The 64,567-nt window shown below is 52.1% G+C and overlaps 11 protein-coding genes and 1 non-coding gene across 12 annotated transcripts in view; 6 read left to right on the forward strand and 6 right to left on the reverse strand.

Annotated features, from left to right (window-relative positions):
• The first annotated feature begins 811 nt into the window (after positions 1 to 811).
• LOC113147234 (60S ribosomal protein L37a-like) lies at positions 812 to 2,289 on the forward strand. Its single transcript, XM_026337120.1, has 3 exons — positions 812 to 832; positions 1,770 to 1,880; positions 2,137 to 2,289. The coding sequence occupies exons 1-3, from the start codon at positions 812 to 814 to the stop codon at positions 2,287 to 2,289; spliced, it is 285 nt and encodes a 94-aa protein (XP_026192905.1).
• A 1,671-nt stretch (positions 2,290 to 3,960) lies between these two features.
• On the forward strand, positions 3,961 to 9,384 carry LOC34620307 (Ca(2+)/H(+) antiporter). The gene is made up of 14 exons (XM_026337102.1): positions 3,961 to 4,102; positions 4,540 to 4,741; positions 5,176 to 5,330; positions 5,560 to 5,636; positions 6,163 to 6,286; positions 6,622 to 6,728; positions 6,864 to 6,963; positions 7,354 to 7,437; positions 7,683 to 7,769; positions 8,005 to 8,096; positions 8,324 to 8,444; positions 8,719 to 8,800; positions 9,152 to 9,179; positions 9,340 to 9,384. Exons 1-14 carry the CDS (start codon positions 3,961 to 3,963, stop codon positions 9,382 to 9,384), a joined length of 1,446 nt encoding a protein of 481 aa, XP_026192887.1.
• A 1,406-nt stretch (positions 9,385 to 10,790) lies between these two features.
• Positions 10,791 to 10,870, reverse strand: Trnal-aag. The gene has a single exon. It is a non-coding gene; the product is annotated as a tRNA-Leu (tRNA).
• A 1,273-nt stretch (positions 10,871 to 12,143) lies between these two features.
• On the reverse strand, positions 12,144 to 19,408 carry LOC34620309. The gene is made up of 12 exons (XM_026337103.1): positions 19,175 to 19,408; positions 18,398 to 18,467; positions 18,096 to 18,239; positions 17,836 to 17,928; positions 17,545 to 17,633; positions 17,273 to 17,370; positions 16,972 to 17,060; positions 16,747 to 16,814; positions 16,176 to 16,532; positions 15,656 to 15,723; positions 12,570 to 12,958; positions 12,144 to 12,211 (listed from the first exon to the last, which is right to left on the reverse strand). The coding sequence occupies exons 1-12, from the start codon at positions 19,406 to 19,408 to the stop codon at positions 12,144 to 12,146; spliced, it is 1,767 nt and encodes a 588-aa protein (XP_026192888.1).
• Positions 19,409 to 20,062: 654 nt separating this feature from the next.
• LOC34620310 (D-2-hydroxyglutarate--pyruvate transhydrogenase DLD2) lies at positions 20,063 to 22,905 on the forward strand. Its single transcript, XM_026337104.1, has 5 exons — positions 20,063 to 20,457; positions 20,545 to 20,834; positions 21,038 to 21,108; positions 21,280 to 21,962; positions 22,113 to 22,905. Exons 1-5 carry the CDS (start codon positions 20,063 to 20,065, stop codon positions 22,903 to 22,905), a joined length of 2,232 nt encoding a protein of 743 aa, XP_026192889.1.
• A 2,512-nt stretch (positions 22,906 to 25,417) lies between these two features.
• Positions 25,418 to 28,765, forward strand: LOC34623936. The gene is made up of 4 exons (XM_026337105.1): positions 25,418 to 25,625; positions 26,728 to 26,875; positions 27,271 to 27,643; positions 28,544 to 28,765. Exons 1-4 carry the CDS (start codon positions 25,418 to 25,420, stop codon positions 28,763 to 28,765), a joined length of 951 nt encoding a protein of 316 aa, XP_026192890.1.
• A 747-nt stretch (positions 28,766 to 29,512) lies between these two features.
• LOC34623935 lies at positions 29,513 to 30,784 on the reverse strand. Its single transcript, XM_026337106.1, has 2 exons — positions 30,185 to 30,784; positions 29,513 to 29,785 (listed from the first exon to the last, which is right to left on the reverse strand). Exons 1-2 carry the CDS (start codon positions 30,782 to 30,784, stop codon positions 29,513 to 29,515), a joined length of 873 nt encoding a protein of 290 aa, XP_026192891.1.
• Positions 30,785 to 38,880: 8,096 nt separating this feature from the next.
• Positions 38,881 to 41,211, reverse strand: LOC34623933 (AF4/FMR2 family member 4). Its single transcript, XM_026337108.1, is given in 4 exon segments — positions 38,881 to 39,645; positions 39,760 to 40,346; positions 40,561 to 40,810; positions 40,918 to 41,211. Coding segments are annotated over 4 exon segments (1,896 nt in total).
• Positions 41,212 to 52,990: 11,779 nt separating this feature from the next.
• LOC113147230 lies at positions 52,991 to 54,662 on the forward strand (the record flags this gene model as incomplete). Its single annotated transcript, XM_026337109.1, has 3 exons — positions 52,991 to 53,062; positions 53,411 to 53,470; positions 54,330 to 54,662. Coding segments are annotated over 3 exons (465 nt in total), but the record flags the coding sequence as incomplete, so codon positions are not given.
• Positions 54,663 to 55,772: 1,110 nt separating this feature from the next.
• LOC34621087 lies at positions 55,773 to 58,446 on the reverse strand. The gene is made up of 4 exons (XM_026337110.1): positions 58,272 to 58,446; positions 57,851 to 58,036; positions 56,053 to 57,534; positions 55,773 to 55,891 (listed from the first exon to the last, which is right to left on the reverse strand). The coding sequence occupies exons 1-4, from the start codon at positions 58,444 to 58,446 to the stop codon at positions 55,773 to 55,775; spliced, it is 1,962 nt and encodes a 653-aa protein (XP_026192895.1).
• A 116-nt stretch (positions 58,447 to 58,562) lies between these two features.
• Positions 58,563 to 59,417, reverse strand: LOC113147231. The gene is made up of 2 exons (XM_026337111.1): positions 59,220 to 59,417; positions 58,563 to 58,982 (listed from the first exon to the last, which is right to left on the reverse strand). The coding sequence occupies exons 1-2, from the start codon at positions 59,415 to 59,417 to the stop codon at positions 58,563 to 58,565; spliced, it is 618 nt and encodes a 205-aa protein (XP_026192896.1).
• A 532-nt stretch (positions 59,418 to 59,949) lies between these two features.
• Positions 59,950 to 64,567, forward strand: part of LOC34621086 — a 4,725-nt gene continuing 107 nt past the window's right edge. The window contains exons 1-4 of the mRNA XM_026337112.1: positions 59,950 to 60,216; positions 60,559 to 60,921; positions 61,159 to 62,991; positions 64,282 to 64,567. The exon at positions 64,282 to 64,567 is cut by the window's right edge and continues 107 nt beyond it. Of these exons, the coding sequence (XP_026192897.1) occupies positions 59,950 to 60,216; positions 60,559 to 60,921; positions 61,159 to 62,991; positions 64,282 to 64,567 (2,749 nt within the window). The remainder of the gene's footprint in view (positions 60,217 to 60,558; positions 60,922 to 61,158; positions 62,992 to 64,281) is intronic.

Raw genomic sequence — 64,567 nt, forward strand, 5'->3', positions numbered from 1 at the left:
TAAGATTTTGAATAAAAACGTGTTCTGATCGTAGATACATTTATAACAACGTGGACATTTCCACTACTGGGTTTGCGTTTGGGGTTTATTTTGGTAGAGTCAGAAAGTGTGGGTGTGTGTGTGTGTGTGTGTGTGTGTGTGTGTGTGTGTGTGTTAGATGCTATGTCCACCCAACTGAACTATTTCGAGCACTTACTGAGTACACCCGCCTAGCTGTCCCTCCCCCGTTACATCAAAAATTATGAGGGGCGATCATGCGAGATTTTCATTGGAAAACACTCAGTAGCTTTCTACTAAGTTTGTATTCGGTCTAAAGGTAAATTTACCCTCAGGAAGCGTTACTGTTGCGTCTTCATGTACCGAACTATGTATACTGTACTGTGCGATAAAAATGAAGAATGCACTCTAAGCAGTCTAGTTCTTAACAAAATAATGCTGGCGGAGTAAAACACGTCTAAGTGTAGAAGCTTGGCTCGCGAAGAACTCGCCCTTGATAAAAGAAAAGTGGTTGCGTGTTTCCAACTGTTCCGCAGGTGGGTCCGCGTAACGCTCATTGGCGTATTCCTCAATAGGAAAAATACACAAACCTTTGCGCATATAGTCTTAGGTGTAGATCCATAACGGTCGTTCAGGCTTCGCATTGGAGCAGCAGAAAGCCCCAAAGCCCCACATTTGCAGTTGAGTTGACTGCGGCCCTAGGACGCCACGGGAGTCCTTTGTAGTGTGTTGTGAGGAAATTTCTCACTCCCCTTCCGAATCTTTCTTGCGGCTGACATCTTTGTTCCGTTCATTTCTCTCTAAGGCCTCGAAAATGGCAAAGAGGACGAAGAAGGTACTCAGGACGGCACCCTGTTCCTTGTTTCCTCCCCTCAGCCTCATCCGTAGCAGTTTTGTGTAGAAGGCAGCGGCGTATTTGCAGCAGCTCCTGTAGGTCGTAAAGATCTCCATTTCTCTGGTTGATTTCTTCTGAGGGGGTTTTCTGTGCTCGACAGATTGCGGCATTGGAAGTGGTTTCCTTTAGCCCATTGCTCGGTACTGCCCCTGCCTCGGCGGCTGCCTGTTGGAGCGCCGACAGAGACATCGTTAGCTTTTATTATGAAAAAAAGCGTTCTCCGCGAATTCTGTGCCTATCTCGATGCCCTAAGCTGTGCCATCCTTGAATCCTGTGGAGGCAGATAGGCCTGAGTTGGGCTGGTGTGGGGCATGGCAATGGGCAGCCTTCATGTGAGGGGAAATGCAAATATATCATCTGCTTTGTAAAGGCAAATATGATGCGGGAAGGCAGGGGAGCTCAAATACGGCCCCACTCGCCAATAAAAACTTTGGATTGGGACCTAACCATACTTCTTTCGTATTGACGTGTTCCTATGCATTGTATTTGCTCGTGCTGTACACTTTCATCAAGCTGACGTATTGTGCCTGCTTTGCACACAAACGGCTCTCTCCAAGAGCCGGGAGGGGGCCCTTCGCTTAGTGTGAAATCCCCTCTCGGTTCCAACGGGGAGCGAAATAGAGGGGTTTCCTGTCTGCTGGCCCTTTTGAGGTCTCCCGTTTTTCTGTGGGAGTCCTCGTACAGTGCCTGTTATACAACTTGTTTTCCTTTGTATTGGTTACTAGCACTTTTGCTTTCAGAAGGACGTTCGTTGTGTTTTGAGGAACGGATTCGAGGCAGAATGACGCACAAATAAGGCGTTTCATCCCTCCCAAGACAGCGTATACCTGACGATTGCATGTGAACTGCATCGTTTATCATTTGGGTGTATGTGCAGGTCGGCGTCGTGGGGAAGTACGGCACGCGCTACGGTGCGTCCCTTAGGAAAGTTGTTAAGAAAATTGAGCTTCAGCAGCACGCCAAATATACGTGCCCCTTCTGCGGCAAGGTGAGCCTGGTGGCCCTAGCTTTCGCTTTACCACATAATCGCGTTTTTGCCTTTGTAATTCTTCTTTCATGACCCTTTCCCCTTCAGCCGGGTGCAAGGGCATTCGGGTGTACAAGCACTTTTTTCTGTAGTGAGCCCCATGCCCGAATACCCCTTTCCTGCTGGCTGGGCTGATTTGAACGCCACCGGTGCGTGCTCTTAGTCTGACAAAGTGATTTGGAATACGCGCAATTGCTTTGTATGTTGCTTGCTGCAGATGGGCGTGAGGAGGCAAGCTGTGGGGATTTGGCATTGCCGCGGCTGTTCGAAGACGATGACTGGTGGCGCCTGGACCCTGCAGACGGCGGCTGCTGCCACTGTTCGCTCCACTGTGGTACGCCTCAGGAAGCAGATGGGAGAGTCGAAGTGATTTTTTCACTTCTATTTCGGTGTAATTCAAAATAACAGTTCGGAGTGAGGTGATGCACTGTGTTCGATTTGTCGTCTCCTGTACTGCCACTTTTTTCCTTCCTCGGAACAAGGAGACCAGAAAGCAGTAACAGGAGGCGATGGAGACGAACACTTGATGGAGAGTGAAACCTGTTCATTTCTTTGCTTCTTATCTTCCAAGTGGAGAAACGCGGGCGGGGAGCAACATAAGTTTTGAAAATTAGGCACTTTATTGGAAAGCTAGCTACTGAGATTATTACTAGTATGGAGAATGGGCAAATCGCTAGTTGGCGTAAGATGAATTCTTGAAGTTGAAAGGGAAGCAGACAGGTACTAAGGGTGTGGGACTCGCTGAAGTCAAGAAATCACCGGGTGCTGCAGCAAGGACACATCAAAGGTTCTTTCAAGCTCGGAGTGTGTAATGAGTAGATACCTCCTGGATATGCAATGAGGGTTGTAGTGATCGGTTGTTCATTGTGTTCGGCGGTAGTTTTACGGGGTCCAGGTGGTTTGAGCAGGGCTGCTAGGATGCGCGCGCCCGGCCTGTGTACATGGGGTCCACTTGGTGTTAAAGCTACCATAGATACTCTCGTCTGTCGGATGTGTTGTTGGGAAAAGGGCACCTGCAGTTGAAGTGGAAGGCGTCTACGAAGATCTGTTAAGTGAACCCTCGGCTGAGGCACGCGTGCTTGTGGGACTGAAAAAAATTACAGAACTTGCTGTGGTAGCTATACCATGAATAAACAGGAATTATAGCATATTCATTGCAGTTGATAGCAGAAGAATTGCGCGAACCCGAAGCGTCCGTGCCTTGCAAGCCCTCTGCAGTTGACAGGGTTGCGGTGGCATGGTGTGTAAAGGAAGCCCAGTCGACTACCGCGCATAGTTTTACAAAATTCTTCTTAAATATGAATAATAGACTGCCTATAGTCAAAGACTAGGAGAAACAGCTCTTTTCTAGCATAAGGAACCACAGCCCTTGCTCCTCGATTCCCTATGCATAGCCATTTTCACAAGTACCACCTTCGTCTGCCTTCTGCCTGCCACCCCGTTTCCATCCTTTCGCAAACGGCAACATAAAAATCGTAATCTTGCATGCCGGAACATATAAGCTTGCCGATACCTTTCCATTTACCCGCTCGGTGCTCACAAGTAGTTCATCTTTTATTGTGCAGGCGAGTTGTCAACAAGAGGCAGCGTACCACGAGCAGGGGCCGGACTATTCTGCTGTCCAGATGCTTCATCTAGTAACCCAAAGAGGGGCAGCTGGGAGTTCGTAGCTCCCGCAGCCAAACGCTAACCACAGGGGCCTCTAGGGGCCCTCTCCAGTACTATCTCTTCCTTGCGTCAACTGTACATTTCTCCTTCCTTTGCTATCGTTCCCTTCTTGCGTGGTACTTTTGTCTGCGGAAACACGCGCCACGTTTCTTCATGCAGCCTATCCCCCTTGGCCCCCACTGTGCATCGGTTCTCTCCAATCACCCTCACCTTGCCTGTCTCTCCCTCAGCTGAGCACTTGCTGCTCTTTTATGATCTGTTGAGTCTACCGCTACTATCGGTCTCCAGCTTTTCCTCCTGGGGCACCCCAACTTAGGGGCAAAACGCAGGAAATCGAGGCGCTGCCGGCTACGTAACACAAGCGCTCGACAAGATGGTAATGCACAGAGTGCGAGCCACCTCTTATGTGCGGCGAACTCTATCCCAGCCGATGAACAAACGGAGGGCGACGGCAGCGTTGGCACCCCACGAAGAAGCAGGAGTTATTGGAGGAAGCACCGAGCTTCCAGAGGGAGGTAAGTCCAAGCTAAACTTGATAGGATTCTTGTTGCCATTGCTGGCTGCTGTTGGTGTTTTCACGCCCCCTTGTTCCACCTATGTGCTTGGGAGGCACTTTCTGGAGCTTTCCCACTTGGTGCATCTTATCGTATTTTGTCGTTTCCTCGTCGGACTCTCCTTCCCTGTTGCACGGTCTCCTTGCCTCTTCTAGCGCTCCCATCTCTCCATGTCAAGTGATTTCTCTCCGTCTGTGCGTTTCACGAGCTACTCCTCCCCATCTTCATTTATGTGCATCCTTAGTTTGTCCACAAACACACTCAACCCGCATCCTTCTTCTCATTCGCCCTCGCCAGAAGCCCATCAAAAGAAGGGCGAGACCTGACAGCACTTCACAACTTCCCAGCACTATTTCACTCCGCTTTGGTGGCTCTTGCTGCGTTTAATTCTGGCGCAGCAAATATCTTGGGAAGCATTGCTGCTCCTAACCGCCAGCTGCACTTGGGCCTTTTAGCGGACGGAGGAAGCAGCTCGCGGCTGAGGGAGATGGGAACCGGCACCATCGAGGAGGAAGGCACTGAAGGGGGCCTCTCTGATGCAGCCTTCTCCTTCACCTTTAAAGAAGACATTGCGCGGCTCAAGGAGATATGCTTTACAAAGTGAAATGGGGAGATGGAGAGCAACAGCAGATGATAGGCCTATCCCAGACTTCCTGTATTTTGTTTTGTTGCTCGTGCTGGCCGTTTTCCCTGTTTCGTTCGAGTCTTGTGATGGCCGCCCTATACTAAATGCAATTCAACTGGAGAGGACTCTCTGTTCCATTGCATGTGCCAATCACGGCTCCTCTTAGCAAAGGATTGCCGTTGCATATTTCGTGCCAACGTCTTTAGCTTTTTGGATTGTGTGTCTGGGTATTCATTGTGCTTACTCGCCTTCCCGATGCTTCTTTTTCCGTGTGTAGCTCGTTTTATGTCTTGTCTCCTCACCTTATGCCTCCTGCGCATTCCAGTTTCGTCCGCATGCCTCTTTAAAGGCCCGTCTCTCCATCAACACAGTCCCTTGCTGTCTTTTGCCTGCAACATACGATTGTCAGGACCCAGCTGCTGTTGTTTTTTGCTCCTCTTGGTTTGTGGAGTCAGTTGGGTGGCCTTCCAGTCATTTTCGTCTTCATCTTCAACTTTGCAGCTCTCATTCCTCTTTCTGCCCTCCTTGGGGCCTTCACTGAGGAACTTTCGCTCCATACGGGAGGTACGCGGGAAGAGAGCCAGTTTCCAGTTACGTAGGTAGACACCCCACGAACGAGTTGCTGAGACAGAAGGGCCATGAGAAGGATGCTGAGAGAAAGAAGCGAGCGGGAAAAGCGAGGGGGGAGGGGGGCAGAAGGCGAAAGGGAGAGAGGTCACTTCGAAGAAAAACCCTCGCGGCGGCTCCTTGCGCCTCACGCGATCGGCTAATGGGTGACTGCATATCTGTTCAGAAATAACAGGGGGTCTTCTGAATGCGACGTTTGGCAATGCCGTGGAGATGATCATGTCCGTCCAGGCACTCCGCATTGTGAGGCTTACAGCTGAGGGTGCAGGGTGTAGGCTTTAATCCACGTCCGCTCAGGCCAGTCAAGCTGCGCGACGCAACGCATACGGCTGATGCCCTGTAGAGGATTTCGATTAATGTTTCGCTGAGATGTACGGTTTTTATATGGTCCTCGTGGGGGGTTAATGTTTTAGTAATGTTTCTTGGTATAGTCTGAGTTTGCCTTGCCCCCTGTGCTTCTTGTGTCTACTTGCGTCTGCTGAATGTGTGCATGGTCATCGTGCACCTTCCACCCTTACGCGCAAGCGTGAAGAGTGTGCAGCAACGCAGTGCGGCATATCAGAGTAGATGCGAACAGAGGGATTGAAACAGTAATGGATGACGAAAGGGGCCATGTTTTGTAATTCCTTCATATTACGTGTGTTTCTTGTTCGTACCGTGCAAATCTTCTCGTTCACCAGTTGATCTTAACCTCATATACTTCGGTGCCTTTGCCTTGTTTTATTCCTGATTTCCGTGTGCTGTCTCGCTGTTTCGCGCCCATATGTAGGGTCTGCTTGAGGTGGTCCAGGGCACCCTCCTGGGATCGATCCTCTCAAACTTACTATTGGTCCTGGGAATGTCTTTCTTCGCTGGCGGTCTACGGCACTATGTTCAAAAATTTAATGAAAAAGGTATAAGGCGCTAGTTATGGAGGACGAAGGAAGAAAAGGGAGGGCAACAGAGTACATGGAGGGTCGTAGGTAGAAGTTGGAGGGAGAATAGGAGAGTGAACACAAAATAGAGACGCACTAGGGGGGGTCGGACCATTGTCTTATTTGCTCCGAAACGATGTAACTGGCCGAGCAGAGGGGTGTAATTTAAGTATGCCTCTTTGGTGATGGCGGTATGTGTGTGTGTGTGTGTGTGTCTGTGTGTCTGTGTCTGTGTGTGTATGTGTGTGTGTCTGTGTGTTTGTGTGTGTGTGTCTGTGTGTGTGTGTCTGCTTCCGTCAATTACCTCCGCTTAGGGGCTACATGCAGCGTTACTCTGCTGCTGCTTTCGTGTATGGGAATTGTCATTCCAACGGTGGCAGCGGTTGACAATGGGATGCACGGCACATATGATATCCTCATGGTAATTCGACGCATGGGTTGGAAGTGTGATGTGCAATTTGCATGCTGGAGACCGGTCGCTTGTTTGTCTGGCTGGCAATGGTCCGTGTCTTTCATTCGACCCTACTTATGCTGTTTGGATGCTGCGTTGTTTTAGATAAGTCGAATAACCGCCTTGCTGATAGGGCTAACCTACTGCCTCTTCCTCTTCTTCCAGCTCTATACTCACATAGGCTTGTTCAAGGATGACGCAGATGGTACACACGCCCAGTCTATACGCACTTTTCCTGCATGGTCACTTATTTTGAAGGGCCCAGATGCAGTAGAGGAGACGGGAGTGGGAAGGAAATGGATTAGAGCTGTTAATACTAGCAGCATGAACAGGCGTACCTAGGGTTTTAACAGGGAAAATGGAGGTGCAACCGTGCGTATTGTCCCTGGGGTGCCCGTTTCTTGATTTGAGGATGATTGGAAAGCTCCAAAACATATCTGAAAGCCTCTTCCTCTCGGTTCGAATTTCGATTATACCTGTTCACTTGATTTTTCTGCCCGGTTGATTCCTCCACAAGAGTATGATCGGCGTCCATAAACGTGCTTTTTCATTTGTGACACAAAGGCTGTAACACATTTGGCTTTGTGATTTACAGAGACAGAAGACTGGCCGATGATGTCCTGGGAAGGAGCAACAACGATGCTTTTTGTTGTCACTGTTCTGGTCGCTATACACTCAGGTTGGCTGCCGCGCCTGCCCCTCTGCCATACGCTTTTTGCTCTTTTCGCTCCTTCAATGTCTTACTGGATCGTGCTCGCTGAGTTCCCTGAGTGTGTGTATGGCCTTGCCGGTGTTCTGTATATCTTTTTCATCCTGATTCGTTATATCCTTACTTTGCTCTTTCTCGGTTCCCATACCATCTCCTGGTGTGTTATCTGTTCTAATTTGCTGTCTTTATTTTGTTGCTGTGCGTGGAATGAACAGAGTTTCTCGTTTCTTCCATTGAGACCGTCGTTGCCGATTACGGCCTCCCCGAGAGTTTCATTGGGGTTATTCTCCTCCCGATTGTTGGTGTGTATGCAATCCCATGTCTAATCCAAAAATCTGCGCAGTAGAACACATGCAGTTTTCCCTCTTGAGCTGCAAATGCAAGAAGTGTCCCAGCCCACCTGACTTATTTTTACTCGATGCCTAAGGCATCGTTCTCCCATCATTCCCCCTATTCTTCCGTAACACGACTGTGTACGTGCATGTCGCTTACTTCGTGCAATGCTGCCTGTATACCCGAGGTGCTACATCTGTTCAGGAAATGCTGCAGAGCATTTAACAGCAGTCACAGTGGCTATGAAGAACAAGGTCGATTTAGCCATGGGTGTGGCCGTGGGCTCTTCTGCTCAGGTTCGCCGTTCCCCTATTAGCAGCACAGAAAAACAACTAACGTGTAACTTTCACAGTTTACGATCACTGGGTATTGTTACTTGCTTGAAAGCTTTCACAAGTGAATGGCATCCTGTATGGCTAACGTCCCGCCTACCCCGATTCGTGGGCTGCTTCTGATTTGGCTTTGTCGTCTTTTGCCGCAGCAGGCGTATATCCATATGTACGCTGTGCGTCTGTTCCTGCAGATAGCCTTGTTCGTCTTCCCCTTCACGGTGTTAGTTGCCTGGGCAATGGGGCAGCCGTTGACGATGGCGGTGCAGCCTTTGAGTGCCGTCGTGATGCTTCTTTCTGTTTTGGTTGCGATGGGTACGCCCAGCAGAACAAACATCAAACGTTACGCCCCGACCACCGTTTTGCAGAGTGTTGACACCGAGGGCTCCCTCGTTTCGGCCGTAGTATTGCGTGGAGCTGTTGGAGACTTCAAGGGACCGATGCGCACGAATAATTTAAGAAAACGAGTTGCATTGCTGTACACCTTTCACAGCAAGAGCAGCAACAAGCCTCCGACATGGTGGGAAAGCAATCTAAAAGTGACACGTGTGGGTTGTCTGTGCTTACCCTGCTGTGTGGCTGCGTTTAGCGGTAGTGCAGGACGGGGAGAGCAACTGGCTGGAAGGCGTGATGCTTATTGCCGCCTATTTTATTATCTCCGTTGTCTTCTGGTAATTCGTTTGGCTTTTGCACGAGAACTCCTTACAAGTCAACAAGAAAACAGCTTTGCTGCATTGTGCCTTTTGAGCATCTGTGTCTTCTTCTGCTTCGGAGGCACATATAGACACTAAAAGGCTTCTCCTTTCAGTTCACCCCATGACGTACGATTTTAAGTGGCATCTTCCAGCGTATCCTGTTTCCGTGCACGTTTCGTTCCTCTTCCTTTCTTGCTTGAGTCCGTGTCAGCGGAATACCATTTCACGATGCATAAATCATTTTTCATGTGCACCAAACCCCTCCTCTGCCATGTGCGTTTCATTTCATTTTCCATGTCTGTAATGCTTTATGTGGTGGCTCTGCAGGTTTGATCGACCAGGAACCAAAGCCGCCGTAACAGTTCCCCCTTAAAATGCTAGAAATATGTTTGTTTTCCTTCTCCTTTGTTTTGTTTGTCTTTTTCGCTTTTCCGTTCTCTTCATATTCCTGATGTTCGATATTTGCGTTTTATTTCAAAGGATACGAACTGCCGGCAGCCTGATGATGGCGCCAGCTTTCTCCTTCCTCTCAGAGCAATTCGATACAAGGGAATAACTAGGCATTACGCGAAAAGATAAATATATGCAGAACAAGAAGCAGAAGGACATTGAGGGGCTAACAAACGAACCAGTTTACGTGTCAGCAGACACTTCGACAGGTAACAGAGGGGTGAGCGTGTTCAGCGATAGCCACTTGGAAGAACACGAGCAACTTTTGTTTACCTGCTTCTTTGGCAGCGAACCCATGAGAAATCTACACGCGAGATGAGATGCGTAAAGAAGGGATAGAACGGAAGGGCATTTAGCTTCCATTAGATGAAGCACGGTTTAAAAGGTCGAGTTGTCAGAACATCTGAAGCCAGTGAATAAGCACATTTCGTGTTAGGGTGTGGAATAAACATGGCCGGTGTGGTCATACGCAGGTGCGAAGTTCTCACACTACCTGCTAGTTGCTTAGTAATGATTCTAGGAATAACCTGCATTGTGTTGTGGCTGTGGCACTTCCACGCTTCTTCCAATGTTGAACTTTGCTACTGTAGTTTTGTGCCTAGAGGACGAATCAGGAATGAGGCCCTGAAGAGGATAGCACATATTTGGTGGTTGCGTCGCCACTAGCTTTGTAGCGGGCTAAGCAACACATTGAGCATATTCTAACCACTCGAGTCGTGCGTAGATATTGGTGAACTAGCTGGTCATGACTATTTTGTTTGCAGAGTGTCGTACGCTAGGTAAAAGAAAGCGCAATGATGTGTGCGTGTGCGCTAGATGCTGTGCAACTGGGTGTCAGTGCATTGCATACACGTTTCAGGAACTTTGAGGGGCGCGACGGGGGTGAATGGGAGACTATTCCGCAAGGCACTCATAACTTGTTGTTCGTACTGACTCTAGATTCAAGTGTATTCCTACAGAAGCTTTAGGTGGGGCGGTGCCAACTCTGTTTCTGCATTGTTGCAATCTCACGTTCGGCTGCAACTAGCGTCTGCCACTTAAATTAGCATTGTGAGCTCGCGGTGACAGGATACTGCAACTACAATAACATGTAATAGACCAGATTATCGTGTATCTCTTTCATTGCACACTATAGAAACACCTCAGCTACAACTGAAAGCCTCCGAACGAAGAAAAAGCATCCAGCATAAAATCCCGAAGGGCCCACGGACAGGTTCTTAATTTCCTACGTGTTGACCAGGCCGCAGTTGTTTGCAGCGGCGGGCGAAATGTGCAGGTTTTTCGCTTGTTGGAAAGCAAAACTTCTGCCGCATCGAGTTCGCTCGTATCTGGTGGCTACCTACTGTCTTCAGGTTGTTTAGTGATAGTACTATTAAGCACTTCGCACACGCGCTCGGCACGAAGGTGTCAGCTCCTCCAACGATGAAGTTGCCATTTACCGGATTTCTGACGGTAATGTTTAGGTGTTTATCAACAAAAAACGCCAAAATACAGATGGGAGCAGCGGCAGAGAAAATGACAGAAGTGGGGTTCGAACCCACGCCCTTTCGGACTGCGGCCTTAACGCAGCGCCTTAGACCACTCGGCCATCCTGCCAGTAGCTGGCCAGCGAAACAACGGTAGAACGCAATTGCTGAAAATCATTGCGAACTAGTCCTCGCTTTTAGTAAACGTCTCTACAAATCTAGATAAGAGGTAGTCACATTGCTATAATGAATTGTTCTGCTATTCAGCGCAGTGCACGGGAGCTGTGGGGCTCGCCACAACGGTGTTCCCTATTTGTCAGTTGTTTATAAGAATTGTAGCAGCGAACGTACACGTATTTCTAAGTATAACAAGTGATGCTAGGAAGCTATTGGTTTCTATACCAACCGAGTATAGATCCCTATTAGGAAGATGTGGCGCTACAAGCTTTCCTGAGACGCTCAGTACGGGGAATCCTTTGAAATAGCAACCACCAAGGATGACTTGAGGCTTTCTAATTGTGAATAAGTCTATACCATGCTGCATGCTCTCCTTTTGCTCTTTTCCCTGCTTGCAGAAGCACACTGCTCCTGTTCATGAGTCTCCACTCGGGGTACTGCGAGCGGATCAATAATAATGCCTCCCGATCCTTCTAGATGAAGGCCTGCGGCGTTATCCCAACAGTACACGTAATCCCTTCCCCGCTACTCCCAAGCCTTAAACCCTGTGCTCTAATTCCTTTGTCCTCTGGGGGCCCATCGTTTCCGTGGAGGACTCTGGAAGAAGCAAGAAGGAGGGCATTGCTTTCTTTCTGATGGTGTTAGAACTGCGGTGTCACATTTCTAATTCTATCTTCATAGCGTGTTTCAATGTATCTACGTCCTCAATTAAATAACAGCTGAATCGCCTCTAGCATCGCTGCCAAAAGTCGCTAGAGAGGTTACTCATCACAAGCAACAGCTCTGCCGGCTTTCGGGTGTAGGCGCACCCAGAGTTGGACACATTTGGGGACTTCAAGAGTGCCAATGCATCTGGTAGTCATTCCCTTGTCCGTCACACTCCCATAAATTTAGCTGACTCGTCGGACTGTCTGACACCACGTCTAGCCATAAAGAATGCCCCATCCCAGCCCAGCGCCGAAGCCTGCAGTTGATGGGAGACTGCGCGAGAAGATCCACTTGACTCTTGACCTTAGAGCGTCTGTCTGCTCAGGACTGAGCCGGGTGTTGCCTATGAAATCCAGTGGAGCTCTCAGGGCCTCCTCCGGATGGGGAAAAGAAACTGACAAGTACCCGTAATAGGATAATGCCTGAAGGCACGGTTGCACGACACCCCAGAAAAGAGACAGCAAGTGCAGTAAATGCAGCAAACAGAAGAATGTCGCAATAACAAGAACACCGTTATTTTAGACGCGACACAAACATAGTATATCAGCAGCCGCCGCAGCACAGGCAACGCACGAGCTCGGATAAGCTATGCACATAAAAAAGGAACTGCTATTTTAGGATATTCGAGACAAATAGACCAAGCAAAACATAAGTAGCTCCGATGTCTCGTGCGTTATCTTTTGGGTGCATCTTCCACTCCGCAGCCCTTACCTGCACCGCAAGGTACCCGGCGCCAATAATAAGCACCCCGACTTTTATGGCCCTTTTCGCTGCAATTCCCGCTGTGTAACCAAACAAGCATCCGGCTCCTGCTTCATCTACGAAGAGCAGCTCGCTGCCGAAAAACTGTTTGTTGAGCTGCATCCAGGACCGCAAAGATCGTACATGCATGCAAGAGCTGCAATAGCCCAGAATGCAAGAGCAAAATGACCGTAATGACCCACATAAATGGAAAAACCATTGGGCTCGTGAAGCCCCCAATGTCGTCCCCTGTGGGGAACCTCCTCCTGCATCAACAGAAAGATAAATACTGGGAGGAGTTACTCCAGGTGTAGATGGAGGGGTAAGAATCTCCCCTCTAGACATTTCTTGCGGTAAGCTGTCTACAATAAATCCGGGAACAGGGGGAGGGTGAGAAGTTGTCGAGCCAAGAGAGAGGGAGGGGAAGGCGTGTGTGAGCGTGTGAGCCTGGATTCTTTGGTCTGAACTCAAAAGAAAAATAAAACTCGCAGTATAAACGAGCGAGGGGGCAGTCCTGTCGGTTACATATGGCTTGAACTGTGCTGCGATGTACAGGCAACTGCTGCACGAAACGGGTCCTTTTCCTATCTTGCTGAGTTCCTTTTTCGACAATAGGGAAGAGAATGACAAAAAGAATGCCGCTGCGTATATTTCGGATGTTGCTATTGAATTACATAATTTTGAACCTACAGGTGCTTTCGGCCTTCAGGGCTTGCAGCTATGTTCTTCTAGCGTACCTCGGATGCTTGTCCACCTTCCAGTAGCATGCAATCCGCCTAATACAGCGAAACACTCCCATAAGTGTTCATTAAGAGCCGTTAATTAGATAAAGGCGCTCATTAACACATCTAGAAGAAACGGGGCAGAAAGACACAAGTAGCAAGACAACAAGCTTCCGCTGAATAACCCATGCAGCTGGCTGCCATGCAGCGCAACAGATTTGGCCAAATTAGAGTGTTCCTACCGCACAGTCTTTTCTAAAGCTACATGCATGTGCTGTGTATTTTTCATGCAAATAGGGCGCTTCACATAAGTCTGAGGCTTAACAACGGCCGTGCCCCTGAACAACAAATCATGGTTGTTTGTCTGTCTCTGCTGTAGGCAGATTGCACGGCAGCAACAAAGTCATTGCCTTCTAGCTGACGCTGACCGACTAAAGAGCCTAATTTGCATGGGGTGCTCACACTTTTTAGTGGCATCTACCCCTCTGATATAGCCTTCAGAGGCTCCGCAAAACGCATAATGAGTTCAGTACAGGTCCCAAACGACAGAAGCTATTAAATGGCTGGAACCGCGGTAACTGCACAGCTACTGGTACGTGCGCACCCCAGAAAACCCAGAATTACAAACAGGGGCTAACCTAAGAACAGTCTCGAACAAGGGCTGCGCAGTACTCGAACAATATCTACGATACTGGCATTATTTATTTATTGAACAAGAGACGATCTGAATAATTGGCTTGTGCCTTCGTATACTTTATTGATTGCATAGTACTGTAAGCTCAATACAACAAGTCGCAATGCGGTGCGCTGGTGCGCTATATGCTATGTACAGCTAGCTGTGAGTGCTGCAACTGCACACAGGGTACAGCTGCACGCAGCGTAGCTAATCCCCCTCCTGATGTCGGGAGAAAGGAGTGATTGGGAAAAGTCTTTCGCAAAACACTCAATAACTTTCTATCGAAACTTGTAGTAAGTCTCTAGTTAAGAGTGTACCCACACGCAGTCCTAAAAGGAGCATTGCATCAGCCCACATAGCAACGCTGCATATTCTACAAAAGAAGCAGGGCCTTGAGCCAAGTGCAATTTATGCTTCTATTTCCCTGTGTGCCAGTGACTTTCGCCATCTGTCTAGAAGCCTACTAATGTGCAGCGTCCCGCTCCTCAGACGCACCCCTCCTGCTTCCTTAGCCTTGCTGCTCTTCCCTACCGGTGCAAGCCCCCAACATGTTTCCTGACTGTCTGTCATTGCTTTCTATTCTGATCTTGGTCATTTATGAGAATACGGCTCGCCGCTTAATATCGTTCATTCTCCCTGTGCGTTTCTCCTCCCTCGGAGTCTGTGCACCGAGAGGAGATCCTCAACGAGTCTCGGTAGTGGTCCAGATGGAGATGTCTGCCTTCTGCTCGCAGTCGTTCGCTCCAAAGTTCTTCAATGTCAGCCTTGGACAAATCCACAGCCATTTAGATGCACGCAGACATGCACTTGCACAATGCACTCTACAAAGCAGCAGCAAGAAGCAATAAGAAAGCACAGAAGTGGCAGTTCTTGTGGCTGCTCCAGTAAAAATTGAACTTTTAAGCACGCCTTAACTCTTTACTCTTACTGTATTGGGAGGCTGGTCTTGTTCAGGATCCGGTTTATGCTTCGTGCCCTTTTTTGTTCTATACACCTGGGCTCCAACGGCCACCAGAATCGTCAGTAGCATGCTGAGCAGAATGAGCAACGACAGCACTGCGAATCCAGTCAGACCCAGTGTCATTCGAGTTTAGTGCGTTCCCCAAAATTGTAATTAGAAGAGGGTTTGGAGTATTCCTCGTGGTCGAGTCTATGGTCCTTTGAAGAAGGGCCATTTTGTAGCCTAGCTTGTTTGCTGCCTAACGAACCGGTCTTTGCCGCTGCAGCAAGCTCATCCTCATGAGAATAAGAAGCAGCCAAGAAGAGTGGGAGCACTTACATAGGGAGGCGGATGTGTGCCCATGACTCATCAGATAGTGCAGATTGTTCCTTGTGGATACACTCAAATATTCTCACCAGCGCGTCATCTATTAGCGACAAGCAGCAACCGTACCACTGCAAGTATAATTGCATGCATGCTCGAGACGTGTGGCTTCACCCAATCAACGCTAAAGCTTGTACTGACTTTGCATGCAGCACTGGCACGAAAAATCCAAGGCAGCCTGCTAGCAGGGGTGCCTGTGTCAGGGGGGTCGTTACAGAGTCTGGCAGGAGATCACCAGAGAGCGGAGCAAGATACCGCAGATATCCACAGAGGCCAAGTTTTCTGCAGCATTCTAGATAAGCAAGAGTCCAGCGCTTACCTGCGGCTGCGAGGGCAAGGAGCGAAGTATCACCCGTACGACGCAGAACGCCTACGGGCCCGATCTTGGAAACACAAGTTACAGAGAAGTGCAACAGATTGCTAGGAAACGGGAGATGGAAAATGTGGATGAGGCATGCAGTCAGGCCCCAGAGGCAGGCACAGGCAAAAACTATAAGGCACCAAATCAAACAAACATGCCACGAACGAGACATAGGACCCATCGGAAGCGTATAAAGTGAAAGCCACAAGGCTGAACTTCCAACACGACCAGTGGCTGTAGAAGCACCTGGCGCTGCAACAGCAGCACCAACCGCCTTAAAGTGGCAAATGCATTCTCTGGAAAGCAGAGCCCAGGCAGGCGCTTTTGTTTTACCTCCATCTCTAGAGGTAGCAGATGGATTGAGGGGCCGGAGAAGGCGTCGGGTCGTTCAATGGGAAGTAAGCTGAAGACCACGAGGGCTTTTTGCTGCAGCAGTAAAACGCGCAGCACCAACAGCACAAGAAGACGAAATAGCTGCCACCTTTAAACAGGCGAGTGGCATTTTCTCCGCTTCGTCTCACGCGCCTCTGTTTCTTCTTCTGGAAATCGGTCTTACCCGTGGGGAAGGGCCCACTGCAGCTGCGAAAGTAGAACTGTCGCTCAGGGGAACCCCTAAGAGTCGCTCTTTGGCAAACAAAAGCCGCATGGGCGCATTAATCACTCGAGGGAATTTGTGAAGTACTGCAGAAGACATGCAAAAGAACAGAAGCAGGGGGTCAAAGGAACGCGAGGTGTGCACAGCAATGCGGAAGAGGATGCAACCAAACCCTTCCTGCTGCTGTCTCCATTTTCCCCGCAACGTTTTCTCGCAAGTCCCCAGGTACTTTTTGCCAATAGGAGAATTAAGGCAGTCCAAACGAATGCAAAAGAGTCATACAGCAAGAAGTAACAACTGATAGAGACAGTAAGAGAGCTTGTTTCACACCAAAGCATGATTCCCATCCCTCTACAGGCAGTGGTGAGTGTCTGCTCACTGCTCCAAGTCTTCAGGTCGAGGTAAAGGACTTGGCCGTCTGCCAAAGAGACCGCTACTCGGCCGCTTTTACGCGGGTCCAAGGCGAAGGAGACAATGGGAAAGGAAGCCTGCAAACCCCTCAGCAGAAAACGAAAAGACGTGGGAAGAGCTGCTTCGCGTAGGTGACAGCCGTGCCAGACAGCGGAGGGCAGCGCTTGCGATGCAAAACCAACGCAGCCGACGTTTTTGATTGGGCATGACAGCAACACACGCGTTTAGCAGGACCAATGCCTGCATTATGCCCCTCTGCGGCAATACTAAAGCCCCAAGTTGAGCACTCACACCTATGCACGAGAGCTTCCCTGTAGCATGCGTAGCGAACGGGTTGATGTGGCCTATACACGTCCGCGCTGCACGAGCAACAAGACAAGCAGCTTCGCCGCCGTAAATAAATTCCCCCGTCACTTTTATTTCCTCGTATAGCGTGCCTGGGGTAACCCTGAGAAGCTTGGAACGTGAATTAAGCGCGATCATGCGACCCCTTTCGCCTGTCCGTAGAGACCTCACTCGCGAAGACAGTGAACCCTGCTGAATGCGCTAAATGCAAAATGCCTCCCTCTTCGTTGGTCACCCGCACGCTGGCCTTTAAGACCCCGCTCCGCGAAAAGACGCTGCAAGAAGTTCGCGACAAGCCACTGCTCATGCACTCTGAAGCACTAAGCCTACACAGCGGCAAGTTCATGCAAATTCCATCCGCTAGTGAGGCTGAGGACTGGAGAAGCCCTCAGCAGCAGAGCTTGGCGCCCTCGACGAGATTCAGTCGAGTGAGCTCCTCAGAATGACCAGTCGCTTCAGGAAAGGGGCTTACCTCACGACTCCGCTGCTACCTCCCACCAGCACCATTCTCTCTCCTTTTATTGTGGCAGCGCTGACGCAGTTGTGTCTCTGGCTGCCCCCTGGCGAGACCTGCATTTCACAGTTCCGCAAAATACAGCAGCAAGAAGGCCTTAGGAGGAAGTGCTCCGTGCAAACGGTTTAGGAAAGAACTGCCTCACAAAGTGCGCGCTAAGGACAGGCATCTATAGCCGAGCAAAGGGTAGAAGCAAGGGACGGAGTGACGGGCTTGTTCTTGCGGCTGACTCTAAAAGTTTCTGCCGGCGTGATGGACAGCCCCAGCGGTTCAATGAGTACGCGCCCTGGTGTTCGCGTCTCGGCAGCCGAACTTCCTCCTGCTCAGGGTGCATGCATCTCACTAAAGTCACAATGTAGAAGCCCCTACTGAGAAGAAATCTCCCAATCCCATCGCCACCCTGAGCTGACTTCCAGTGCCCGAGCCTAAATCGGCTCAGCAAATAAGGAAAACGAAGGCAGACGTCCATACGCGCAGGTATAAACACAGGAAGGGGTAAACATGGCTAGCAGACTCCCTACCTCGTGTAGGTGTCTCCGAAGACTCGGAGCGAGTGGCATTCAAAATATGCACTAAGGCATTGCCCGCTTCATCCGTCGTCAGCACTGCGAAGTCTGCAGATGTTCATACAGTCGGTCGATATTCCGATGTCTCCCATTTTCCTTTTTCGTTTCAAAGCAAATGAGCACGAGGCAGCACCGCCAATGGAGGTCGCTGCCACTTTCAAGGAAACACAGGGGTCGCACATTAACGAAAGAAACGCAAGAAAGAGAGCTCTCACCATCTCCTTTAGGAAATACCGTGAGGCTTATCACTGGGGCTGCGTGTGCGGTCCTGAAGAGGACGACATTTGAAGTGTCAGCTACATTGCGGACTTCCAACAAGCCATCGCGCGAGCAAACCACCACCAAAACAGAAGAGAGCGCTGCGTACAAAAGCAGCAGGGATGCGAAATCGCTTCTGCTGTTGCAGAGGCAGCGAGCTTCTCGGGGAATGGAGTTCAAATTGGCTAAAATAGAAGGCAACCAGTTGGAGGAAAGGGATAGAGCAGGTGCCTGCGTAGTGGATGTTGCTTGTGCTTACCCAACGAGAACAGCTCATCTCTGCGGCGAGTGAGCGAAACGAGTTCAACAAAGGAGGCCTTGGTGCCACCCTACAGCGAACGCCATTAGACAAGCAATAGAAGCAATAGCTGCAACATAACGCCTATGTAGGCTAGGTAAAAGGTGGCTGCAGCGTGCTGGGCAGCCTCATAGGTGGTTGTAAGAGTTTCTTGAAAGCAGCGAGGCTCGTGAGGGCGCCCGCTATGAGATCTTGAAGAAGGCAAGTGCTGCTGACATGAATCTGTCTCGCTTCAAAAAGCAGCTCCTGTGCATCTCCAAGTAAGGCACCGGAGGGCGGTGGACAGTAGGGTGCGCTGGTTTGTCCTTGTTGCCATATCTCCTGCGACTCTAGCTTTCTGCGCAAGGGACGCAATCTGGCATTGAGAAGCTAAGATCAGGGGGAAAAGGACTAGAAAAGAAGGAAACCAGGATTGGATTGGATATATATGCTTGCAACAAAGACACTGAACAGGAGAAACTTCCTAAATCGCTGCAGGGGTTCTTGTAGAATAAAAATCGCTGCAGGGGTTCTATTGGGTCCAATCACGCTCTCGATATGCGAAGAGAGGGGGCCGCGCAATGCCCCATTTTACTGTGTAGGCGGTGAGGCTCAAGAAGGTGAAGAAAGCAGACGGGGAGGGTGAAATCAAGGGAGTGCAGTAAGAGGCGGTTTGATAATGAAGGGAGCGTGCTTCCTGGAGGATTACATGGATACCCACCTGTGAAGGTCGTGGACAGTCTGCCGAAGGAGAAGCACTTGATCCGATAAGTCCTGAAGACTAGATGAAGTTTTTTTATTGGAGCTCGTTCCGAGCGGCACCCCTGGGACGTATGAGCAAGTCGGTGAGCCTCTGTCTAAGCTTATTATCCCCTCCCCCTGTGGTCGCGAACATGTTAGTTCCGACTGTATGCCTAGCCCCTCGGCCCTCTCCGCGAACTCGGAGGACGCACATAAGGCCAAAAATGCCCCAAAACGCAGGGAAAGGCCCATGTCTTTGCACTATATTGGTAAAAACACACATGCGCACAGTGGGGCACAGGAGGTGGCGTTCAAAATGCCATGATCTCACGATACATCAAATGGCCGGATCCCTTGCTTTCCTGATTTAAAAACGATACTCGATTGACATTAGCCAGAAGAATAATGTGAGCAAATTCTATTTTTTGCGTCTCGTCCATCGCCGCAACTCGGCTGGGTGCCTCTTCGCCGACGACGGCAGAGCCCCTGCCCACTGAGTGGTGACCAGCGGGTATCTCAATAGCCCGTCTTCTTGTGTATTAAGCCAGATCAGGAACACTTTCACTCCCTTAAACCCTATCCCTACCTCAATCGCCGTATTTCTTTTCAAGAGCAACATAGCATAGCGCTTCTTCTCTGCCCTCCGCTTGATTCTGTCGAGATCTAGGCTTCTTGGGGTTGCAGGCCCACTTGCCCTCAGCTGCCACATAATCCGCTTCGATTCACTGCTCACGCCATTAGGTTCGGACTGGATAGTGTTTGCGCTTGTGGTGGCAGCAATTGCCTCAATGGGAATACCACACAAAGCAGGAGGTGACGACACGCTTCCGTGGCGCAACCGTCGGCGGTGGTGACATAATAGTCCACTTGTGATTGTCTTTTGTTCAAGATAAGAAGGAAATAGCCATGAGAGTCACTTGCTTCTCGGCATTCCATCAACCACCATGGTTTCCTCCTTTTCCCCGCCATCCGCCGGCCAGCCTCCGTGCATCTTATCCACGATGCAACAGCACTACCCCCAACCTGCGTTTCTCTGCTTTCGTCGCACGCAGCACTGCCTTCCCCTCAATCTGCGGCACATCAATGCCCACTATTTCATTGAAAAGCCTTGGTTGTGCCGGCGCAATGGGTAAAATTCCCGCAACGCCAGTTGGATGCAGAGGAGTGAAATTCGTGGCGGAGAAGGGTCTCGTCATGGACTCCGCAGTTCGGAAGTTCTATGTGCCGGATTTTCCTAGAGACTCGAAGTTCAACAAGCTAAGTCACGATGACAAAGCGGCCTTTCGTGCCATTCTATCTGACCCCGACTCCCAGCTTCTGTGGGCAGACGTCTCCATCAAACGGAAGCCCTCGGAGGGGGCTGCACGCACAGGTGATCCTGCAAGCGTACAGAAGCCTGTCTCAGCCAAAGAATTGGCAGACATGACAGCGGTGGCGAACTACCTAACAGACTGGCTCGGGATATACACCCCGGAAGCGGTGGAGGGGTCAGCAGCTGTTGTGCTATTTCCCCGAACCACAGAGGAGTTGCAAAGGATACTGCAACACTGCTCTAAGCGCCAGCTGGCCGTATGCATTCAGAGCGGCAACACTGGCCTTGTTGGTGGCTCCGTGCCTGCGTACGATGAAGTCGTCCTCTCCCTCACAAAAATGAACAAAATCCTTTCATTCGATGCAGGTGATTCTTTATGAAGGCCTGTGTCTGCTTCCCTAGATGTAGCTACACATATCTTGTTCTTATTGTATCATGGAAGTACACACAAATATATACCTGTCCATCTGCCTATATACGTCAACCCCCTTGCCATTCACGGCCCCTCTTCCGTAGTGCACACGCTTTTACTTCTGCATTCCATCCGTGCGCTATTTTGTCTGTTGCAGAGACAGGCGTCCTTATTGCTGAAGCGGGCTGCCTGATTAGCGACATCGAGGTCTTTCTCAAAAGCTTTCCGGTAAATTTTCCATATGCAAAACGCTTTTCCCCTTGCGTAACCCCGCCCATGCAAGCTATGGACACACCGGTGGCACCTTCGGCCGAGGCCCCAAGTGCTGAAGTGGCTACGAAAGGGTCTGTAGCTGACGAAGAAGCTTTAGGGGACGAGGGAGGGTACAAAAGAGACCAGAGAGTGCGCTTTCCCACGTATATGTACCCCCTGGACCTTGCAAGCAAGGGGAGCTGTTGTTTGGGGGGCACTTTGGCGACAGCAGCTGGAGGGAACCGCTACTTGCGCTACGGAGGGGCTCACAGCCACGTACTGGGTTTAGAGGTGGTTACAGGGGATGGCAGAGTTATAGACCTCTTGAATACGTGCCTGAAGAATAACACGGGCCTGCATCTGCATCACCTGTTTATAGGCAGCGAAGGCGTCTTGGGGGTAGTTACGAAAGCGGTCATACAATGTGTTGCAACCCCCCGCAGCACAACCGTTAGCTTGCTTAAACTAAAGGGCCCGTTTGACCGGCTGCGCCTAGCGTGTCTTAGAGCAAAGGAGACGCTGAGTGACATTCTAAGTGCCCTGGAGTTCTTTGATGAAGCCTGTATGGCTCTATCGACAAAGGCCGCCAGGGTTCCCAACCCGTTCTCCCGAGCGCCACTAAACCTCCACCCAGGGAGCGCTACCCCTTATAGCTTTGCGGATGCTGGGAAAGGCGACGGTGGGTTCTACTTGCTCATGGAAACACAAGGGCAAAATGAAGAGGCAGATAGAGAGAGGGTTGAAGAATTTGTTACGCAGCTGCAGGAGGAAGGAATCATTGAAGACGCCGCTATGCCACAATCGGAAACACAACGAGCAGACACATGGAGGTAAATGTTGGGATTCAAAATCTACGCGACACATACACGGAGAGGCCTATGCACAGAATGCATGCAAATGAAACAGAGATTGCTGCCTAAATAGAGGGATGAAAACGTATTTTAGGACCTATAGTTCTGTGTACGTTGATTGATTAAAAGGGCTGGGAAGAAGAGACAGGAAGCGCCTTGTGTTGAGGCGACGGCTTGCGTTCATTCATGGATTAGGGCACACGTCGTGTGTGATCTATGCACTGTGTATAGGTTACGTGAGGAAATCGCGGTTGCGGCTTCTGCCAGCTGCTTGAAAGTCCTAAAGTTCGATGTATCCTTGGAAATATCTCGAATGTACAAACCCGTCGAGTTGCTGAATGCTTTAATGGCTCATGGGGCCATAGACGGTGATTTCCCCGCCCTTATAGCTAGAGGCGAGAAACTGCTGACGCAGCAAAGAAAGGGAAGCTATGGCGCACAGAGGGGGATACAGCACGAAGGAAGGAGCGGTACTAGGGCAGGAGGCGGAGAGGGAAGCGAAAATACGGCTTCTTTGCCCTGCACAGTGATTGGGTATGGCCACATTGGTGACGGAAACATCCACATTAATGTACTGGTTCAGGAGGGCGCGAAAGCAGAAGAATTGCGGAAAATACAGCAAGTCGCAGACAACCTTGTGTATAACTTTGTACAGCAGCACGGAGGGAGCATCAGCGCAGAACACGGAGTCGGCATCCTTAAGGCTTCGGCCATCCCCAAACTTAGAAGCCAAGCATTTATAAGCACCTTGAACAGACTCAAGCACGTCTTCGACCCCAAGGGCATACTTAATCCCTACAAAGGATGGAGGATGAACACACAGGGGCCCCAGAAGAAACATACAGAGCAGCGAGATCCTCACAAGCACGGAACGAAGGAGGTTTCGAGGACTAATGCACCAGAGGGGGCACCACTATTGTGAGCCAATTCGCAGACTCGGGGGGAGAGACCCCAGATCTGTATGAGCAACGCCATTGTGGCAGTCTCTCGCTTCAATACAGAGGAATGCCTCCAGTGCTAAGGGCCGTCCCACTTTTCTCATCCCAAGCTGCATTGGCGCTCGCCAGGGGCGTCCTCACAGAGTCTCTTTTCTGTTAGTTTCCAACGTGGTCTGCCTCGGCATGCCCCTTTGTGTGAGGCAATTAATGGTCTACATAGTACACTTCTCCCAAGATATAGAGTTATGAGGAGCATTGCTATTCACGCTTTCGGATGTCGGGGCAGACGCAAAAGGAGCTCAAGTATGACGCAGAAGCAACAAGGGATTCCGAGCAGAGAGGACATGATATAAAGGGAAAGGCAGAAAGAGGAGAGAGGGTAGCATAAGGGTACTCGAGACTGAAGAGAGAGGAGAGACTTAGGGGATTCCATACTACAGATGGTTAGATTTTAGGATACAATTTTTGAAAGATGGGGCCCTCTTCTTCCCCTTGGCATTACAGGAGTCTCCAAACATTAAAAGAAGGCTTTACACTATAGTCGTGGATATTGAGAGTCACCCACCAAGGGTTACAGTCGTAGAAAACCAAAAACAGGTAAAGAACACCAGATAATTAAAAGCAAAGGAATGCGATCCAAGTGCATAAATATTCTTTGTCAGTACAGCCGCTCAAAAAACGTATAGAGGCAGCCGCGGTCAAGAGCGTACAGGGCTTGGGGTGGCCTCAATAAAGCTTCATCTTCGGATATATTTATGGTGCGCCCCGCAAATTATAAGCTGTCTTATACTATAGGAAAAGGTGGCATCTGCTCCTTAAAGGGAGCTTTTTCTCCTGTCGTCCCCCGCATTGCCGTTGTGTAGCGCGTCTAGCTCCACTCCAGCAATTTCCACATCAGTTACACACAACTACAAATTAGTAAGAATTGAGTAATTAGCTTTATTGTTCGTGTATCTCCATTATTGAAGAGATCTGTCAGCACAATACGAGACGCACTGTTGTGAGTGTATGCTTGATGGTATAATCAACTAGCTATGAATGCTCCGAGTGCGTAGATGCTTACAGAGTGCAGCGACGTGCACCGTAATTGCCCCTTTCTCATGCCGAAAATTTACAGGGGCGCAAGTGTGCAGTGAAGAAGCCCTTTGCAAAACACTCGATTTTTAATTAATTCCTATTGTCATGCATCAGCCTGGAGGTAATCGTCGACCCATCAAGCAGCGCAGGGCGCGCCTGACTATTGAATCGAGGCAGTTAAGATAACCGCCCACAGAACAAATATTGCTGTTCGGTGCACCGAAATACACACACAGATGCGCACGCAGAGACCCACACGTAAAATTCTGCTATCCGTGGGTCCCGCAGAGAGATATATACGCGAACGTCTTGCAAAGAAAACTGTGAGCGGCGAATCGAATGGACATATTCAGCTGGAGAAAAGCTTCTCCCGAGGTGGTTTTGTCTCAAGTTACCATGTTGATAATAAAACCGACACCAGCTACACGTCACAGGAATTGGCGCAACCCACCGCGTCTGTTCCTTATATGAGATGAATCTGGTCGAGCTAAGAGTGTGTTTTCTTGCAGACAATCAAAGTCAAATAGGAGGACAAGGGGATGGAGACTTGGGTCTTGCAAAATGCTCGTCGGTCGGCTGCGCAGGGCAGATTGGGGGCCCCTCACTGGCTGGGGGCCCCCCTAGGGGCCCCCTATGCTCATGAAGTGTCTTTTCGGTAGATGTGTGTCCACATATCTGGTCTTTCGTGCCACCATGGTCTATTTTATATGTTTTAGGGCCTAATTCTTTTTTGATTTCCTCAGTCCCGGGTGTCGAGGCACGCGGTCACCCGAAGTCCTCTCGCACGCAGGTGTCTGTCCAGCATAGCTGCACCATCTGCAGGAACCTCCGATGCGTATTACGACTTTCGGGCTCCTAATGTCTGTAACGCCCTCCCGTACCCAATGCTTGTCCTTGCCTCTTTCCCACAGAATCTCCGACACGCCTATCTTATGCCCTCAGAAAACCTGAACCTATGAGGTCTGGGGGCCTGCACCCAAGCCTAAATCCGACGATCCCTTGAGCTCTTGAATTCATGCCGGTTCGTCGGAAGCTTGCCATACAGGCTCTACTGCCTCTTTTGCAGTTCTGAGTGTAGGGCTCTGGGCAGCCCTTACTCCAGAACCCCCTCCACGCAGTAGACGCGCAGGAAGTAGTCCTCCAATGAGCCGGCGTCACCCCCAACTGCCTCGGGAGCAGCAGCGACAGATCGAGGGGGCCACACGGCTGCAGCATCTAGAGGGCACCGTCTCCTCGCAGAACTCCTACAACCCCTGGCAGCCCATGCCCACCCCGTGGGCTCCTTCCACTCATCGGGCTGTCGCATACTACCCAAGACCACATGAATCTCCAGGTGCCTCTGAGCCAGAGAGCCCTCTGGAGGCTCTGGAGGCTCACAAAATCCTGGTTTCTCGGAGTCTCCCAAGTGTGCATAGCTCCATGAGCCGCAGTGGCGAATCTTGTCGCCGCCTGCCTTCGGTGCCCCTGTGGAGGCGCTTGCTGCCTTTATTGGGGGGCTTCATTGTATACGTGGTTCTGGGGTGTCTATACAGCTTGGGCTGTCTTGTTCCCCTTCTGAGCTCATACCTCAGATATAAGGGACAGCCAGATATGCGGCACTCCGCGCTAGGATGGCTCTTCACAGCAGGTAAAGCTTCCAGAATCAGCTACTCATACTTACACACACACATAGGGAGAGAGAGAGACACAAACACAGACATACACACACAGACATACACACACAGACACACACACAGACACACACACAGACACACACAGACATACGCCCTCATAATATATATATATATGTATATATATATGTATATATATATATGTATATATATGTGTATATATATATATGTATATATATATATATATATATATATATATATATACAATGCGATGCTCTAGGGGGTCGCGGCACCAGCCGCAACAGGCATACTCACCTTCACCTTGTCAGCTGTACCTAGCGACATGGGCTGGTCAAGAGCCGTTTTTTTGCGTGTTTGATCAGGTTTGGCATCCGTTTGCCTGTCGATGCCGTATGGCGCAAAACTGCACAAATCTATAGGCCTTGCTCGCTGCGCCTTTTGGGGGTGCCTCTGTATGGCACTCTCCTTCTTCCTCTCTGCGCCACTCTGCCATTCGTTGCTAGGCCTCACTTTCTCTTGCGGGGCTGGACCTGGCCTTGCACTTGGTCTTGCCGCGATATGTCCTATCTCAGCAGCATATCTGTATGCGAAGACTGACACTCCCTCTCTCTTTTAGCGCAGCTTGCTTGCGTTTGGCTTCGCTTTGCTGCTGCTGTCATTGCTGCTGCTGTCATTGCTCGTGCTGCTATTGCTCGTGCTGTTATTGTTGCTTTAATTGCTGCTGCTGCTGTCATTGCTCCTGCTGTTATTGCGGCTTTTATTGCTTCTGTTACTGCTGCTGCTTCTCTTGTGGCTGTGCCTGCGGCAGTGCCTCGACTGGTGTCGCTGCACAGGCGCATATTGTTGGCAGTTTGCTGCTTTCTTCTGCTGTTGCTACAGCTCATGGCCTGAGCACAAAGGCCTTGCGGCTGCCGTCGTGCTCTCCGGCCTCAGCGTGAGCCCCTTGCTCTTTTCTGCTCTCGAGGTAAAAGAACACCCCTATTAGGGTGACTGCTGCTGGAGCTACGCCTAGCAGAAAGCCCTTTCTGTCTCTCTCTGCCTCTCTCTATTTCTAGCCTCCCGCGTAGAAGCCTCACGACTCGAAATAACTCCATGCAGGCGGGCCAGCTGCGCCTGCTGGGTACGCAAGCATTGCAGAAACAGAAATCGCACGAGTAGGAGCAGCTGGAGCGAGCTCCCTTGCAAGGGCGGGGATGGAAGGGGCTGGAAATTTACATGCCTCAGCTGGCGAAGGACCCTTATCCTTGTGCCATTCTCTTTCCCAGTTGTGTGCTCGTAGGTAGCGATTGTAAATCCAGATCGGTTGCCCTTCACTTCGATCCCGTATCCGCTACACCCGTATGAGCGCTATCTGGAAGATCCTGAGGCGCTTGAACGTATCCCTCGCCTTTTCTGGTGCATGGGATGCTGCTGCCTGCTGCTTTCTCCTGCGGCCTTTCTTCTCAACAGCCCCCAGACAGTCGTCGCACGCTACGATTCACGTGCCAGCAGCAACAGCATGAGCAGCTTTGTGGCGCTCGCAGCCACCGCTGAGAACAAGCCCCCTTCGCCAGGAGACCCTCTCGAGCAACAGCAGCAGCATCCAGAGGGGCCGAGTCAGCCGAAACATCCGCATCGGAATCCTCTGTCTTCCTGCAGCAGTTGCAGCAAAGCGGAATCTGCAGGCGCGCGCAAGACACAGGAGGAGCTGCAACTGCTGCCAACGTACAAAAGTGGAAGCAGTACTGCAGGCCTCTTCAGCCTGTGGCTCGTGTACGTCCTGCTCGGCCTCTCCGTGCATCTCACCGGCATCTTTTGGGAGGCTACAGCAGCAGCACTGGTACATCCTGACTGCACTACGGATCCCGAAGCTGCAGCATTGGCTGCAGCAAGCCAGCAACAGCAGAAGCAGCAACAACAGCTAGGCACCCTAGAAGTTACCTCGATGGGGAATGGACTCATCGCTGCCGCAAATCTTCTCGGAAGAATCATGTGGGGGCTTCTTTCGGATGTGTGCAGCGCAGCCACTGCAGTGGTACGTCTGGTTTCAAGGGAACGGCGAATCAGCATGGCGGGGCCATATATATATATATATGTATCTATATATGTATATATAGCTATATATACATATATATATATACAGCACATAGACAATGCGTTACACAAGGCCCCTTGCCTCAAGGCAGCTTCGGCTACAGCCTGGCCTTAAGGGTTCCATCACGCAGCAAACATCTGTTTACCCATTCAGCTTAATGTAGAAACAAATACACCTGTACAAGAACACGGAGGGGCGGACAGACACATGCACAAACCACGTAGCGATGGTGATCTGGACCGCTTGTCTTGCGTGTTTGCGCTTGCCGCAGAAGGCACTCTGCTTTTCTCTGACGATCCTGTTCGGCTGCTGCACCGCTGCAGTGTACGGGCAGCTCCTGTCCGCGACTTTGTGGCTGTTTCTGTTCTATCTCTGCGTGGGGGGTCTCTCCGTCACACTACCACTGGTTAGTACGACGTCGAGTAGCGCTCAAGAGGATACATAGAAATGTCCATATACACATGTATATGTCTCTGTATATTCATATGTTGACATGCCGCATTCGCGGCAGGCCCCGTATGAAGTCATCCGCGTGTATTGCGTACTGTGTGTGAACAAAGAAAGAAGGGGTGCTGGAGGCCGAAAAAGAATCCAGTGCTTGGGGTGTGGGTTGCATGCAAATATTTGCCGAATGCATTCCTGCCTCCTTTTTTCTTCCCTTGTAGTTACATTCATGCCCCTCTCCTTGACTAGACGCAAAACAGAGGCACACGTTCTGGGCTCGTACGTGTATTGAGGCCAAAACGCAAGAAGCAAATCCACCCATCCTCTAAACGCGTTCGTAAGTAAGCAGCGTCCAGCACACCTCTGATGCATGTACGTGTGGTGTGCGTTCCGCAGGTTATTGCGGAAGTTGCCAATCCCGATGATTTCAGTTATCTCTACACGCTGGCCTACACTTCTAAACCCGCAAGTGCCTGCCTCTCCTCCCTCCTCCTGACCCTCCTCTACCCCAGCGTGGGCCTTAGTGGCTGCACAGCATTAGCAGCGATCTCTGCCTCCCTCGCCCTTCTCCTGTGCTCCTACGTCCCTAAAGGGATGTATAGGGGTATTGCGCTGTAGAGCCGCCTGCCCGAGGGGGATTTTGGCAGTGTCATTACACTCCCTTGCGAAGGCATCTTCGCCTGCAGTGACCACCTTCTTTGCAAGCACTGCGCCTGCTTTTGATACGTGTATTTCATCAGCCTAAATATCGGCATTACCCACGCGATGCAACTTTGTGTGGAAGGTCTCGAGGGATGGATATAGGCTGCTCGCGGTGCGAGAATCGGTGTAATTACTACGGGTTCCCTGCGTTCCAGCCTGCTGTACAGACACTGAAGGGCTGTCAGGGCTAGTGTTACGAATGAAATTGTTAAGCTTGCGCAAAGAATAGGGAGTTTGTATGGGTAAGAGAGGGAGAGGAAAGAAAGTAGCAATAAAATGAGAGGATACATAAGGCGACCCTGGGGCCGCCTAAATACCCCGATAGGCGACACAGTGCTTTGGACATGAACCTCTGAAACAAGAGTTTCAAGACAAATATTACAAGCAGGCAGTATTGCGCCACAAAAGCCGTACAGTTAGTAAGTAGCCACGCAGAGAAAGCCCGAAAGGGAAGAAAGACGAGTCTGTGTGTGCTTCGAGAGCGGTCAGGATACCTACCTACAGAGAGACCAATAAAAGGACAGAAAACAAAGAGACGGTGAGTGCAGCGCGTTTAGATTTCAGCCTGTTTGAACTAGCGTGCGACAAAACAAGCATTATAAAAGAACGTCAAAATCAATCATACACGGAGAGGACTACATGATCGATGCTGTAACCGGATCATTACTCAAGGAGACTTGCGGCTCCCGCCGGCTCTGGGAAGCGCCATAAATTTAAAGGTCTTTCAGGCCCCACCAGATGATGCTCCCGCGCATAGATCTCCATATAGGCCCAGAGAAGAGAGTGCTCTTCAGGGGCTAAGAGCGTCACTCCCTTGTGTGCAGAGAGTCTCAGCCTGCTTCGGTGTGCATTCACGAGGGGCCACAGAACTGCCGCCATCTCTTGCATTTCTTGCTCAGTGGGCCCCTTCATCTGGTAATGCAGTGTCATGTGGGCCCGCAGAGAGGGAAAGAGACCCCGAACAAGTTTGAGACAGAGAGGTAGAGCGAGTGGCGCCAAGCCGTTGTCACTGCCTACAGGAGCAAATGGTGGCATTGCTTGCAAGGCTGTGCGCAGCGACTCTGACCTCCCGGGAGCTGCGACTGTGTCTAACACAGCCCTCGCCATGAACTCTAAAACAATCGGAAGATCTTCCTCTGAAAGAACGGAATGTGCAAACGCATCCGCAACACCCGCGGCGAGCTCCCGCACCTCATCATCGCTCATGGGAGACAATCTAAACTTGGGGGCCATCAAATCATAAAAGAAGGCTACCTGTGCTCTGATGCTTTTTTCAATATGCTGCAGCTTCCCGTCTATTACTTCCAATCCCAGCAGCCCTGGCTGGGTAGTTATGTTCTTGGGCTTCAGGAGGCCCAAGGACTGCAGCTTTCTTTGAATTGCTACTTTCAGGGAAAACACAGGAAGAGCGCCATGCGGCAGCAAGCCATCCACCACCGATTGTGCAATATTGTCCTCTTCCTCTAGGATCACTTGCAGGTGCTCTGCGATTGCCGCCGAGAACTCGGAAGGTGAGAGCCTGCGCACCAAGGTGTTTTCGACTGTTAGACGCCTGTATAAAGCAGATATGTGATTTGCGGCGACCAAGCAAATGCGCCAGAGCTCGGGTTCTGTCGAGGAGAAAGCCGCACATGCGGAGAGAAGGCCTTCCTTTTCTCCGCTGTCTTTTGCGGCTGCCGAGGCAACTTGTTTCTCTGCCTCGCGTCCCACTGTGGTTCCTAGCTCTATTTCTTTCAAAAGGCTGCTGGTAAAGGCACTGGCGGTGCCAATGTGACTCGGCGAGGGAGCTGCGTCGGCTAGCTCCTGGAGGGACGGGCCGCTCCCCTCGGCGGCTGCAAACGCCAGGACAGAGAAAGCCTCCAGGAGGTGGCTGAGGCAGGAGTAACGATGCACAGAGAAAACAGAAAGAATTAATAGCAAAACAACACTCTTCATCTTGAGGTGTGGGGCCGCCCACCCGGAGCAGCTCCCCTTCCCCCCCCCCACTCCCACTCTGTTGCCCGATTGAAAGGCGCTGTGCTCAACTCACTACTAAAGCATGCCCAATCGGCCGAAGCAATCTCACATAAGCTTCGTAGAAGTCGGAACAGGATAGACAAGAACGGGTGAATTAGACGCTAAGGGACGAGGCCCTTCAGCTTTGTGGGGCTGCAACAGCCCCAGTCGCCTCTTCAAGCCGCCACAGGCTTCGTTTGCAAGAAAAAGCGCTTGTCTCCTTAGCTGTGGGTTGAACAAAAGGGGAACCGCCAGAAGAACCCAACGCTGCGCTTCACTATAATCCTAGGACATACACACGCAGACAGACCAAAAATACAAACCGGCATGCAGACAGTCAGACAGGTACGCAGAGCGGGGGATGAAACAAGTACTGAACTACGGGGCAAATACTTTTCTTTTGGTGGCTGTACCACACATCGGCGCCGTGCGGCTTTTGATGTACTCGGATACTACCTGCCGCCTTTTTCGTCATCTGTGCCTGCGAGATGGCTCCAATGGACGAAAAGGAAGCAGAAATTGAGGAAAAACCCCATAATAATAGGTGCCGAAAGACCCCTTAAGGACTCAGAAAGCGCATTATGTAGCGGGGCCAAGGATTGTGGAAGAATTGACTGTTGGAGTGCCTGCTCGTGTATCTTCTATGCATTGCAGAGTACTGCTAGCTCAGTACTGCAAGATGCAGTGTTGTGTTCGTGTGCGTTATATGTTGTTATGTGCAACTAGCTGTGGATGCACGGAGGGCTTAGAGGGTAGAGCTACGCGCACCCCAGTTTTCCTGCCCTCTTATCGGAATCTTGCGGGGCACGGGTAAGGGAAGGAAGGAGCCCCTTTGAAAGGACTTTCTTAGCTTGCCGTTGAGTGTTATAGAGTCTAGAGTAAAACCTTTCTTTGCGAAGACCTTAGATGGAGAGGTACACTTTGGGGTTTCCTCTACATGCCACCTGCTAGAGGGTAGAAGAGATCGTTAGATCACTAGGAAAAGAAATTATGCGGTTTGCCTTCCTGCGCACTAGAGCACTAGCTATGCCGCTTCTCTCCTCTTATCCAGGAACCTTGTGGATGAGAACGGCAGAGAAGGAGAAGAGGATGGAGGTATATGAGGGAAAGCACTCGAGAACTTTCGATTGAAATTGTATTGGGCTTTTGACTATGAAAGGTCTCCCTGTGAGAGCGAAGAAGAGGAAGCGATACACATTAGAGCCATTCGCAGAGAGGACACGTAGAATAACAGGTCATTGTAGACTGCCTCCTTTATGGCCCCACAGGGAGAGACCTTACTAGCTCCAGACTCGGTACGAAACAGAATTAAAGGCACGTTTGCCTCGACCCAAAAGCACGCTCCTGTTCGTAACTTCGCCTCTCAGGGTTTCGCCATGGGAGACAGGGGCATGAAAAGGGCGCCTCACAGAACGCCGTGAGGACTTTGACCATCAACAGCCAGCTCCACATAGCAACTAGCGCACAGGCATATAACATTGATTCGTTTAGTCTTAAGATGACTTCTCTCCAAGAATTAGTACCCATAAACACCGAAGCCAAATGGTGGGATGTTGACTTATTCTTAAGTAGGTGTATTTGGTCAAGTACAAAGTGCACATGTGTAGCTCTTAGCCCGTTGCAGAGAGGCTCAACGCCACGTAACAACAACGCAATAGCCTAGAGGGATGCGCAAAAACCTTAAAAAGACAGTAGCGAATCTACGAGATAAAACACACCTTGCGGGAGAAATGAAAAGCAAGTAGCGATAGAGTGTGTCGCTCGTTCTCCAGCCCTCCAAAGCCAGTCCTCCTTCAAAGCTCTTGAAATATCTAACGAAATTCCCTGAATGCCGAAAGTGCGCCCCTCTGAAGCAGACTGCAACAGTGGTCCGAGTCCACAGGAGCGCGCACGGGTTTAAGCGGGACATAAGATATATACCACTACACAACGCGAAATGCCCCTGACAACTTGAAAATGTCACCAAAGAGTATTTGCAGGCCCCATGGAAGCATACACCACGGTTCCCGAGGCATTCGCTAAGGTCGGTGTTTCCCAGGGGCCTTAAGCATGCTGTGCTGCTGCCCTTGGAATTGATGCAGAGACTGCCCCTCTAGAGCCCTGGCAGATGCTTCCGTGGGAAAGGGTGGGGTATGCCAGACAGCTCCTCTGCCTCCGGCTTTCGTATGTGGCAATGAGCACATATATATACTCATTAGTGGATTAGTGCGTTGTAGAGGGGTATGGCGCACAAGACAGATGTCCATTGCCTGACTCCCCTTTCAAATTCATGCGCTCTAAATGCCTCACTCTCCACGTGAAGCTCCCAACAACGTTTGATTTGACGTCGCCACACATGGGCTCAGACATTTCAAAGAAAGTGGCCCCTCTCCTAAGGGCTGGCCCCCACTGTGCGGGGACCCAGCTCGATGTCAAGCCAGCCATCTGAAGTGTCTGCTATGGCGTCTACCGCTTGGGGAGCAGCTTGTCTGTTTTCCGCTGCTACCGAAACTCCTGCTGCCACGTTGGCTGACGGTGTTCCAGGGCCAGCTCCGAAGGCTTCGCCTGCTGAATGCGCAGCGATAGCTTGTGCCGTAGCTGCTATGCTTGGTGCGTACGGCATCTCTATTGCGTCTGCCGTTGGTCTTCGCAGTGATCCCACCGGGGAAAGGTTGCAGTCGTTAGTGAGTCTGGTGCTGACGAGTCCCTGACCGGCTAAGACACTGTGAATGTCTTTTTTGCAGTTCGGGCAGGTTAGCCTCCTCTCAAACCACTGAAAGAGACAGGTACGGTGGAAGGCATGACGGCACTCGGGAAGACGGACTGCCGCGTCCCCCTCCTGCAACATCTCCTGGCAGATGCTGCAGCCCAGAAGGACCAAGGGACTACCCTGTTCTACGTTCTGGAAAAACGGCAAGACCCAACAGAGACATCGGCACACACACACACACATACAGGCACGATGAGAAGGCCAACGCGGGTAAAAGAATCCGGTGCAAGGGGAGGCGCGGCAAGGGCACAGCAAACGATACAGTTCATTCCGATACACAAATCAATGAGCTCTTTCAGCTCTGCACATTCGTTCACTGCTGGCTGTTTTCTAAGGTCTGTTCTGGTAGCCATTTCATGTGTATCCGCACCTCTACATTCATGCATGCCTTCACGAGCTCCATTTTGGCATTGTGCTCCTCCTGGAGAACCCGTCGAGCTTCTCGTGCAAGCCTTTGTTGGGTGTCATCCCACGCTTCTTGTGAAGGTACCAAGCTCCCGGTGGGAAGCCCGAAAGGGATGTTTCCCCATTGGAGGAGCATGAGGATCAGAAAGAAGCCGCAAGCAGCGAAGAGAAAAGCAATGGCAGCCAGCAGCCTTCTCTCACGCTCTAGATAGGTGGCGATCTCTGCCGTGGTCGAGAGTGGCAGAAGCGATTTCAGCTCATCCAGATCAGTGGGGAGGGGTGACACAGGCAAGTGAACGTAAAAGAGATTTACAATTAGCAAAATATCGCCAATGGCCCACAGCAAACATAACATGAACAGGGAATTCAGCAGCTGTGTAGGCCGCAGCAAACAGGAGCGCCGCGAGAAGCCAGCACCAGGAGAAGGAACTGAGGCAGGAGGCGAAGATGCCAACGCAGAAGAAGCTGTCAGCGAGCTCAAAGCATGCCGCCCAGCAGCAGAAGAAGGAGACGAAGAAGAAGTCAAGTGACCATGAGCCTCGATACACGAGGTTCCGCCGAGGAAGAAGCCAAGGGGAAAGAGACAAACAGCGCCGCAAAACATGCCGCACACAAACCAACTCGAGCTCCCTGCGCGAACACCACAACCCCACTCTCTATACCACAGACCCTACACCACAAGCCACAGCCGCCAACTCCCCCAACTCCAGACCCTAAACACGCACACCGACCCCCACACTACCACTCGTTACCTACTTCACCCCACATTCCAGGAAACTCTGATGCCTCGTCCACAATCTACGCAGACTATAGATGCAGCCCTAAGCCCCCGCTGACTGGAAAGCTACACGAAGAACCCCCCCTTTAAACGACAATCGCAACATTGGCTTCATCATATTGGAAATCCTGGAGAGCCGCTGCCCTGAAGTTTATAAGGCCTTAGACGGCGAACGCATGCTACGCCCACAACACAGTGTAAAGCCTGCTTTTTAGCTTCTTAAGTGCGCACGAAAAGCTGCATTGAAGCACGGATGTTCTGGTAATGCTTGCAAAAATGATTTTGTGTGACGCACCCCTATCATGCCAAACCCTGAACAATTTGTGACGCCTTCAAGGGCAAAGGGCATAGAGCATATATATATATACAGATATTCCCTTACCTGCGTATGGAGCTCTAAAGGTGTATGTGTTGGAAAGAATAATCTCGAGATGCAGCTGCCCCCCCAGAATCCACAGAAGCGAATGGCGAGGCCACAATATCACACCACAAGCCGCTGCGGGAAGCAGAGACAAATGGGCTCCCCAGTAGACCTAGCGCACAAAGCAGAGCAATTATTAGAGCGCGCACGAGTCTTTCGTCATGAGGCCAAAGCCCCCATCCGGTGACCTCCTCCAGAGGGGCCCTGATGGCTTACGCGTGACAGAAAGAAGACGAGGAAGATGAAGGGGGCAACCGTGGCTAAGGAAACGAGGGCTTTCAGCCTGGCTGCAGGCGAGCGCATGCATCTGCAGAAGGACCTCCTTCTAAGAGGCCAGTGGCAGCACCAACAGCCACTGGCCGTGGGGACAGTCAGCGCCTGAGAGAGGGCAGTGCCCGCAGGCAGCAGCAAGACAGGAAGCGAGACAACCTCAGGCCATAACAAGTGGCTCCCCAGAAGGGCTGGGAGGAGCAGCAACCCTGTCAACACCACACCGCTGTACCGCACCAACTCGATGCCCTCCGAGGCAACGAACGCGCGCTGAGAGGAGCGCAGACCGGAGGAAGTGCGAACAGGGGGCCCCGAGGAAGAGGCCCTCTGCGACGTCCTTCCTCTGGAGGAGCGCCACTGCTGCGCACGCACCAGTGGGGGCCCCCGGGGGCCCCCACTGAGAGAGGAGTTGCTGCTGGTGGCGGGTTGCTGGAGTGCGCTGGGGGGGGGCCCCGCTGCCGTTTCCAAGGAAGCCAGTGAGGTGCCTCGGGGAAGCGCTGCCACGGAAGCGGCGAATGCAGCAGGAGCTGCCATCCTAGGACGCAGCGGCGAGACTCTCAGTCCACGAGCCTCAGCACGAGCTGCACCAGGGGCAGCAGCTACCTTCTGTGGAAATGAAAGCTCATGCGGACAGGTCCCCTCACCCCATGCTCCGCGAAAAAGCCAGAAGGCAGCCGTTTCTGCTTGCCTCGGCGGGAGAGCACAGAGGGCCACAAGGCTTTGGCTGCTCCTCCCCTTTCAGAGAGGCTGCTCAGGGCAGGCCCGTGCAGGTCTTTACGCAGAATATGTGAGCACGGGGAATCAAACGCTCTATAAATGCACTGTCTGTTTGTTTTAAGGGTGTGGAGGCCCTAAGGGGAAGAGCTGGGGGGCCCTCATTAACAGAACCAGTGGCCCGCAACAGTGGACTCGATGCTGCGTTGCAACAGCAGGGGGTAGTTTGTCGTGTTGTGGTCCTTTGCGGATGCTGCTCTTGCTCATGTTGCTGTGGTTGGAGGAGCAAAACGAGTGACTGAAGAGGGTCAGAAATGGTTTGGAGGTGCCGCAGAGGAAGGCTACCGCAGACCATCGCCGTGGCTGCCCTGCTAGTACTGCTGTTGCTGCTGTGGCCGCTGTGCAGTTGGTCTACTTCGCGTAGACGTATGCTGCTGCTGCTGCTGTTGCTGCACGATATCGAGAGTAAGAACAAGAATCACACTCGATTCTTCACTGCTTTTCACGCAATAGTCGTCGAAAGAAGGCCGAATTCCAGGGGAGCAGTAGTTCAGTGGGTTCTCCCCTCGTTCGGGTCGCTGGTGCCCTCGCTGCATACTTCTGCTCCTCCTACTCGGCCCTTGAAGTACACACATCCGCCTTTGAATGGAACTCTTAAAGAAGTAAATCTAATTCCGAGAGATGCGTTGTGCCTCCCATAAACAAGCCCAAGGGGCACGAGTTTTCAGACAGATACACTCGTATGAATGACCAGTCCACATAATCCATCGCACCCTGCTGTCTAAACTGGCATCTTGCCCTTTGCAGACTACAAACAAGACCAAAAGCAGCCACTGCATTACTGATCCTATGAGGGGCCCTTCCTTGTGGGCGGCTTCTTATCACAGACGTACTGCGCGCATTTCGGAGTCACCCGAAAATAACTGCCGAAACCTTCTGGTCTCCGGACTATACACCCAAGAAGCTGAAACAAAAAGTCTGAAATTGCTGCTGTGTGAATAGCCTCCGCATGAAGCGACTAAGATTAGTCCGTCCGAACATCGGCCCTGACTCGAAGGCGCTCCAACGGTTCTCCCCGCTTGCAACCAGGCTATTTGGGTGTATATTTCTTTTAATCCCCTCTGCTTAGAACTAAAGACCTTAGACCCAAAGTCTGGCTAAGCTTCTGGCAGTTTTGCAAAACCTTGGCAAACGAAGTGCAGGGCGTGTTCAGCTGTGCTGCAATATCTGCCCAAGGCACTCCTGAAGTATGCGCACACTAGGGGTACACTGCACACGACGCTGCCGGTTCTACGACCCATGCTACTTGTACCTGCCCTGAAACTTTTTGATTCTCCTGCTGCTACTTTGTTGCCGCATGCAGACGCTCCTTGCGGTGGCCTAAGAGCTGTACTTTGGAACTTTCTTTCCCTTCACTAGTACAATTTAATTGAGATTTGATAAAAACTCGAGTACTTCATTTGGTTAGTCGTATATCTTGTCAATTGCAGAAAGTGTTCATTCAACAAAATAAGAAGCATTGTTGTGTACACGTGCGGTATATGTTGCTATATGCAACTAGCAGTAAATTCTCGGAGTGCATGAAGGCTGCATCAACGCACAAACTAGCTACCCCTCTCCCCTCACGTCGAAAGCCTAAGGCGAGCGGCGGGGGAAAGGGGAGCTCTTAAAAAATGACGCTTATTAACTTCCTGTGTTTAAGTTTTTTATTGGATTTGTGGCTTATTGTCTCGCAGTTGAGACTTTAGAGGGAGCGTTACAACTAGCGCTCTCATTCCTACATTGTGCGGAAATGCATTTATGAGCTTGGTAGTGTTGCGATGTATCATCAAATGGCGAGAACCGCGCGCGGTAAGCAGGGCGAAAGCGGAACGAATAAATATTTCTGCTGCCGTACAACAGAGCAGCGGGGTTCATGGACAGCCGGAACTCCCGAGCTCACATGCAAGACTGGTGCTGGTGCTGCTCTTTCAGCAGCTTCCTGCAACAGCGGAAGCTATAAACAAAATCCGGGAGCATATGCAGATGTAGAAATATACACATATACAAATTGCACAAAGGGGCTCAGGAGAGACTGCACGGTATTCCTCGTAAGTGTTTGTACAGTGAAATGCGCCCACACGACTGCAACCAACGACCGTACCTGAGGCGTGCGCAGACCTGGGGTGCATGCATGCATGCATGCATGCATGCCGATATGTCCCCACCGAGTATGCGCATCCATACACAATGGCTGGCTCAGGTGTCAATACATACACCTCGAGTGCGTGTGCATGCATGCGCCCCCTGAAGAGTCGCCGCAACTAGCCGCCCTTGGCGTTTGGCGGAATGCATCCACGAGCCCTCAATTCGAGTGGCATTACAAATATAGAAAAGGAGGGGAGTGCGAAAGCATGGACCTGAGGTGAACATTACGCAGCTTAGGTGTGTATGGGTGTCTGCAACCCTGAGATGGCTTGGGGTTCAACCACTGCACACTTCAGCTGCATAATGAACCGTTTACATACCTAGTAATCTGGTGAGGCGTGTTATTACGCCGCAAACCAATGCAAAATGAATAGATACTGCTGGAATGGATGGAAGCCCATTGCGAGGCGGATACACTTGCAGTAGTAAGACTTGCCAGCTCTTGCTGGCCTCGTTGCTGCTGCTGCTGCCTCAGCAGCACAACACAGCCACGCACAGGTTTGTCTGGGTGCCTAAGCAGAGCCGCACGGCTCCGTAGTAGCCGCAGTCATTATCATCCGTGGCTGATCCAACGCGCATTCGGGAGGTGTCTGCATCCGTAGTAGAGCTTGAGGTGAATGCGAGAGCTCTTGCTGAGTCTCTTGCTCCTGACACTGATCCCTTTCCTCCTGATCCTCCTGCACCCACAGAGAGTACCAGGGCGAACCAGCACCAGATGGATCCTGCTCTTGTTGCTGTTGCTGCTGCTTGTCCATTGACTCCTGCAGACCTTGCTGCTCGGATGTGTCAATGACATCTTCACCAGCCATGCTGCCCCTGCAGGTGCCGCTAAAAACAACAACAGAGGCGTCGGTGTCTAGAGCTCCCTTCTTCATTCGGATTGCAGCAGGTCCTTCACAGGGAGAGGCGGCTTTCCTTTTCATGCAGAGCAAAGCTTCTTCCTCCAGAGAGTCTCCTGATGCGTCCTCTCTCGCTACACTGGAAGCGGGAGTGCTGCTCTCTGTGCTCCCGCTGGATGCAGCGCCACGCGGCTCTGCAGAACGAGGCACAGCCACATCCTCAACATCAGCCTCATAAGCATCCGAAATTCCCAACAGCCGACTGCCATCCTCTGCCGGCTGCTGCTCCTGCTGCATACAGTGGCTTCTACCTGCCCCTTCGTTGGAGCACTCCTCCAGCTGCTTGGTTTGGTGCAGCTCTTGGAGCTCCCCTCCTTGGGAGTGCTGCTGAGGCTGCAGTGCGTCTTGAGCCTCCTTCTGAAAAACAGCCTGCTGTCTCTGCTCCAGCTTTTCCAACTTCATGTGCAACAGATCGGTACACCCGTGCTGCTGCTGCTGCTGCTGCTGCTGCTGCTGCTGCTGCTGCTGCTGCTGCATCCAAGACACTGCTACTTCACGCGCAGCAGCGGAACCTCCAAAGGGCTCGACTGGAAATGCGAAGATGAACTGTGCGCAGCTGGGAGGCCCTTGGCAGCCGTCTGCTTGCGAGCTGTTAGGCAAGGCTAGCCACGCCGCAAGCCGCTCCGAATAGACCAGTTCGCCTTCTGCCCCCTTGGTAGCAGCAGCAGAAGCAACGGCAACAGCAGCAGCGGCATCAGCTTGAACACCGTGCACGCTCGCCTCCGAACAGAGCAAAGCCGCCGTCCTCCTGCCGGAGCACACTGCAGGCTCTGTTCTATGAGCTGGCAGCGATGGCTGCTGCTCCTGCTGCAGTTGGTGCTTCCCGCCAGTCGCCTCGCTGTCGCTGCGGAGCCGCTGCAAGGCACCACAGCGATAGCAGCGGAGGCAGCTTGAATCGAATGAAGCTGCTCCTGCTGTGCTGTCGGCAGGCATCAGTTGCTGCTCCTTTTCCTCGCCCCCGCAGTTCGCCGCGTCTTCTCCCCCAGCAGCAAACACGTGGCTGCCATGACCAGTTCCTCGCTCGGCTGCCTTGAGAGTGACGCCTGCTGCTGGATCGTTCGCGCTCTCAGCCTCTGAGGCTGAGTCTCCTGCCTCCAGCAGCAAGGAGGCAACACCGTTGCTGCTGCTGCCGTTGCTGCTGCCGACAGGCGTTGCATCATCCCAAGGAGTTCTTGCTCCTTCCGGGGAGGCGGCGTATGCAGAAGACACTCCAAAGAGGTGCATGTGCTGCCGTGTTACGAGAGGCTGCTGCTGCTGCTGCTGCAATGGTGGCAGCCCTTGGGAGTGGCGAACCATCGGCAGCATCTGTTGCTGCTGCTGCTGCTGCTGCTGCTGCACGCAGCTGTCGGGAGCCAGGTACCTGTGCTGCAGCTGCTGGGGTGTTGCATGCGCTATCGGAAGAGTGGACACCCCCAAGTGGCAGTGCTGCGGTTGCTGCTGGTCGTGCTGCAGCAGCACGTGCGGATGCATCTGCGGGGGGTACTCATGCTGCAGCAGCCTCCGTTGCTGCTGCTGGCACGGCGGCTGCTGCTGCTGCCGTTCTTGCTGCAGCATTACAAGGTGGTGCTGATGCTGCTGGGCATGGGGGAACAACCTTTGCTCCTGCACGAGCAAATGCCCCTTTTGCTGCTGCTGCTGCTGCTGCTCAACGGCTCCCAATAGGTCGACAGCAGCAGCATCGGCTTGCGCAGCCGTCGAAGCCGACGGCGTTGCGGCTGCAGCGCTCAGCAACCTCTGAGGGGAGAAAGAGCTCCCCAAGGGGGCGGAAACAGCGACAGTGGCAGGTGCTGCTGCGACGGGAGAGCAGCATCCGTGAGAATCCCTAGAAAATCCAAAGGCCAATTCCTGCTGCTGTTGCTGCGGCAGAGGGGAAGACTCGTAGCAGTGCTTTCGCAGCTGCCTTCTATCCCCCGCGCAGTAGCCATGCCAGGGTGTGCTGTGCATGGGAGTCGCTGCTGCTGCTGCAGAAGCCGCTGCGGCTGCTGCTGCCATCTGGAGAGCCCTATAGGGGCCGTACTTTTTGCAGGAGAAGGATTTATTGACTTTTGTCTCTTGAGTCTTTACGAGAGCTCTGAAGGCGTTCTTGTGCTCGTCGTATCGAACGCCAAGCGGCAAGGAAAAAAGCAGCGACGGGGGAGGCAAGCACATCGATGGTCCCCGAACTTTTTGCTGCAGCTGCTGCTGCAGCTGCTGCTGCTGCTGCTGCTGCTGCTGCTGCTGCTGAGTGCCAGAGTGAAGAGGTTCTGGCACGAAAAACGCACTTTGTGCTCCTGGCATATGGGCGGCACCGCTTGCAGCTGCTCCCCCATTCCACCGACTGGCATGTCCATGCCACCTCTGTTGCTGCTGCGGAGGCTGTGGGTGCGGAGTGGGGTTGCTGTGTTGTGGCTGCGTTGCGGAGGACGGTGCATGCAGCAAGTGGAGGGGCTGCTGCTGCTGTTGCGGCTGCTGCTGCGGACCGCAGAGTCTGCTGGGAGCTTCCGCGGGGGGGGGAGATGACTGCAGGAGCCAAGGAATGCTGAGCTGCGGCTGCCTGTGGAGGCAGTGCATGTCGCCTGGGGTTGGATGACGCGGAGATGCTGCTGCTGCTCCCTTAGGCGGATCGTCCGGCAAGGCACACTCCCCCACAACATAGCTCAACGGCTGCTGCTGCTGCTGGCTTACAGCGTACGCGTGATGGAATTGCTGCTGCTGCTGTTGCTGCAGATCATACTGCTGCTGTCGCTGCTGCTGCTGTTGCAGAGGCTGCTCGTCGCCGGATCTAAATTTGTCTAGTGTCAAGGGAGTCATCGCATCGCTGCTGCTTAAGCAGCAGCCTGCACTCAAAGGGTCGTGCTGCTGCTGTTGTCGCTGCCGTTCCTCTCGCTGCTCCTCTTCGGGAGCCGCGACGCCTTCTTCGATCAATGCGAAGGCTGGCGTCTCACCCTGAGAATCTGCTGCCTCCCCAACAACAGCAGCAACCCGCTTGGGCCCTGCCTCTGCTGCTGCTGAGCATACTGATGTCACGCCTGCATCGCCAGCGGTGAGGCTGCCTGCAGCAGCTGCACCGGCGCTGTCTGCAGTGTAAGTCCACTCCCAGGAAGAAGCCACAGAAGAGCCGCTGCATGAACCGTTTACAGCGGCAGCCCCTTGCTGTTGCCTCCGCTGCTGCTGTTGCTGCATTTCATTCTGTGATGGAATGTGGTGAGGGTGCACTGCAACATTTGGTGGTTGGAGGACGCGCTGCTGCTGTTGCTGTTGCTGCACACATGTGTGCAGACTTGGGATCTGCTGATGCTGATGCTGCGACTGCTGCTGCTGCTCTTGTTGTTGGTCTATCTTGCTGTTGCTGGTGGTACTCAGATCGCTGCTGCCGCTGCTGCTACCACAGTCGCTGCCTTCCTCCGTTGTGCAGCAAAGCGTCTTGCTGCTGCTGCAGCTACTGCAGAGGCGCCCACTGCAGGCTGGTTGCTGCTCTTGCTGCTCTGCCACAGATCCTGAACATTTCCACACACCGCGCATCTAGAAGGGGCGTAGCTGCTCGTCTGCGCCTACAATCGTCTTCCTTTCATTGCTCCCATGGGTGCTGCAGCTCCCAACGGTGCTTCTTCGCTCATGGATGCTTCTGGTGATGTTGCCACGTATGTATCTATCAAGTACAGACGGAGTTGCTGTTTTACCTCTGCCGGTGCAGGTGTTGCTGCTGCGCGCGACTCACCGAGACAGTAGTCTAGACAGTTCAATGGATTGTTGGATTTGGTATCTAGGACCAATAAGGACCTGCTAAGGCACAACACCCAATGCTGCACGGCGAAGATGCCCGCTTATCTACCCTGATGGAGCAAACAACGACCAGCGGTGTCTGCCTAGACACAGCTGCCTTGTCTTCTCTGCACCTCCTTACTCCGTCCACCTCTGGCTGTCTGTCTGTCTGTACCGGGGGATATACATATATATATATATGCTTGCTAGCCGTGTAGCCTTACAAAAGGGGGGAAGCAGAAGTGCCTCCTCTTGGAGCATCAGCCGCTTGCGGAGTGTGCAAATCTTTTGAAGGATGAAGAGGAGGTCCGCGTAGCTGATCTTGGTGTTTTTGGTGCTGTTGCGGATGCAGTGAGGTACAATCAGTTTGAGTACTGCTGCATTCAGCTGCTGTTGCTGCTGCTGGCGCCGCTAAAGTTGTGGGTAGTGATGATGCCGACGTTGCAGCTTCAAGCGAGATCAGCGGGGGGGAGCGATGTCTCTGCGGGGAAGGGGTGGTGGAATATTTAGGGCTGCTGGAAATGCAGCTTGGAATCATTATCTCCCTAAACCGTATTCCCTAATTTGTGAACTCTGAACCCTAAAGCGCCAAGATGACGGAGCTTCTTATCCTACACCCGTAACCCTAACCCTACAGACGACGTAAATCAGTGGCTTCCTGCCGATTTGTGCCCTTTCCACCTATGCAAAATCATAAAACCAAAGCTACACAGCGAGATTACCAGAAGCAGGCTCACAGGCGCGAGTAAGTGCAGGACCACTTCAAGTCGCGCGCGCGGCCGTGTAGTGGCTGGGTGACACGTGTGCGTTCGGAAATCAGGGCCAGACGGCTAAATATGAGCCACCAATTCGATATATATCATTGTGCCCCCCGTTTACGCCGTGGAACGGGACGGAAGACAGGCAACAAGCGAAAGCCGCAGGGATAGGGCGTGTAGGGTGGACCCTGGGAGAGATGTGCAAATCCGCGAGCACGGGCGCGGCGACAGAGGCAAAACACTGGTTGCCTTCGCCCATTTACCAGGAAATTCGAGAACCCGCAACCCTAGAAACCCTAGAAACATCAGCCCCAATTGAATCTCCTGTGCAGACGTTCAACTATGGGCCGGCATGCTGTGCTGCGACGGGGTCTGCTGCCGCCGTGTATGGCTCGTGCCATCCTCCTCCGGGTTGAGCTGTTTTATTCCGATAAACAATGGCGCCTATATGGGTTCGCCTTTTCTGCAGCATAAATGTCCTACTGCGTCTGCCCTAAGACCTTGCCTAATGCGGACCTTAGGCAAAGTCGTGTAACTTCGGATGCGCTGCTTGAGACGCCATGCTGCCGTGGCTGGCTCTTATCCGTAAAGCGAAATCCACGAAAATCGTTATCCATTTGTTATATGTCGGCCGGTTGTTTCTTTTGTTCTCCGAACGGCAGGCATGAATAGGCCGCATTCTCATCAATGTGGGGCTATCGCCGGCAACTGCAGCAGCAGTCGTCCGACAAAGGGATCCACACAGTGCACCATTGCTTAGACTATTGCATTGCCCTTCATCTACAGCCCATAAATTATTGAATATGAAGTGCTATGTAATGCATGCCAGATCATTCAAAACTACGGCGTTACGCCCGTGCATCCCGTGCTATCGTGCACACGGCCTGGAGGCGTTTAACGGGCTCCTACTTCTGCTGACACACGACAGTGCGACTCAGAATGTCTGCAGCACTTGAGGGACTCTTAAAAATTTTAATGAAGTACATTTGAGACCGCACAAAACACCATGGCCTCGTTCTATGAAAGATGCACCGTTGGACAAAAGTGTGCGATCAGCATCCACAGCGAGGCGCCGGGGACTCTCTGCTATGCCACCGGTTTTCTACGGTCACTCGTTTCATTGCTCTGTATCATTAAATACTCCGCCATACACTCCGTGCAAAAAATTCAAAAGATAGGAACTCACACCAAATAACAGCAGGGTATTTGTGTGCTAGAGGAGGTGAGATATGGAACCGTGGAGAAGCCTCACGCTGGGGTCCCCCCAGGAAATAAAACACATTGAAAATTCACTGTATAATCTGAGTAGTAATTCTCATGCATTGCTTAAATGGGCTACTTCTGAGACCTCCGCTTCGCCGTGAGGTCGCATGATCTTCTCGGGCTGCAGTAACGGGGAGCAGCTGACGTTCAGGCGGTAGAACTGTCCTAAAATGCCGAGCACACTTTTCACACAGTGAACAGGAACGGTTCATTTCCCTGTATAGAAGAAATTTGGTCAAAGGGAGAACGAATGGGGGATACAACATCCATTTCTACAATCGCCTCTTGTTCACAACAAATGCCTACTGACGTTTGCTTAGACATTGTCGCCTGCTACCGCAGAGCGCGCTACGCGCCAGAGCGATGGACTACACAAGGAAGTTAGTATTTCTGAGTTATGCGCAAACACTGCTTCATTCCCTGCGAGACAAGCAAAGAGAATCATCATCCACTACAACTGTGTGTGTCTGTGCATGCATGTGTACTTGTTTGTGATTGTCTTCATATGCGTAAACAAGCAAACAAGGCGTGCAAGCAGTGTTGTTTTATACATGATGCTCTGTCTTCTCATCTGATGCATTCGCATTGCGTCAAGTGGGGTGCTAGAGTTTCTGGTGTTTGCGGGATATCGAAGCCTGTCAGTAGCAGTGCTAGCCCACCTCTTTTGCGGCGAAGCCTAATAGGGCCAGCTTGAATCTGCCTGCTACTTGTACATTTGGAAGGAGTGCGAGGTGAACTGTCTCCCTACGGAGACGCTTTACCTCGCACACTATACAAGCTTCATAAAGAGTTGTATAGTGTTAGTCCAAAAAGCCCCCTCCCTCCCTTGCCTGTGTCCCTCGGAGTCTCCACATAAAAGGATAAGGACCATCAGGGTGCGCGTAGTTGGACCGTCCAAGCACTAGAGCGTTCACAACCATATACACATAGCATTTTGTGCCGACGCAAGCAACAATGCATCTTTTTGCATCGTGCCAACGATACACTGTGATAAATACGGTATACAAGCAGACACCCAAAAAAGCAAATTGCTTTCGAAGTCTTGATCAAATGGTAATCCTCTCGTACAAAGTCCCCAAGTGTAACTTAGCGCGCTACAGACACGTATGTAGTAGCTCGCACAGTAAATCAATTCCACGTGTAATTCACCCCGCTGCATATTCCTTCGGCAATTCAAAATGCCCGTCCTCGTGCACCTAACCTGTTCGCCGAGACCGACTGTGCAGAGGAGAGTGCAGGGATTCCCGCCAAATTGCCACTCCCCAGGAAGGCAAAAACACGAAAAAGTGAGAAGAAAATTCTAGGCGTTTGTCGGCTGCTGAAGATAATTTGATAGGAAAAAAGGCACAAACGCTAGCCAATAAGGAACAACGGCCCAAACCAACACGACTGTGGCGGCCCGATGGCTCGCTGCCGTCGGTGCTCTGGTATGTGTGGGCTCCCTGCGATGGTAAACACAAGACAAGCAAAAAGAGTCAGGGAAACTAACGTCTACACACACACAGGATCTGTGTGTGGATATGCACGCAGACAGAGCCGATGCACGCAGAAAAGTCGACTCTAAAGCCCAAAGGAGGCCTAAGGAGTATTATGGGTAAAGCATAGTTGCGCGTGTCGGTGCATAAATCTTTAAGTGTGAAACACCCCTTGACAGTAACAATCAAGAGCTTTACCAGCAAAGCTCTTAGATAAAGGCACCTATCCCGGGCAGACCAGCAGCGAGGAAGGAATGCCAATCGTGAAAAGTGAGGAACACAGTCCATAATGAGTCGCGCTAAACAGCGAGCAGCAATTTCTTTCGCAGGCAGCGAATCCCAACATTGCTCTGCCGTCAACCAATGAGGCCGGTAAACCCCAAATGGTTTACTAGAACTCCCGTCTAGGGCTAACTTAACGCTCAATAGTCCTACGCTACAACAGTCTTGGAATCCAGCAAATCTACGGTTTCTTGTTGTTTTTTCGCCTCCAAGCAAGTAAGCTGCTGCGCAGCCAACTCTACGAAAAGCCGAGAGGCCTCGAAGCTTTCAAAGGAAGCCAATATTGAAACTTCTCATCATCGATGCTGACCACATGGTCGCAAGCATGCTCTGGTCACCTTCCAGAGTAGCTCATCAAGCTTGCCGATCCACCAAAACCAAATATCTATGCTCAGAACCCATAACCAAGCAGCCCTTCTCATAGATGCGAGTTTTGTCTTTCTCCCTTTTGAGAATTTCGCATACATTAGCGTGCGCTAGAGAGCCGTTCTCGGTAAACCTCCGCTGCTAGGCGTGGCTGCTGCTGCCAAACCACCAGGTCCAGGCATGGGCCAGCGAGTCCTCCCTAAGATAACTACAAAAATGTTATCCTTATGCTAGACCTTTGGCAGTCCAACCGTAAAGCCCATAGCCAGAGCAGTCCAAATTCTATCAGGGACCAGACGGCTCTGCAGAAGGCCGGGTTCGGGGGAGTTGGACGACTTCAGCTGTAGACACTCTTAGCATGGCCATGCGTTTGCCTTGCTAAGGAATGCCTGACGGGCCACCAGAAAGACAGTGAGATCTTTTACATTGTGGTGTAAATCCCGACAAGATCATGTGACTATGATTTGCGCAGCCTGAAACTGCAGACGGATGTCGAAATTTTTTGTTTGAATCGCAGCAAGCCATATTTGACGTTGTAGTGCTCCTTCCTTCTGCCATTTTGCAATTTTGGCAATATTGGCAAATACTTCGGTGTCAAAACCATCAGACACGCAGTTTTGGTAGGAACCGTAAATCATCTCAGACCCGAGCGGTTGGGTTCACAGTAGTGGACCACTGGGTCAATGCGAGAGCGCCCCAACGGCCATGGTTGTGCTGCTCGTGTTGCACCCCGTCGCGAAATTGTACCGAGGGAACAGCCCGAGCAAACACACAATCCTAGGATCGTCAAAGTTCTCAAAACTTGTAGGGTACATAAAAGGGTGATGGTTGGCTTAGACCGTAAAATGGAGCCCAGGTAAAAGGCACACACATTTTCTCACGCCTCGTCACTCCGCATAGAGTTTCATCTCTTGCACTCTGTACCGCTGCTCGGTTTTGGTAAAGCGTTGGAAATAAGAAACAAGAATCTGGTATTCTTAATTGTTCGCATCCTGATGAGAGAGAATAGTAACAACTGCTATGCTAGTATCATGTGTTGCTATCAAAGAAACATGCTTACAACCGGGTGGCACAGGTATCGAAGGAACTTATCAGGAGGCTAATGAGGGCCCTTGCTCCGGCATTGGCCTCCTCCGTCCAAGTAACAGATTGCCTTTGTTTATTAGATCCGCCAAAGCAGCAGCGATCCGAGCATATTCATTAAAATTTAAGTAATCAGATGCAAGCCGGTAGTGTGTCGCATCGTCCGTGTGCAAAAACAAACAAAAGCCTTGCCCTGACTGCTTGGATTTTTGCTAAAAATGGCTCTTATCCCGCAGTCGAAGCATGGACTCCCGGCAAACACTGGCCTGTCACACGTACCACAACGTTTCCCACAGCAGCTAAAGCACGCTTCACGTGTTGTAGATGATTTTGATGTTTCGACTGAAGATACAAGCGTCACCCATGTAACCAGCCATCCACATTTCCTTTTTAAGCTCATTAAAAATTCGAGTAAGGTGCCGTTGTAGTGCGGATGAGGCATCCTCAAGTCTCTACGGCCAATAAATATGCTTGAGTTTAGGGGTGTGAGTGGTGTGTGAGTGTGGAATGCCGAATTGTGCCTGACATCTGAGTGAATGAGACCTGCCAACGGCGTTCGTGAAGTCAGATATGGCACAGACAGTTGATCCGTGTAATTTGTCAAGTACTCCACCATTATGGGTCACCTGTAACTTCTCTTCCGAATTGCCCATGCGCAGGGGCTTTAAGCTAGCGCACATGCTCCAGCTTTTGTTTTTTATTTTGAAGCAGACACGAACTTACACCCAAAGCGTTGGTTGATTCCTGCACGTTGTCTTTCTCTTAGAAGCTCCTCTGTCTGCAATTCAAACTCTTCCATCTGCTACTATGGTTTCTGATATAGAGGAACAAAGCTTGAGGCAGGCCCGAAGATTAGCTCAATATGGGGCGCTGGACGACCAGCACGTGGGTAGCCTGTCATTATTTTAAAACTCCGCAAATCCCTTGAGATTCCTATTCTTGCTGTTTCTCGGCTAGAGTTTACCCACATGTCTTTTTCAAAGCAGTAACGAAACCAGCAATACGGAAGCCATGTTCAAAACTGTCTTCTCTGTCTGCTCTGCTGAGCCGCCGCATGGAGACTCCGCTTCAAGTTGCTGGATTACCTACTCCACGCCACTAACCGCAGATGAAATAAGCGTTTTCAAAGAGTACGAGTGTTGCTTATTCTAGCACTTCATGGCGCACTAACCTTCACAGCGTCCAGTGTCACACGCTTACACGCTTCCCGTGGGGTCATACACTGCACAGCTAAGAATACATCTTTCTGTGGAGGTTCAACGTGAAAGTCATGTACCATGGCCGTAGAGCCCATTTTGGATGCGAAGTAGCGCTTACTTAGCGTAGCATTGCCAGTTCTTTCGTTCTGCCGTCACTCAGCGAGCCAGAGTCATGAAGACTGAGCAAACGAGTGGATTGGTAGACTACACTTCTGCACTGTCTCCTCAAATAACAAATCCACTTCACATCGAGCTTCATCTAACGCTCGTTATTTTTGACTATTATTATGATATAGTATTGGCGCAGAATCGACCTGTCATAGGTGTCCAACTGAGGCAATATCCTCGTATTAGCCCCATTCATTTCGCCGCAGCCGGCGTGGGAAGCTCCCCGTTTTCCCTGATAGGTCCATTGCCTGCCAAACAGCTTGCTTTATTGACCCCAGATTTGATCACGTCCTTCGGGGTGTTTGTGTGCTCGTATAGGTCCGGAATAAAAGCCCCGACTTCCCACCATACAATCGAATCCGTTGTGGGGAAACACTCCTCGCTGCTTAGGAGAGCGAGGTCTTTCTATACTTCTTTTCCCGTTCATTTAAGAATGTAAGCTAGGGCCAGCCGACATAGGTCCGGCATCCAGATATTGTAGATCCCCAATAGGTTCCTGTTTTTCGCAAGAACCTGTGTTCCACTTTGGCGCTCCCTACTAATCCATTTATATCATCAACAAAGTACTAGTAAGGAACCGCCTATTTGCTTTGATTCTTAGCATACCTTATTTATTGCAAAATTGGCTTTGCTTGAAACAACAAAACGCAGTGTTTTGGGTGTTATGCGCAATTAGCTGTGAATTCTCCGAGTGCTCAGAGGGTGCAACTAACCACACCCTAGCTCTCCCCCTCTCCTCACCTCGAGAACTCTGAAGGTAACGAAGAGGGGAAGGAGCGAGCGTTTATGGTCGATATGCAATAAATTGCAACGAAGTTCTTGGGGGAGCACTCAATAACTCTCGTTAAGGATCCATGGATTTGGGAGTCAAGCATCATCCTATTGAAATGCTTGATGGAGCGTTACACTTTTCAGCCAAAGACGTAAGATTTGCGCTCACCAGCTCATGAAACCTCGAGTCCATTGATTGTACACGCTTCATACGTCGGCTATTTGCCCGCTTAGTCACTGCTCATCTGAGAACATCTGACAGGACTCTTCGGGTAGAGGTGAGACAAATCCCTGATAACGCAGCTGCTGGTCTACGTCGTGGTTTTTAAAAGCAAATCCTCATATTTCTTGAACAATAATTCATCGATAGGTTTCCCTACCTTATGGCCCTCCATTCTTTCAAAGCCTTCTGCGGATTTTGTTTCGACGTTTACAGATTAATCAAGGCTTGTACGAAGGCTTGAACTGTAGAAATCCCCACAGCCAGACAAATGACTTTGCAAGAATGGCGCTACAGCCGGATTCCTTTCATCCAACAGGCATGCATTAGGATTGCTCGCTACTTTATTTGGAGAGTACAAGCAAAGTACATCTCCAACCGGCTTACAAAATCTTCGAATACCTTCGATCCTTACTATTGTCATATTCCTCCTGGTAGCAACACCTCATTCATAAAGAGTTTGTCACCTAAAGAATTATCCCCTTCGGCCGACGTTGAAGCTACTACGCGTACATCAACTAGCAGGCGGGTCTCTGCTGCCACAAAAGGCGTCGTTCCATTTCGTCTTTCATCTCCAGAAGGTGCTTTCCCCAGTCTGCTGCCCAGTACCAAACTATCGATTACCAAATAAATTGATCGAAGCCAGAAGATAACAGTTATAGGAGAACCTGACATCCCACTGCATCCACAGCCACTGAATGGGCGATAAATAGCTTGACTCAACTGTGCGGTGTTAAGAACTAGAACGGTCCTCTTCTAGGATCCACAGGAAGCATCTAGTTCCAGACTCAGTACAAACGTAGACCGTTTCAAGAAGAATTCCCTCCTTGTGCTCCTGCAATTCAGGGTTCCTAACACGGGGAGCGAGGGGAACTACGGGGGCGTAGCTGCACCCTGTAAGTACTTCAAGAACTCACGGTTTGTTATACATTGCAACGTGTGGCGCACGTGCAACATTGCTTCTTATTAAATCAAAATCAGGCTACTATGCAGCAAGATATACGATCAGCCAAACCAAGTAGTCGACTTGTGCGCAATTTCCAATTGTAGGAGTTGCCCGTTACACGAGCAGTGCCTTCCTTAAAGCACGAAATTCGGCAAGCTAGGGTTACGCGCCGTGTGCAATTTCTGACGGCAATGCGGATATTTCCTCTTTACCCGACTAGAAAACTCTTAGCACACCGGTATCTTCACGTAACCCAATGTGCGCCAGTCAACTGCGGTGTTTCTACTCATCGATCTTGAAAAGGGTAACATTGCAGAGATGAAGGCGTGCCTGCAAATCGCGTTCCGTAAGGCTACTTTTCCTCTCACGCGCTCTCGCGCTCCAACCATACGCCGGCTGAAGCAACAGTGCCACGAACCTTCATATAAGGACGAGGAGAAAGAGTTTCTCAGACTCTCGAAGCGATTCACATACCCAACGCATAAAAGCTCCTGCCCGTAACTTGGCCCGTACGCTAGACATAGCAGGTTTCATTCCTTAGGGTCAATTATGCTTGATAAGGGCGAATTTCCGGGAGTGCGAAATAATTTGATTTTCAAAAGGTTAAAAGAATTACCGGCATCAGCCGGTCCATATATATACATATGTACATATATATGCCTGTATGGAAACCCCAGCAGCCAATGCGGGAATTTGTAGAATCGGACCGCAAGTTGCAGCTAGATTCTCCCCTTCTTTCCTTTTGGCTTCGAGCAGCGAGTGAGATGCGAGACGCACTCAAGCAAGCAGCCAAGAGGTAGCCATCCCTGCAAGGTTGCTGCATGTTCGCTTCCCAATACCTCCAGGCCTTAGCCATAGGTGACGCTAAGCTTCCTACTGTTCATTTTAGCCGCTGTGAGGAAACACCTTGACCTCTAGAACGCAAGCGCCGTGGGCTAGGCAGGGGACCCTTAAAAGAGGCACTGAGAGAAAGAGGCGCAGATCTAGACAAGACGCGCAACAAACAAACCGAGGAAGTAGCTGCAATGCAAGACACATAGCGACGATTGATTTCCTCCATTCATTCAAAAACTTTAGTGGAGCCAGTTTGTTCACGGGGAGTTCTCGAATTCTGCGAGATGAACTCGTAAGACACCTCGACCACGTGCACCCTATAAAGGTCTTCATCACTATCTCGGTGGGTTCCTCAAGTCCTCTCCCTTATGGAGCGAAGCCTCGAGGACTAAAAGGCTCTCGAGAAAATCCAGAACCTCGCGAAGCCTTTTAATCGGACGACGCGTGGATCCTCCGCAGGTGTCACTACACCGCAAGGCCCTTACAGAACCACCACAAGTGCAGGCCGAGAAGAATTTTCGGCGGCTGCTGCATGCGACCGTGCTGTTGCTACTGCCTCCAGAGCAGTAATGGCCTTTTCTGCTTTTGCTGTGGCGTCTTGTCTTGCGACTGCTGCCGCTGCTGCTGCTGCATCTGCCTCTTGTCGCCTTGCTGCCGCTCCGGCTGCTGCTGCCGCTGCTGCGTCTTCGGCCTCCTGTCGCCGCTGCTGCAACTGCTGCAGTTCCTTGTAAGCTTCCCTGGCAGCAGCAGCAGCGGCCGTTGCCGCCGATTTGCACGAGGCAGCCTCCCGCTCTGCTACTGCTTCGGCTTCTGCTGCAGCGCACGCTGCAGCAGAAGCCGCAGCACTTGCAGCATCCGCCTCGTGAGCTATTCTCTCAGTCTCTGCCGCAGCAGCCCTTGCCCGCTGAGCCTCACGAGCAGCCGCTGCTCTTCTCTCCTTTGCAGCCATCGCTGCTGTTGCTGCTCTTGCTGCTGCCTCCTGCGCCTTCTCTAGCTGGCGCTGCAGCTCTGCTGCATTTTCACGAGCTGCAACCGCTCTTGCTGCTGCTGTTACGCTGCGGCGGGTTGCGGCCTCAGCAGTAGCCGCAGCAGCAACAGCGTCGTCGCGCAACGCAGCAGCTGTCTGCCTGGCCTCTGCAGAGAGCTCGTTTACAGCGGCAACACCTGCTCCCGCTGCTGCTGTGTTTGTAAAGGGACAGGGTGTCTGCTGTTGCATCACGATGCAACGGCGAACCAGTGGCAGCCTCAAGATTTCCAATCATTCAGTGTATGGTGTCAGGGGATAAATAGTCGGGGCAGGCAGCACTATGGGCCTGTGGAAGACCCCTAGGGCGAGGGCCCCCTAGAAACTTGCCGAGCTGCTGTTAAGCCGAGGAGGGAAGTAAAGGGAAGGAACAGTGAGACGCTTGTCTACACCGAAGCTAAATATCTGTATGAGGAGATGTTTGGTGTCAGTCGTGCATATTCACGTGCACGAACTCATTATACCGGGAAGCGCAGGTCTCGGTTGCTGCTGTACTTTGCTAGCTCAGTCCCACGCAGCACGTGCCCGTCCAAGTGTCCTTTCCTCTAGAACGAACGGAAATATATTTGTTTTAAAGAGAATGTATTCTCAATATGGCCGTAAAATGCAAAATTATCCGCAGACAGAGGCGCGAATGTGTAAATACGCGTATGTGTGTGTTTAGGGAGTTCGGTGTGGGTATATGCATATGCATCATACCAGTTGGCACAGAGACCTAGCCTCCTTCTAAAACATCCTGCGGTGGCATATCTCGAATCCTGTGGCTTTTAAGCAAGCGGTGGTCCTGTGTGGTGTTAGAAGAACCGTCGTGCGGTTGGCAGGCAGACACGTTTCCTGTGAGGAGAGGCAATATTAAAAGGTTGATAGATGCACACCAGAGGTTTGAAGGTTTTGAGCCTCCTTACAAGAAGAATTCGATACTTTTTTTCGAGGCGATGTGTTCTTGTCGTCTCAACTCTTCGCTGTCTCCACACACGAATCTAAAGGTACAAGTATGTGCAGGAGAAATCAAGGTTTCCGCCAAATCTAGAGGGCTGTCTGTTAGGCTCAACATTCATTCCAAAGCAATGAATTTTGTCCTCTGGGCATTTAGCGGAGTCTCTGCGTACAAACGCGCTGGCACAAGAACAGGAAAATCAAAGGTCTTCGTCATACCTACAAGTTTGTTCGTGCGTAACCATGAGGATAAAGTGAGCCCCACCCTAGTTTCTGCGTATTTAATGAGGCTTCGTTGGGCGGAGAGTGCGAGACAGACCGCAGAGTAAGGCAGCACGTAGCGGGCTAAGCTACACTTTGGCACTTGCTCCTACACTGGCCAAATCTTCTTGGAATGGGCAAAATCGCCTTTTGTTCGGCTGCTCTCATGGCACATATTTCGCAGAGTAGCGCTTGTTCAATATATGAAGGCACATATTTAGTATGCGTGATGGTTGAATGCTATGGCAAACGAGCTGTGAAGCCTCCCATTGCTTCGAGGTAGCAGTTCGACACACCCCAGCTCTCCCTCCCCCATCACATCTGAACCCCGCGGGGTGCGATGAGGCGAGTACTTGAATTCATTTGCTCAGTCTCCAGAAACTTTCTATCCAGTTCGTATCGAATCAGGGGTTTAGGATCTACCTACGGCCACCATAGATGGATCGTTACTCAGGGAACAAGGGACTGCGGCACGTGAGCGACATGCGCTAGTATGGCCAGGACGGGCAAAGAACGAAGTGCTAGCGAGGCACATGCATGCATCCACCAACTCACCCACATGAGTAGACAGGTAGAAGAACATGCAGAGAGGCATTTTCCATCAAGACGCAGCGTGTTGAGATATCTATGACCCGATCTCGTTGGTGCATATCCAAAGATATGGTACATGGATAGACAAAGAAGGACCCCCCTGATGAAGGTCAGAGCGCACGCTCTCGACACTGAGCGAGGCAAAACGGCGTGGAGACCCCTCCACCCCCAGATATCAACTGGAAGCGCGAGGAAACTGAGCTTTGAATTTGTGCAAAAAGTTGTATGACCAAACCTAATGCCTCGCGCAGGCCCTCCTACGTGGACCCCAGGCCCATACAGGATCTTCCTCTCAACGTAGACAAACAAAAACATGAGCGCTAGTAAGGAAGCAGGCCGACTTCGAACCCCCTTCCAGAGGGTCCTTTGAGCAGGCTCCTTCGAGAATCCAGAGAACCTCTTGAAAGTCACGATGCATGCTGAAAGGCAGCGTCCCCAGTGCAAAAAAATGACCTGCTCACCAGCGCTTAGAAAACCTTCTGAGCAACACCGCCTCCTGAGGGCCCCACGACCAAAAAGCCTACGAAAGACGGCCTCGCAAATCATTCCTTCGACGGCCAGGGTGCGTGAGCTAGCAGCTCACTCCTTTAACGCATACGTGCACGTAAAGCGTATATCCCCTGGTCCACGGTTCCGAGAGGAGAACGACACCCTCTGCTGTTTTGGCAAGCGAAGCGATGGCCTCTCCAAGCTTCATTTTCTTTACCTCTCGAGCCGTTGACGCGCCCATGGCCGAAGAATACATGGACACTGGCGTTGTGGGATGGCAGGCAATGCCACCGCAGGAGGCTTGCTGTTGAGCGACTGCCGCTTCAGTCGCTGCTGCTGCTGGCCGTGCGGACTTAAGGGAGGGGCCCCCAGAGGAGCCCCTGCTAAGAGACCCCCTGGAAGCTCTCGTGACGTCTGTCGTGATCATCTCCGCTACTGCCGTGTATGTGTTGCTTCCCCAGAAGTGTTTTTTCTTTTGCATGCTGGTGGAAATCACGACAGGGCACGAGGGTCCTCCCGAATGCACGATCCTCACGAGCGAAGTGAGGGCCGAGACAACGACGGAATCAGCCGGAAGGACGAAGCCACTGGAGGTACGTGTAAGCTGGATTTGCATGTAGTGAAAGGCCTCTCGGAGGTGCGGATCTCTGCGACACGGCGGGACTGGAAGAGCAGATGTGAAACAAAGGATCTCGACGTCCAAGCGGCGCAGAGCGAGTTGAACGGCCTCGCCTGCTGCGACTCCGTCCATTACAGCAGCAGCGGCGGCATCCACGAAGTTCAGCTGTTGCTGCAGTCTCTCCCACACTGCAGTGAGCTCCTTGGTGGGCGGCTCCACATGGTTCAACATGTGTCGAGCAAGGGTGATGCGGTTGTGAGAGAGGATGCGCGTTGGAGGCGGCCGTGTCTGATCATCTTGAACCTGCCCCAAATACACCACTAGGGAGTGGGGGACGTCTAAGCCCCCTGCCATGTTGGCTTCGTTCACGGCACCTGCCAATCTTTCCGGGAATTCGCTTGGGAGCGCCACTCTCAGCTCCTCAGTGGTCTCGAAAATAAATCTTTCTGGCTCCAGAAAAGGCACGCTGAACACCTCCAAAAGAGACCCCTCCACACGAATCACTGCGTAGGAAGTAGCCTTATGCCCGTAGATGTCTGTGCGCTTCTTCCAGCAAGAGACAGCAGCACGCAGAGCGCTCGGAGGCGGCACAAACAAAGTCGATAGGGGCGTTCCTGAGGACTGCGGGGGTGCCACCCCATACACAAACACTATCCCCACATCCTTGGCTCGCTCTTTTTGCCTCACCAAATGAACTAACACACTACACACGCTTTGCGGACGAGGGCCTGCAAAAGAAGTGCTTAGATCCAAGAACGTGAGCGCCCTACTCAAACGCCTCCGCTCCTGATAATCTTCCAGATCCTTTGCGAACTTATCGACCAGCGTCTCTAACACATGCTCCATAAGGTGCATGGCCGAAAGCTTTTCTGTGAACTCCTCGATCTCTCTTAGCGCACATTGCTGCTGCCGCTGCGCCAAGTGCAGCAACTCTTGACGCGTCAAAATATCAAACAACTGGAGAGTATTCGACATCCTCTCTTGCAGTCTTTGAATATCCTTCTCCGTCAGCAACTTCGCATCTTCGCTCAGCTGCAACAACTCATCTAGCTGCTCGTTGCTGGCTTTGAACTGCCGTACAAGGCCCTCAATCTCTGCCTCAATGGACTCAAGCTCTGTTGCAGCGGCCTGCTTCAACTCTGAGCGATACGCCGAAAGCAGCAGAGACACACGACCCTGCCCTTGCGCCAACAGGTCCTCCACTTTGTCCTCTAGCTCGTTCAATTTCAGCTCGAAGGGCCCTAAAAGGCACAAACAAGCGACAGCAACACACCGAGAAGGCCATGGACAAGAACGAAGGCAGTGGTGCTGCTGGCGCGGTTCTAGAAAAAACATAATACCCAGAGCCAGTTCGCTCTAAACCAACTCGACGAACGGAAATACAAAGCCCTTCCTGCTGCCCGAAACTGCAAACCGCTCCTCCCGCTATACCCCCCCCCCAACCGTTCTTCCTCTTTCCTTCAGCAACACGCAGCTAGGCCTCGCAGAGAAGGGCAGCGCGCAGCGAATCGAAGCGACAAACGTCTTGAAGTCTTTAAGCCTCGTTCCACGACATACTGAATTGATTCGTGACAAGGTCTATGGCAGCATCGGCTCTGGTGGAGAAAGCCTCGCCTAAGCGCTTCACACTCCTCGCTTCCGCTGCAAGACGCTGCCGCATGTGACTCAGACGGGCAGAGAAAAGAGTCACTGCCGTCTTATATCTGAGCGCATGCATCCCCAACGACCCGCACAGCAGAGAACCTCAACCGAGCATCTTAGACACGATCCGAGAAGCCTGCCTCTCCACAGAAACGATGCCACTCGCCAGCGCTACTACAGCAAAAAGAAACGCACACACACACACACTAAGCAGGGCCATCTTTCGACACGCTATGCATGCCGCAGGAGCAGCCATACCTTCGCAATTCATGGTCTAAAGTTTCCTTTGTTTTGTTAAGCCGTAGCTGGATATCCTGACGCTGCTTCTTCTCTCTACCGCTCTCTCCATAGTTCTCAGCATCTAGCACACTCCTGGATTGCTCGGCAAGAGCAGCAAGGCGCGCGGAAGCAAGTTTCATATTTGCCTCCGAAAACTGCTCCTCTCCAACAGCAGAAAGAGAAGTCACATCATGGGCTTCATCCGATGTAACTCCCGCCTCCGCCGATCCCATCCCTGCCGCAGGAAAGGTAAAACTACTGTTAGCCGTCTCTGAAAAAAGCGCAAAAATCCAGATCCATTCGCATCTCGTTACAAACGACCCTCTGCCTCGAAACTCCTGTCTGCTTCTTATGCTGCTTCTGATGCAGCTGCCTCTGCTTTGAACCCACCTGCATCCCCTTCTTCCTCTAGGCGCTGCTTGACCGTTTCAGACTGTGCTGAGGCTTCTTCGGATGCTTCTGCCTGCCCTGCCTTGTCAGCAGAAAAGATGCCGTCTTCCTGAGTCACAGAGCGACCAACCTCAGCCTCTTCTGCAGCTTCAGATGACGCAACTGCCGGTTCTTCTGAGTCTCCTGCTGAGGCTGCCGCATCGGCTGCAGGACTGTCGTCTTCAAGCCTGTCTGCATCTTCTCTGCTCGTCATTCCATCGCTTTCTGCTGCATCTAACGGTTCGGATAAGCGTCCACCTTCAGATGCCGCAGCTGCTGGTTCTTCTGATGCTGTTGCAAACTCGTCTGCAGGGGTGACAGAGACTCCGTCGCCGCGAGCCTGGCGAGAAGTCAAGTCTTCATCAGACTCCCCCGTACGTTGATGATGCTCTTCGCTGCTTGAATCTTCTGCTGCTTCGGGAACCGCCGTCGCTGTTGCTTCTGCCTCTGATTCTGTTGCGGACTCTTCCGCAGGGGCTGCAAAAATGTCATCCTCAGGGTGCCGAAGAGAAGGCACATCTGCATCTTCTGTATTCAGCGGGCTCTCGTTCGCTGCTGCACCTACTGATTCTGCAGCGGCAGCTGCTGCTGCTTCATCGGTTTCCGGCGTTGAATCTGGCTGCTTCTCTGACTGTGGCACTCCTTCAAGAGAAGAAGGCAGTCCATTTTCGTTCTCTAGAGGGTCTATTGACGCCAAAGCCACGGAGCACTGCGTCGCTGCTACTGCCAAGAGCAGCAGAAACACGAAACCCAACAGTCGCACAGGCTGCTCCATCTTGCCGGAGGCATGCAACGAATGATGGGGAGGCTGATGCTGCTGCTGGTAGTTGCCTAGAAGGGCACTCATAGGCACAAGAGGAGGCAGTGGCGCTGAGGATGTAGCCTCACGAGAGCCGCTGCGCGCATCCTGTCTCGCTGGTTGCCTCGTTCCCCCGTCGCTACAGTGCCGCTTGCTGGAGTTGGCGAGATGCCTGTGGCAGATTTTGATTTGGCGCAAAGCCAATGGAAGCAGTTGCTGGCAACAGGAGCATCAGATACGAGACAAAGGGGTGCCTGCCCAGGGAACTTTGCGTTCGCTGCTCCTCTGCTGCTCTGCGTGGCAGCCAAAGCCTAGGCGCTCACATGCGATCTCGGGCCCTTTTGCGACTCAAGAAAGGGTAAGAACAGAGTCAAGAAGTAGCAAATCGCAAAGCAAAAGACATTCAGCCCCCGATGCAGAACTGCTGCTGAACAGTGCTGCAGCTCTGAGGAGCTGCGCTCCCCTCTGCCGGCGGCAAAACTGGTGCTGAATCGAAACCTCAAACCCTATGCCAGTAGTTTCGCCCCCCTCCCAAAGTGCAAAATCCACATGTTCAGAAGCTCTAATTCGCATGCACAATTATAAAAGTGCATTTCTTCGAGAAAATTTACTGGTTTTGCTCGGTAGGAGGCTAGCAATTAGGATTACTCAGTGCTATTTAGTCGCACGTCGTTCTCACCAGTTTACTACGTACAGGGCTTGCGCAGCGCAGGCAGATCCGAGAAGCGCAGCAGGATGCCACTGGTTAAATAAATCCGCCCCTATCATAGAGCCAGTGAACTCACAGCGCTAAATGTCATGCTGTAACGCTAAAATTTCCTTTGTTGAGCTCGTGGGACGCTTGTTCCTCGAGGTGTTACAAACGCCTAGTTTCACCTCCCCAACTCCTGCTCCCCCTCCTTCCTGCGTGTGTGACACAACCAGCCAGCCTGCCCTGTGATTTACGCCTTGTTGCGCACTGGGCCGCCGCTGACTCCCGCCTCCCGCCTCCGGCTCGTCGTGTCTGACTCGAGGATTCAAGGTGTACGTACACCTTGAATCCTCGAGTCAGCGGGCTCTCCAAAAAGCTGCGATCGAGGATACTCAGGCTTGCATGATGCCGCGTCCGATTCTTCAGGGGCCGACTGCGACGGCTGAGGCCGTGTGCGTGCTGCCATCCTCCACGATCAAAGGGGCAGAAGAGGCAGTAGCAGCCGGAGTAGAGGACGCAACACAGTCCGAGTGGCGGTGGTTAGCAGAGGCAACAGAGGATTTCTCGGAGGAGGCGATCCTCGAGGAGCTCCCCGAGAAGGAACAAGAGGCCCTCCTTCAACAGTGGCTTGCGGAAACATCCCAAACCGCTCGCCCAGTAGAATCTCCCCCAGAAGTCTTTCAAGTCACTCCCCCTGCCTCGGCTGGAGTATCGCTTCTCAGCGATGATGACGCATGGACTCTTCCGTCTTCATTCCCACGCGCCTCCCTCCCCAGCGGCCTCCTGGCCGTTCCGTCCGACCCTTTCCTCTCACAAGACTCCCTGCGCACCCCGAGGAAGAGCCGCCACAGCAGAGTGCAGCAGCAAGAGCTGCAGCAGCAGCAAGAGCTGCAGCAGCAAGAGCTGCTTGACCGGGGGCCCCCCCCGCCTCCTACGGCCCTTCCGTGGGGGGGAGGCGGCGCGCAGTGGATTTTGAACGCAGACGAGGTGGTGGAGCAGGAGAAGAACGGGGTTCTCGTCCTTCAGTTCCCGCAGTCGGGGTGTACATACACCTCAAGCGCAGGCGCTGCTGGAGGCGCGGCGAGCGTCCATCACCAGGCGCCGGGGCAAGAGGCCCTCTGGGAAGTTACCCCCGCAGCCACTACCAAGAGCGGCAGCCTAGTCGTGAAGAAAGTCGCCATAGATGGGGAGCGCAGTATGCCTGCGTGGCTGCTGCGCTGCATATGCCTCGCTCAAAACGCAGCGGCTTGTGTGGGCTCCCCCCACGGAGCCCAGGGGGCCCACGAGGAACCGCAAGACGGCTGCGCAGCGCGGTTGTTGCTGCCAGTGTACGATGTGCATGTGGCCTCTACTGCTGCGTATTTCGTTGTTGAAGGGAGCGCACGCTGCTGCTCCCTTGCCGGAGCAGTGCTGCGTCGGAGCTCTCAGGAAGCTCTCCGCTGCAGCTGCGGGAGCGGCAGCGACTCCTTCCTGAGAACCTCGACGCACGTGCAGTCCCCCAAAGCCGACGCTGGCGGCGGCTCCACCGACACCAGCAGCAGCGCAGGGCCGAAATTTCTTGGCTGGGGGTGTGTGGGGTGCCCGCGCCGCTTCCTGTGGCTGTTGCTGTGCGGCTTGGCGTGGCTCCGAGCTCTCCGTCTGCTGCCTTCGACGGTTTCTCCGTCATCGGTGTACTTGAGAGGCCCCTGCCCGTTGAGGCTGTACCTCGCTGTGCCGCCCCTCACGCCGGACGTCGCGTGGGAGCGGGGGGAGGCGCAGCAGCAGCCGCCTGGGGACGTCTCCTGGCTGGCGCATCAGCTCCCTCCGAGCTGCTGGGTTCCCCCCGAAAGGCGCGCAGCAGAGGCTGCAAGGGAAGCGCAGCCGAGTGCGACGTGCTCGGAAAGCCGCCACGAGACGCACTGGGGCCCGTCGTGCAGCCCAGAGGACGGCGAGGCGGCAGTCGTCTGGGGCGTTGGCGTGTGCCTTTTGGCTCATTTGCTGCTGCAGCAGCATGGGCGGCAGACAGAAGAGGCGCAGCCAGTGCGCGTGCAGCGGCCGAAGCAACGGGCGCAGCCGGAGGCGCGGCTGGAGGCGTTGAAGCGCGAGGATTCTGGGAGTAGGAGGAGCCTCGGGGGCAGGCTCTCCGTAGACGCCGCCGCAGCGGACGAGGTGCTCTGGCCCTCCGGGGAGTCTCTCGCCCTACGCCGCAGGCGCAGTTGCGGCTTGCCGGAAGACTTGCTGCTGTTGCAGCAAGAGCGAGAAGGCGCCGCTGCCGCTGTGGCAGCGGCAAGCCAGGAGCTTGTGGATACCTGCGAAGGGACCTCCGCAGGCGATGCAGGGCAGCTGCCTGCATCGCTGCTAGCAGCAGCTTCGGAGGGCGCTGCCCCCTTCATGGTCTACGAAGCCAACGGCGAACTCAGCAGCAGCAGCCTCTTGAAGGCGCTGCCACAGCTCGCAACCGACCCTCTAGGCTTGCGTCTGCTGCAGCTGTTTCTGCACGCAGCCCCCAGAGCCCGCATCTCCCTTGACGACGCGCTCTCGCATCCCTGGTTCCAGGAAATCAGAGCAGATATTGCCGCCGCAGGAAGCAAAGCCTGCTCCTGTGGTCGCGGTAGGGGGAGCTCTAGTGACAGCACCAGCAGGGAGGGCGAGTGGAGCGACATCGAGCCGAAGCGCTCTTGCGCCGCAGCGGAGTGGGTAAGTGCAGTCGCACGCGCCTCCCAGCGTTCATCGGCGGAGGCAGCGCAGGGCGAGGAGTGGCTGCTCTCCTTTCTCGACAGACTGGGCTTATCGCCCTCTCGAACAGGCTCTGCAACGAAACCAAGGCCCTTTGAGACCTGCTCCCCCACTGCGTGCTGCTCAAGGGGGTGTCCGCTGCAGGTGCTGTAACAGCATGCTGTTGCAGCACCTGCACGCAGACGACTCTAACGTCAGCTGCAAAGTCTAGCGATACGCTGACGCTTTGGTGTAAGGCGAAGCCACGCGTCTTGCGGGGACTACCAGACGCCCCTGCAGCGCGATTCTGCGTGCCCCGCCCTTATAATTTTCTTGCCTTCGGGCACTGCGTGTAACTGCTGCTGCTGTTGGCATTTAAACGGCATGCGCTGCCTCCCTCTTCGCAGCTCGCTGAGCCGAGACGCGGCGGCGGGCTGTGCTAGTCACGATATGTATTGCAGGGAAACCCTTGTTTATGGGCTTTCAGACTTTCGACGCGCACACAAATTACAGGCATGCATGGAGCGTGCTAAGTGGATGCAAAAGAATAACTGGGCAGTAATAGGCCCCTCATGCTGCTCCGTCTCATTAGCCTGATGAAACGCTCAAGGCCGCTTTGCCGGTGCCGCATGCACACGTACCCTACCCGTGCACGCAACGCCACACCGTCACTGCCCCCGCTCACTGCAGTCCCTTAGGGCGCGCGTGCCCGTTATAGAAGAAGGCGCCCTTTGGCAGTGTGTTACGTGGATTTCGGTTTTCAGAGGCTTTCTTACAAGACGGTTGGAGGCATGCCTCCGGCAGCTGCGGCCACCTTTCTCTATGACCCTCACAACAATCGAGGGGTGGGTACTGCGCGTACTTGGGAAGTGGGGGTGCTGGCAACTGGAGAGGGGGAATTCGGATGAGCATTGTTGGGCTTTTGACTGAGCCGTGTAGGTGATCGGACGCATGGAATCTGGCGTGATAGGTGATGAGCAGCACTGTGTTCCGATGATTGATGAGGTGGTTATTTGCGCTGAATCGAGGGTGTTTGACACGTGATTGTGAGGATGGCTTCTAGAGTGTTGCAGCACATTCCGTAGCTGCTCTTTCAGTTTGCCTTCAGGTGCAACCCCTAGTGACCTCACGACAAAGGGAGCAGCTGGAAGGAGAGCACCTGTTCAAAAGCAGTACTGATCTCTATTGCAGCTAGAACTTGTGATCTTTTGCAATGTGAATTTTCTGAGGGAAGCAGGACCCAGCCAGAGCGATTCGGAGTGCCGCCGTCGAGGGGCGTTTTCCGCCACGTTGATGAAAAAGCATCGCCTATTGCCGCGAGAAACTGGAATATATACACTTGTGTTTATGTATTCCATAATTTTTCCTACCAAAATTGTTTCATATGAAGCATTTGCGTCTCGGTCTTGGTCAGTGGGTCCGGAGGCACAAGATGTGTAGATTGTAAATCTTCAGCAAAGGGGTGCGTATAGAGAGCAAGTAAATCCCCTAAGCGCTAAGTATCCTACGGTCCAAAATCGGTACATCTGTGGAAAACATGGTGCTTTCTTGCTCGGTTCCAACGTTCCACCGACAAGACACTATGCAGTGTTGGGGTCCTTGATCCCGCATGCAGTTGTAGGAGTATGCTGCTTGAATGCCCCCGCCTTCTGCTGCACTTCGTCTTCTCTCTGCGCTATATCTTGCTACTTTAATCCCTTTACACCTGTGGTGCTTGAAAGCTCAGGACTGCCACTGAGAT

This window comes from Cyclospora cayetanensis, unplaced genomic scaffold (genome assembly GCF_002999335.1).
Source record: "Cyclospora cayetanensis isolate NF1_C8 unplaced genomic scaffold, CcayRef3 CcayRef3_contig_165, whole genome shotgun sequence".
In the NCBI taxonomy this organism is placed as follows: Eukaryota; Apicomplexa; class Conoidasida; order Eucoccidiorida; family Eimeriidae; genus Cyclospora; species Cyclospora cayetanensis.

Excerpts from the sequence above, each read along its gene's own strand:
- LOC34621087 (XM_026337110.1), bottom strand. The coding sequence starts at position 58,446 with ATGGGATCGGCGGAGGCGGGAGTTACATCGGATGAAGCCCATGATGTG. Across the intron at positions 58,037-58,271 it reads TGAGAACTATGGAGAGAGCG|GTTCTCTGCTGTGCGGGTCG; the intron begins GTAGAGAGAAGA and ends TGCTCGGTTGAG. Across the intron at positions 55,892-56,052 it reads CAGGGGGTCTCTTAGCAGGG|GTAAAGAAAATGAAGCTTGG; the intron begins GCTCCTCTGGGG and ends ACGGCTCGAGAG.
- LOC34623935 (XM_026337106.1), bottom strand. The coding sequence starts at position 30,784 with ATGAAGAGTGTTGTTTTGCTATTAATTCTTTCTGTTTTCTCTGTGCAT. Across the intron at positions 29,786-30,184 it reads GCCTCCTGAAGCCCAAGAAC|GCCCACATGACACTGCATTA; the intron begins ATAACTACCCAG and ends CCCTCTCTGCGG.
- LOC34620307 (XM_026337102.1), top strand. The coding sequence starts at position 3,961 with ATGGTAATGCACAGAGTGCGAGCCACCTCTTATGTGCGGCGAACTCTA. Across the intron at positions 6,287-6,621 it reads TCAAAAATTTAATGAAAAAG|GGGCTACATGCAGCGTTACT; the intron begins GTATAAGGCGCT and ends ACCTCCGCTTAG. Across the intron at positions 7,770-8,004 it reads TATTCTCCTCCCGATTGTTG|GAAATGCTGCAGAGCATTTA; the intron begins GTGTGTATGCAA and ends ACATCTGTTCAG.
- LOC113147234 (XM_026337120.1), top strand. The coding sequence starts at position 812 with ATGGCAAAGAGGACGAAGAAG. Across the intron at positions 833-1,769 it reads TGGCAAAGAGGACGAAGAAG|GTCGGCGTCGTGGGGAAGTA; the intron begins GTACTCAGGACG and ends GTGTATGTGCAG. Across the intron at positions 1,881-2,136 it reads CGTGCCCCTTCTGCGGCAAG|ATGGGCGTGAGGAGGCAAGC; the intron begins GTGAGCCTGGTG and ends TGCTTGCTGCAG.
- LOC34620309 (XM_026337103.1), bottom strand. The coding sequence starts at position 19,408 with ATGGGCCTTTCCCTGCGTTTTGGGGCATTTTTGGCCTTATGTGCGTCC. Across the intron at positions 18,468-19,174 it reads TTCAGGACTTATCGGATCAA|GGTGGCACCAAGGCCTCCTT; the intron begins GTGCTTCTCCTT and ends CGTTCGCTGTAG. Across the intron at positions 17,061-17,272 it reads GGTAGCAGCGGAGTCGTGAG|CGGGGTCTTAAAGGCCAGCG; the intron begins GTAAGCCCCTTT and ends CTTTTCGCGGAG.
- LOC34623936 (XM_026337105.1), top strand. The coding sequence starts at position 25,418 with ATGAGCCGCAGTGGCGAATCTTGTCGCCGCCTGCCTTCGGTGCCCCTG. Across the intron at positions 26,876-27,270 it reads GGCGAAGGACCCTTATCCTT|TTGCAGCAAAGCGGAATCTG; the intron begins GTGCCATTCTCT and ends TTCCTGCAGCAG. Across the intron at positions 27,644-28,543 it reads GCAGCGCAGCCACTGCAGTG|GTTATTGCGGAAGTTGCCAA; the intron begins GTACGTCTGGTT and ends TGCGTTCCGCAG.
- LOC34620310 (XM_026337104.1), top strand. The coding sequence starts at position 20,063 with ATGAGAGTCACTTGCTTCTCGGCATTCCATCAACCACCATGGTTTCCT. Across the intron at positions 21,109-21,279 it reads TCTTTCTCAAAAGCTTTCCG|AGAGTGCGCTTTCCCACGTA; the intron begins GTAAATTTTCCA and ends AAAAGAGACCAG. Across the intron at positions 21,963-22,112 it reads CAACGAGCAGACACATGGAG|GGCTGGGAAGAAGAGACAGG; the intron begins GTAAATGTTGGG and ends ATTGATTAAAAG.
- LOC113147231 (XM_026337111.1), bottom strand. The coding sequence starts at position 59,417 with ATGGAGCAGCCTGTGCGACTGTTGGGTTTCGTGTTTCTGCTGCTCTTG. Across the intron at positions 58,983-59,219 it reads ATGAAGCAGCAGCAGCTGCC|GCTCGCGGCGACGGAGTCTC; the intron begins GCTGCAGAATCA and ends ACTTCTCGCCAG.